Source organism: Mya arenaria, chromosome 16, assembly GCF_026914265.1.
Source record: "Mya arenaria isolate MELC-2E11 chromosome 16, ASM2691426v1".
NCBI classification, from domain to species: domain Eukaryota; kingdom Metazoa; phylum Mollusca; class Bivalvia; order Myida; family Myidae; genus Mya; species Mya arenaria.
Genome location: NC_069137.1, coordinates 52,458,736 through 52,511,457, shown reverse-complemented (window position 1 = coordinate 52,511,457; position 52,722 = coordinate 52,458,736). Strand labels below are relative to the sequence as shown.

Sequence of the window (52,722 nt, the reverse complement as noted above, 5' to 3'; positions counted from 1 at the left end):
TATATCTGAAACTGTGCTCGACTGCCTTATCCACACTTTTAAAAAAAAGTTTAAAATGAATTAAGTAATGCATGTTGAGTGTTCTTCAAGTTGCAAATAATGTTTGATAAAGGTCATTATGTTCTTTGTCTGAACACTGGTAGACTGGTGTTAAGCATGTTGGCTGTCCTAAGCGAACTATTTATTTCGGAAAGTGGCGTAATGGGATGGAAAGGTTAAATCATGCCAACGTGTATACAAAAAACAGCCGTACTTGGACTGTGCTCCTTTTTGAAAAATATAAAAAACTGATGGAGTTTGCCATTCAATAGTAATAGTTACATTTCGTATTGTAACCATTTTGGTTTCAGAACATGCTCATTAAGTAAAACCACATGTATTCACATTGTGTGATAACAACATCTACAAAACCCTTGTTCAAAGGAACAAGACAACGGTTCAAATTAAGCTAAAATAGTGACGCATATTATAAAAAGCAACACTGACATCATTAAAATATGCATCAAATTACATTCATTTTAACATACTGAGGTTACCGCTTTACAACGGTCAGCGACACAGCAACTGACTTGGGGTTTAACACGTTAAGGAACGTATATTCTTACACAATACACCTGTCTTATATTTGTCGTTTCTAAAGCCATCATGCCATCATAAACGGTTTTGCGAAAGGTCTTGTCCGTGTAATTTTCATTGTAGTGTTATTTCTTTTATATTATATCTCACATAAATTTGTCCCTTCTTTATATATATATAAACCCGATCAGTCCGTAAATCACTGTATTTTGATGAAAATCTAGTTTAATGACGTCAGCGGTCCATATTAAATTTTTGACCGGTCCGGACCTCGCCAAAAATGTAATATGGACCGCTGACGTCATACAATTGGTAAGTGCGGCTTGCTATTTTCACAACGGTGAAAACTTTTCGCAAGTAAACATTATTAGCTTTGTTCAATAAAACACATTTAAATCGCTTAAAAAATATTGAATTGTAATGAAAAGTTTTCGGTATAATAAAAGATATATAACACACCACGTCGGGCCATATGGCATTATAATGACCGGTCAGTCAGCCCCCGAAGGTGAATGGACCTCGGCTAACGCCTCGGTCCATATACACCTTTGGTGGCTGACTAGCCGGTCCTTATAATGCCATATGACCCTCAGTGGTGTGTTATATGTCTTAATTAGTAAATGTTGTTTTCAGTGTGAAACTGAATTTAACCATTGTGTTACTATTTTACTGCTTTATTACACACTGCGTTATGAGTGGAATATGAAACGAATTAATGAAATATTTATAATGTTTCTACAAGTAGGAAATATAACACGCATTTTAATAACATAACAATAAACAACCGCAACGTAAGAATAAACTTGTATTGGCAAACACAAGCAAGACCAACATAGTCAAACAGGTGAACACAATAGAACCAGAATAACAAGGACATGAAATAAAAAAAAATATCATCAATTTGAATGACATTGTATTTAACAGAAAAGTTAATGCAAAATTAATTAAAATTCTTACATATTTGTTTTAATTTTTCTCTATTAAATTTAACCTTTTTGTTTATGCAAATATAATTGTTGTTGGTCTGCCTAATTCCGAGCATGCTCTTTCTTGTAATTGTCCTCGCCCTTGCCGATTGCATATTTGTGTGAATGAATGACCCATCTTTTGTTTGCTTATTGTACAAATGGACAATGAGTACTATCAAAACGAGATAACAGATACTTCATAATTGTGTGTACATGACTTACAGAAAATTTCTTTAATCATGTTAACTATGCATTTATAACGCTTTTTCACAGACATATGCACACAGAAACAGCAATATATTTTTTTAATTTAAGGCTTGAATCCTTTAACTAGATGCCAACAAACAGTACACATATTTAACCGTCTGTAACGGTGTCAAGTCTGATGTATCACTAGATTCCAATAAAATAGTACACGTATTTGATGTTCTGGAACGGTGCCAACACTGCACTCATCGCTAGATGCCTGTAAAAGAAAGTACACATATATAATGATAGAAACATTTTGAACAAAACAATAAATTGGTTGTCCTTTGCTTCCGTTCTGAAGGAAATATAGTTTCGATGAAAAGTGTATTTATCCACAGCAGCATGAATAAATGCTCGGCTTTTCTCAGTTCAGAATTGCCCGAGAAACGTTTTATATTGTGTGAGAATGTAAAGGATATAAGTAAAACCCATTGCTCGACTAAAATTACTGACTTTCAAAGTGACGTGGGCGTTCGCCCCACCGTGCTTTTGTATTATTTGATTATAATTGTATACACACACTACGCACCGTACTGGCAGACCCATGGAAGACGTTCCGTATGTAGCATGTAGAAACTACACTCCGCCTGCATCCAACTACCGGAGTCGTGGCTCATAATGGCACAGTCTTTAATGTCGTTATATACGGGATCTACGAGTGTCCAGTTAGTGTAACTTGTCGGCTGACCTGAAAGAAAGACAGTGCTGTACATACATGTAGAAGCCGCTTTAAAGGTCTTAAGTTTAAGTCCTTCTATATACAACCTATTGCTCAAGATTTCATCTCCAGCTACAAGTGCTATGGTCCATAATCCAACTAGTCTTTGTGAGAACACTAAGTGTGACTAGTTGGTAGTCAAAATAATGTACGTCGACGGATTTCTTTTACGATTTTTGGTATGGCAAATCCTTCACGTACAAATTGATTTGTACCAAAAGTGGGTACTTAATCCGGTCGGGATTCCGGATTTAAGCATATTGTGTCAATAAAATATCATAAAAACAAGAAACATTACCGGATAATGATATTTTATATTAGTTCCGTACACTCACGAAATAAAAAATCCTAATAATTATGAGTTTGATGTGCTTTTTTATTTCATGCTGTCAAAACATAACTATATAAATACATGAGGGCACCTGCAAGGCTGCGGTTCACAGTTTTACAACAATCGGAACACATCGGAGATGGCCGAGTTGTTACGAGTGTATTAACGAGGTCTATCTCGAAGCGTGTCAGAGGTGGCCGAGGTTTAACGATGGGCTTAATTGTTGTCTGTGTCGGTTAAGTTTCGTTTTATTGGATATGCAAATCCTTGGTTAAGTTTCGTTTTATTGGATATGCAAATCCTGTGTTTAAATGCATTAAAAGTCTGTGTTTTTTCGAACTATCTTTGCACTTATAGGGTAAAATATGTATATAAAAAAACTTATAATCTATTTCAAACAAATAAATACTTCTCTAAATACTATTTCAATATTTTCAACACCCACCCTGTTTTTGCACATCACTGTTTAGACACTAGGGATAAGAAGAATAAGAAGAAGAATCCCGTTCAACACGTCTTTTATTTTAGACTAGACTATTTGGCTGACCGAAAAAGGGTTAAGTAAGAAAATATGCTTTCTAAGTTGCTAGTGCTGTAATCAAGTAACGCAGAGTTTATCATGTAGTCAGTAAGTCCAATTTGGTGTAACTTACACTTAAGTCCTGACCTAGTATATTGTGGTTTAGTAAATATATGGAAACTCTACAAACTGGTATCTAACCTGCTTCCACCTACCCTAGAAGCATGGTTACACAATCCCTTATATCCGTGTACATTGTACAGTGTGTCTTGGAAAACCAAGTATAGCTAACCGCACGTTATGCTTGGCTTGAGGCTTATAATTTGTATTTTGTAATTTGATAAATGTTGGGACAAGTGTAAGGGTATACCAACTAGCCCCCCCCACCCTCCCCAGACGACTCGTGTTCCCCACAGTAAACTCGTATTCCTCCTATCCCCAACACTCGTATTCCACCCAACTCGCTTACCGTTCTATGGTGTTCATTGTCGTTTTTGCCGTTGCTGTGTGCCAATAATACAAGGTTTTCTTTAGTTTTTGATTGAGGAAGAAAGCATGTTTAGCATGTTTAAAACAGATGCACACCGCGTACGTGAAACAGCCTGTAGTTTGTGGCAAAAAAGGTTTAAGTGGAAAGGCTGAATAAGACCTTAAATTATCCTGCAGACATTAAGTGCAAAATGACTTATTATTTGCTATCGGGGTTGGAGGGATAGGGGCATTGATGTTTTACAAACATCTCTTGTGCTCTTATATAGCCAAAGGGAAATAACTGCGAAGGATATTAGGATGATGAATCGGTTCTTTCAATAGACAAGTTTCAAAACACCACTTCTACCTGTACTATGTGTACTTGAGAATGTGTATTTTGTACAAGTTTAGTATTACATATAAGACAGCACGAGAATAGTAAATTATTCAAAGATTATTACAGCGATTCTACAGGAACGTGTAAAAAATAGATAAGCAAACGATTTTAAACTCAATTGCATCTATGACATGTACGTGTGGTCACGCCAAAATGCATAATTTTGAAAATGAAAAATGTTAAAAAAATAAGGGGACTACCCCAAAACCCTGCGGCTAATCCTTTTTAGAAATAAATCTCGGTTCTGATTGAGCAGCGCAAGTGAAAACACTACGCCCCAAAGTAAAAGCTCTAACGTCAAATCATGAATCCGCCCCTACGTACTCTCTTACATTCATAAAACTACATCTAGCACCCCACTTATAGTTACCATCCACCCATCGCCATACACCTTCTTCGTCTCTATCGGAAAGACCAAGCCAGATATCAGCGGGCGGCTGAAGGTCATTAACAAGGCCATGGACGAGTGACTGCACGTGCGGATCTGTTATAACCACCAACATTCCTCTCCGCTCCGAACAATCCTTTGACGCTGGAACATGATACATAAAATTAAGGACACTTTTGTGCTATGTGAAACCAATTTATGTTAATATTGATACTATGTAATTAGCTATGGCCATTTGTATTCAAGACAACGGATATCGTTAATTTTTTGGGAATACAGTTCTTACCATCGAGCCAAGTTCCGGTCTTTAGCCGCAGTTCATAGCAATATCTCATGTACTGCCCAAAAACTTTGTTATGAATATTTTCGTGTACCTCGGATAGAAACTTGTATGGGCAAAGATCAATTCTATCTGAAAAACAACAACATTATTTGAAGATATTATTCAGCAAATATTTGTATGTACTTACTGTTTTGACTCATTGTTTTTTTTGCAAAATGAAATGTGAATTATTGTGAACAAATAGTAAAATAAAGACAGTTTTCTTTCCATACAGTCAAATATTACTTTGATATTTTTTTTTTGTGATTTAGGATTTTAACCCCCTTTAACTTCTAAATTAAGTTTCAGCGAGCGCAGGCCCTTAGCACAATTTCCTAAATATCGTTTCATTACCAAACAATCTGGAGGGTTTTCTGATTCCGTATGATACAGTAGCCTGATGTGGATGCGTAAATCTACTTAAGACGCTTGTTGTCAAATTTTAATTATGGTGTTAAGTAAATGATCGCTGTTCTTATTTCAAAATCCTTTTAAGGAATTAAAAAAAGAAATTTTATGTTATTTGGTTGTTTGCCTTAGGTCGCGTGCGATATGAACTTGAAGCAAGCAACCCGAAGTGAAACATCCAAACATTATATTCCCTATGTACAGCCAAACATTGTTGAACGGTCATCTGCTTGGAATGGCAACCTGCCACATAGGACCACTCAATATTCCCCCCGTACGTTTTTACTATAAAAAGTACGTGCATTAGGCGGCAAGCTGCAAAAAGCGAAAATGGCTACTATTTTATTGTATGTTTAATAATGAATATCCTTAGTACAGAATATGTAAAATATGAGCATACGGCTGAATACCGCCCTTGGATGTTGTGTACATTTCAATAAAATACCTGTTGTCGTGCTGATGATCGGAGAAGTTATGATGTCTGGCGGTTTTGTAGATGTTATTGTGAACCTCGAAGTATCTGTTAAACTTTCTGATACTGAAGTATTCAGTAAGTTGGGTGTGGTGATTTCTCTTTTTGTTGCCGACACTGCTGTTGTGGCCTCTGCGAAACTAGTGTTCACTGATGAGTAATACAAATTTTGTGTGGTGACTTCTCCTAGTGTTGATAACACTTGTGTCGAGTTATATTCTGGTACAGTTATGTTATCACGGTAAGCTGGTGGTTTGGATATTAAGCTGAATGAAGTCGTGATTGGAGTTTGTGGTGTACTATGTGTTGGAATACTACTTTGATTTACTGGATGTTCTGTCTGGATGGTCACGGCAGCACTTTGGTTTGTTACAGATGGTGTCATGTTTTCCCATACACCTGTTTGCATTGTTTTGCTTGGTTCAGGCTTCAATGAAATGCTTTGCGACGTTGTTACAGCTTTTGTTTCTGTAAAAACGGTGAAATTGTTTGTTTGCGTAAACACTGAAGTATTCCCAATCAGTGGATTAGCTGAATTGTTAATTATTTCAGTGTGTACATGTGTTGGAACTTTTGTGGTGTAATTGTAAGTTTTGTTAGTGTTTCTAGTGGTTTTATTTGTGGTAACTTGCGTGGCTGTGAATGATTGTGTGTTTGTTAAAATGGACATCAGTATGCTAAAATCGGTGTTGTGAACACTTGAAACAGTGGTTTCAACGTCGATTTGATTTGTAAATGTTGTTGTTTTTGTTGTACTAGTTGTTGGTGGTGATGTTATTGCTATTTTTGTTGTTGGTTTTGTTGTATCTGTGGAAGAGAAATATAAATTTTACTTTTTATGGGTTATAATTGACAAGAAACAATGCAATTATTATAAGGTAATATACGATTTCAAGTGGTTTATACAGATTTATCAATTAAAGAAAAATATTATATTATTCAATGTTTTCCAGTTCAAGTTCGCAATGTTTCCTAAATCGAGCATCTGATGATTTAATTTTTTAAGATGACGTTATGTTGGCATATTATTTGGCGTGCTTTTCTGAAAAAGTGCATATGATTCATTCACTGTTATTTTATACCCTTTGTTTTCATACATGTATAAGAAAAACACTCCACCACACCGAAAGATACTATTTTATTCGCAGTTATACCTCTATAAATCTATCAAATAAAAGACAAGTCATAAAGCACGGATAACCGAGATTTAGGATAATTTACTGAACTAACAACAATAGCATAAGACGGTCATGTGACAATGCACTAGCATCTCTGGTATGATGGTAAATGACAAAGTTGTTATAGCAGTTCTGGTTTTCCCAAAATTATATTCTAGAAACATCATTTCGATATTTTGTTTACATTTCATTTTTCAAATCTGTTTTATCTGTTAATTCTAAGTAAATAATTTGTTTTATCCTTACATCTTAATCATGTCTATTTTATATACATCAATACGTAAAAAAGGTACAGAAACAAGCTCAGTAGCTAAACGTTTAAACATAAACTCCGTTTAATGGCACTGGGTAAACGCCAAAGACATAGAACACAAAAAAACAAAGAAATCATGAACAAGACACATGGAACAACAGCACAAAACTCCAAAGACAGAACAGTGCATATATACAATATAAAAAATCTAGGTAAGTTAATCAAGGTATCGCCTTGGCACTGTCATTAAATGAAATTGTATTGGACTGTTTTATCTGTTAAATCTAAATCATGACATTGTTTTATCCGTTTAATCTAAGTCAGGGCGCTGTTTTATCCGTCAAATATAAGTAAGGACTCTGTTTTAGTCAGAAATATATATGACGTATGATAAAACTAAGTCAGAAATAGTATCCATCTGTTAAAATGAAGTCGGATATCAGTGTTATATGTTATATCAAAGATCAAGTATATCTGTTTTATATGTGATATCAAATTCTGTAATATTTTTTTTCTTTCAAATATAAGATAGAAATCCGCTAGACCCGTGAAATCTTATACAGAAATTTGTCCAATACATCCCAGAAATTATTTTTATTTGTTTTATCTAGGTCACAAATCGTTTCCATTCTGTTAAATCCGTTAGAGTTAGAGCTCCGTTTAATCTAACCTAAGCCGAGATCATTTTGTATTTATTATTGTTAAAAAACATCATCAACTCACATACTACGTCTCCATCTGGAGGACTGCCTGGACACATTTGTACTTCTATGTTGGCATCGAGGGCCAGATATCCTGTCTGAAATGAGACATTTATTACAACGACGTGTATTTCAAAAGAAAATTTAGTATTTGGTTAATAGGTTGACCGGATAAGACAACTATTTCACATCGATTTGATGCTGAGTACTGTTAGTTTAACTTTATCCGTATTGTATTGTACATGCACACTATATGGTTATACTTGCAACATAGTATTTTATATACACTATGGCTGGTCCACCAGATATAAATAACATTAGAAATTTGCCCTCTCCACAATTTGTCATAATTATTATGTCTGAATTGAAAATGTTATGACATGAGCATTTCGCACGTGAACAAAATAGAATCCAGTGGGTAGTTTACAACAACACTTTTATGAATATAGTTAACGAATAGACTAGATAGTGATATAGATAAAAAAAGGAGAAATTTGTTGTCGCTGAGTACTGTTGACATCCGGAAACAGGTATCCAGGTTGTGGTAAATTTATATGATGGGTGTTCTCAGTAAATCAAAACCATCTCAGCATGTCTAATACTACTAACAATCGTATGCTGGCATCTAGGGACATGTATCTTCACTTTTATCATTTGAGATAACGTCTGTTCGAAATGTGATGAGTGTTATGCTTGTTTTATTTCCCTTTTTCTCATTGAACGTGAAAGCTTCAGAAATATACTCATTGTATCTTTCTCTGGCATGCATGTGGAAGTACCCTACATGTAATAATGAGGAACGTTCAAAATCGAACGATTAACTATGCTATTTGTTCCTAAAATTTAATGAAAGTGATCATGACTGATGCATATGTACTGTAATACAAAGCCAACTATCCTAGCTTTGGACAATATTGGAATGTTCTAAAAGCAAATATTTTGTGTGGTATTTTTTCAGCTTAAAAAGAAATATAGAAACTAAAGCTAATGTTCAGCTTGTTTGTGTGTATTATGTATTATCACCCGAATATTTTTCAGTAAAAGTAGAATTTGACGTTGCGAACATAAAAATATGATGATCAAGACAGTATTCATAAAATGAAAATAATACCAGCAAAAACACATATTCTAGACAAGAAAGATTAACAGAAATGGCTAAAATATCATGATCAAATATTCTTTCAAATCTAGATATAAATATAAGCTTTTAAGAATCAGCTTAAACGATTATTATAAACCGCTCGCCCATTACTGACTGGTTTCCAATTGTTTACTAGTGCGTTTTACGAACTATGTAATCGAACGACGGCACACCTCAACATAGGAGGTTTTGACTATGACAATTGATTGACAAAACACAAAACAGACTCACATACCTTGTGTTCAAATGCAACGAGGCCCCACCCAGGAGGCTTTCCGATTGAGATAAGCGGTTTACAATCAAACTCATACATGTAGCCAATCGGTTGACCGTCGGCTGGGCTGGAGTTGATTGGTTCCTCGACGTTGTAGTTACAAATGCAATCATAGTCACCCGTGACTAAGGTCCATAAAGCGACACAGTAAACGACTGTTAACAATGTATACATGTCTTATAATCAACAAACATGTTAGGTCAGATTTTAGTCAAAATTATGCAATTTACACTACATTAAGTACAGCAGTTTTCCTTCAATATATTCAGCACTAAGTAACCTTGTACCATTGGTTCACTGGTATTTAATAAACATAAACTGTTTTATTATCAAAAATGATTGTTTGCATATATACATCCATGTTCACTGTTTCACGATGAAGAAAATGTGTAGAATAAGTGATGACCATTATAAATTGCCTTTACAGACAAACGAAAGACAAAAATCTGCGATTTTGATCTCAATAAAATCCACCGAAACCAAATTAAAGAAGATAAAGGCACAGCAAAGTCATTTAAGTATAGGCACTTAATTAATATAAGTATATTCGATAGCGAATGTTCAAAATCACATAACTCAATGCATGGACATAACTCCGTTGTATTGATGCAGTGGCTATTTTGCGTATACATTGTAAAAAAACGTTGTCCCATTTTAAGATAATGAATGTAATCATACATTATCATTTGTATCAGATAAAGTGTTTAAACATACCAGATTTAGAACATGTAAACGACTGATACTAGTTGTTGCATCTTTATCGTGACTGATATGTTTATTTCTTGCTGTACTTGTTACGCAATTAGCATCATAGCAAAATTTTAATTTATATAGATAAACTAGAATACGCGTCGGTCATACTGGCTTTATCTAGATTATTGTTAAATAACACTACACTGGTCCATTTTTCCAACCTGCAATTTACTTTGTGAAACGGCTTAATGTGCTTGACTCCACGAAAACCGACAATATGCCCTGTAAAGATCTGCAATGCAAGTTGACTTCTCCTAACTAGCGATTAACTTGAAAAGTAGCGATTCGAAATTTGTCTGCCCCAAACCAGCAATTTACTTTTAAAATGGCGTAACATAATTTGACTGCCTCTCAATAAACCTCTCAATAACCATGTGTACTAAATGTTGTAGGTTCTCGAAAGAGAACAGATGGACGAGAAGTAGTGCACACGAAATAAATGTAGACAAAGCCAAGGCAACAATAGTTTTTTTTTCTTTTTAACATTTCCACAATTTTAAACGGACCTATTTTGGGTATTTACCTATCCAATATGAATCGCTCAATTTGATAATTTGTTTGCTTCAAACATATTATTTACACATACAGTAAATGTGGAGCGTGGTACAAGTTTGACCGTTGAAGTAAAAAAATAAGCCATAAATATAAAAAAACTCGAAACTTAGAGATTTAGCTGACCAAACCTCAGTTATAGCACAATTCATGGCGCATATTTACTGACATCTGAGTCCGAGTTTTCGACCAAGTTTTGTAATAAAAGTGTTAAAATAACATCGAATTGCTACTCCCTATAATTGAGGTTTTGTTATTTGTTTTTTGTTAATCTGTGTTGTAAAAATGTATTTTATTTATACAAAATATATCTGTGTTCACTATTGTGCGTAACATATGATTACTATATTTTGTTGATCGGTGCTCCCGACAGACGTCATATCCGATTCATTAGTTTAAAAAAGAACGAGGAGGTACAAACTAAGAAGTCCGAGTGTTTTGACTTAGTTTTGTAATAAAAGTATTACAAATAACACACCGATTGCTTCTTTCTTCAAATTGAGATTGAACATACACTTCAACGCGTTTTAAGCAGAACCTAAAAAATAAATAAACAATCAAGTTGTTTTGGCCTTGGTAGATTCTAATCGAACTATCCCATGTAAGAATATGGGAATTTCGGGTGTATGGCTAAGGCTAAGGTTAGTGAAAGAATATGATACAAAGAATGTTTTGCCTTGAAAAAAGTATTTATCTTGAACTTATTTCATATGTAAGGAATCAGCAAAAATTCCCTTAAGAATGTTAATAAAAAAATGGGTCAGTGAGCATCAAAAAAATATGACCAGCGAGTGGATGAAGCGGCCAGCTTATATGTATATTGGGTAACTTAATATTGACTTAAAAGAAAAGAGCGAACATTGAGTACTGGTAAATTTTAAATGATCTTTATTTTCCTTATGAGAACACGAACATGTTTCAGTACATGGTCAACTTGATTGCGGGTTTAACGTCTTGACAATGCACCATTAAAGAACTTTGTAAGACTCATTGTATTTCCTTTTTGAGATAAAGAATATAGCGTCGGTCTGCGGTTGAAAGTTTCTTTCATATATATATATATACACACGATCTACCACTTCGATTCATTGTCAAGCCCTAAGTATTACTAAATCTTTTCCCTTGTAGAAGTTGTAGGGAAGGTATTTTTGTATTTTCTTAAAATAATTAAAAACAAATGTAACACATTTGCATTTAGTACGATTGAGCAACAACAGTCTCATTCATTCAAACATCATTTTTGGAGATATGCCACGACATTGGATGCTAATATGTGCGCAACTTGCTGTATTCCTTTTTGGTATGTTGGATACATCGTTTTAATTTCAATATAAACACTACTACTACTAATAATACTGCTTCTACTACTACTACTACTACTACTACTACTACTACTACTACTACTACTACTACTACTTCTACTACTGCTACTGCTGCTAATGCTACTGCAGCTACTGCTACTGCTACTGCTACTGCTACTACTACTACTACTACTGCTACTACTGCTACTGCTACTGCTACTACTACTACTACTACTACTACTACTTCTACTACTGCTACTGCTGCTAATGCTACTGCAGCTACTGCTACTGCTACTGCTACTGCTACTACTACTACTACTACAACTACTACTACTACTACTGCTACTACTACTACTACTACTACTACTACTACTATTACTTGTTGCATCCTCCATTTTGTTTACGATTGTTTTTTCCGTAAATATACTCAATTGCGGTTTTATTTGTAATGTTTTGTTTTAAGGGGTGAGATGTTTACTTTATATTTGTTTGCAATCTTTATTTCAGCTCATTTTTGCTACAATTGCGAAGGCTGGAACCAGTATGGAACAATATCAGTGCTCGGACCAGCTTTTGTGAACAGGGAGGTAACACTGAAAGCGACACCATTCTATCATTGGGGTTGTAATGTAGAATGGATATACATGAAGGGTGGCAGCACAACATTCCAAACAATGAATGGGACAAATGTTAAAAGTTTTTCGGAAGATGGGTCATTCTTTTTGAAATGGAAAGCTTCGATTGAATACAACAAGTCTGACATATACGCCGTATGTTCAAACACAACAATCAAAACTGGCATTATTTCTTTAAATTTGAAAGGTAAATATCGAAGAATGCTTAAAGCTTAAACCACAACTTGTATTGATTGGGATTTTTTTTATGTAAACTGTTAGTTATCATTTGTGTTTTATTTATTAAAGAAGTAGCACTCTCGCACCAATTTATGTCCTTTAGCGTACTCAGCTAGTACTACCATTTATTTCTGGCCCCGTATTCCTAAAACCCCTATGAATAATTTTTTTTATGTTCTTCATTTTTGACGATTACAAATTAAAATTGCAAACCGATCAGTAGATTAAGGCTAAATAACAAACTCATATAATTTACAGACATTGTTGGAAAATGTGGAGCACTCGTGCCTTTAAGCCCGGTTGTTCGCGGTGCGGATGTCGAACTGGGATATTTTCCGTCTGACTATTCTATAAAGAACCAAACATACGCTACACGAACATGGAAGAAAAACATCGAAAACGAAGAGATACAGCCACTAAATGGTTCTAAGAAAGAAGACAAAGTTTCTGAATATTTTTACAAATTAACGGTATTCAACTTTGATGAAGAAGACGAGGGGACATATATTCTACACTGCAATTCGGGAGATACTACGGAATCAGTGCATCTTTATATGCAGGGTACCTTTATTGTACTTCACCAAATGATCTGACATTGTATTATTTATATTATTTTATTATTTTAATTATGTGAGTTTTGGTTAAAATCACGAATCATATCAGTGTAAGCAGAATAATTTATGATCATGAAAATAACTGCATAAGCAGCAATGTAAAAAAAAACATATGTAGTGTTAACTATTATGCAATATGTCAAAATAGTTTTGTTCTTTTTCAGAACGACCGAGTTACCCAGTACTCGGTCCAATGTCCCCTGACTTTAACACAACAGAATGCATTTATGTTTATGCTGGCTCTGACGTGTATTGCAAAACTGACAATGGAACCGAACCCGTACAAGTCGTACTTTTAATTGGCAATGATTCATTTGTTCTTGCTGAAAGCAAAGAGAAAAAAGGGTTGTACCGGTTCCATAACGTTCATCAACATATGGCTGGACTGCCGAGACGGAATGTGACATGCCAAGTTTCAAATGCAGCCCTTGAAACACCTTACGAAGTTCACGGCATTCTATGTAACGTGGGTAAGCAATAAAGAGATACATAATGACAAGCTATGATTCGTTATTTTGTGCAAGGCAAAATGTTTGGATTGTGTATAATATTGAATGCTGTTTAAATATTGTGTTTCAATTTAAGAGAAAGGAAGCCCGCCCGAGCTATCAGTTCCAGAATTCCTTGTTGGAGAAAGCTCGACAGCAGTATGTGAAATGCGCAATGCTTTCCCAGCTCCGGCAATAGAAATACACGTTGGCACATTCTTGCTATCTGAAGTTCAACAAACTGCTGCATTCAATACATCTAATACTTTTAAGTCAAACAAAGGCGACACAGACTAACCAATCGTAGAATGGAAATGAAATGTGTTGCACAAGGCAAAGCAACGAGTAGTTTTTATTAGCTGTGAATTCGTTTTACTTTGTTACCTTCTCAGCAATTTCTGTACTACATTTCAGATTCTCCAACTCTAAATTTGAACACGACATCACCTGTTGATTTATGTCCGAATAATTCATTGATTGTTAAATGTGTAATGGATGGCTACAAAGCTATATTTCAATGGACGCTTCGCTGGGAAGATGAAAATAGCACTGTATTAAGGTCATGTAATAAAACAGGGGAATGCTTGTTAAGACTAAATTATACGGGAGAAGTGGAAACTACATACACTTGCAAAGCTTCGAAATCAGAAGAACATCTGAGAAAATCCTTTGCCGTTTTAAGCTCAAGGACAAATGGTTTGTAGTTATCAGTTGTAAATCTATTACATTATAACACTTGCATTGTCTTCGATGTTTTATGACATAAACTATATTATTGCAGGAAGACAATGCCAGGTCAATGATATTCAGACAATCTCTTCAATATTCCGATTTCCTGTCAAGAATCTACTGATTGGAACAGGCGTTTTCTGTGGACTCTGCGTTGTGTTTGCAATCGGAAGTAAGGATTTTATTTAATGAAATGTGACGTTATTTAAAAGTCAGAACACAGTTTTGAAAAGATATACGGGCGTACTCAAATTCTCTTTTCAAAATGTACCTATTTTAAGGTAGGTTTTAAGACTATTTGATAGAAAGAACAAGAGACAACAAGGGAACATACATGTGAGTGCAAAAAGTATTTAGTATGAGTATACATTGTTATCTATTTTTTATTTTTCATTTAAATTGTACAACTATCACAAAATAAAAATATTATCTACAAAGACACTTCAAACTAAACTATATGGAACAAATGCAGATTATTTGTTTCAAATGAACGAATATCTGTTTCAGGATGTATATTTCTTAAACGGCAAAAGGTCAACGCTATCAACAGAGTAGAAATGTATGTATCAACTATCAACTTTTATTTATTGATGAAGAACTTCAGATATGTGTTGCGCAGTTAGATATGCTTATATATTAACTTTTAAGTACAGTTCTTCCGCTAAAACATAACTTCGCCAAACGTAATTTGTTTTTTATAAAAGTCTTACAAGTAAGCATAAGAACTAATAAACAGTAATGAAATAATTGTTGTGATCGTTTTCAGTGTTGAAATTCACAGCGGTAAGTTTTTTATTGAGTTTACTAATACCTACATGCGTTGGTACTTTTCTTGCCCTTTGAAAATCCCATCATTTGCCCATATGGATCTTTTCACTTGTTTTTCTTATACTACTATCTACTTATTCCGTATGAAAAAAATAAGTATAATAATCATAAAACTTTCACATTAATTAAATAAACATATCCAAATTAACAGTCAGCGCTGCTTTTGTTTCACTAAAAGAATTAAATAAATAAAGTGAACATCCTAATAAAATCTAACGCTTTCGAGTTCATTTGTATCATAGCTAATTCTCAGTTTGCAAAAATTTATTGATTGATTGGCTATTAGTTACCAAAAGCCACTTACACTTTGAGATACATTGGGAAGCATATCCAGTTTTAAACTATTGGTTCTTTTTCTCTATATGCTATCATAACCTATATCTCTCCAAGTGTACCTTTATAAATAAAAGCAATTAATGATACCTTAAAGATACAGACACCTCGTTAGAGAATGAAGTTGTACACATAAGAACGGAAGGTGTTCAGTATGCAGTCGTACAGAGGCAGCCTGCCACACAGAGGATTGAAACACAGGTAACTCACTTAACTTGCAATGTATTCTTAGACATTATTTCTGTGTGGTAAATGTCACACAAAAGTAGCTTGACCATATGAAGTAGGACGTGCAAGTTAACCAACTTCTTTGAGTTTAACCGTAATGGTGAACATTCAAGATTGAAAACAATGAGGCAGTGTGCAATATGTTATAAGGTGACTGACATTCATATCTTCCATAACGGTTTAACATACAAGGATGCTCTTTCTACGAGATCCGTAACCGGTTATACTTATACCTTCTAATTATGTCATTTGTGTACGTAGTACAATGTTACATATTCCAGCAACCACATAATGTAGACAGCCTAACGTACGCCGAGTTGGACATCAATTTCCTACAGGAAGCTCACTCCAGTGTTCCGTCGAGAAGAAACTATACGCAGACGGAGTATGCTGACATTGAGTTTCACTCAACATAGACACCTGCTTTAGAAGATCCTGTGTACGACAATACTTCAACGAAGATCTAGATCAAAGACAAAAACATATACCACAAATATACTGCCGTATTGTATTGTTTCTATATTGTATTACATATGCGTGGTATTTTAGAAAATCACTTGTACAAATATTGTAAATTCTTATTAAATTGTTTAAGTCAAGAAATGATGTTTTCTTGTAATCGTACAAATGTACGATAGACTGTACTCCCTTGCAATACCATTCTTTTTCAAAAATGCTTTGTTATTGGTTAGCTTTATATTGCTTTTGTTCCATATGATTTATTTTGATATTTACGCAACATTGTATTATATGTAGGACGCCCATAATTGTATAATTGTGTTGACAAAATGTATAATTATCGGATTCAAATACCTTTTAAGTCTGCTCTAATATCCTGTGCAGGATACAATGATCAGATTTTATCGATAATGCACAATCCTTGAAAAAATTAATTTTTGTTAGGGAAAGTTTGATGTTGAGATCTCATTAACCGGTTTGCCACCATTCCAACGTTGACTCACGTTGTATCGTAAACTTCTAATTCATCTCATGTTGTATCGTAAACCGGTTTGCCCCGATTTCCAGTTGAACTCACGCTATATCTTAAGCCGATTTACACCATTTCTAAGTTAACTTACGTTGTATCGAAAACACGGTTTACACCATTCCCTAGTTGACTAACGTTCTATGGTTAACCGGTTTGCCCCCGCTTCCAAGCTTCTCAGGTTTTCGGTTTCTGGTTCAAAGCGGTTACCAAAACATTTATTTATACAACTGCAAAAATGTGTGATATGTGCTAGGTTTTTATTTAGACTCAATGAACGCGTGGACCTTGGTTAAATTATTTGCCCCGTTTAATGGCTTTCAATTAACATTCGATGTACTATTGTAATTGGTATACTTTCTTGCATCAACAAAAGCAGTAATTAATAGACTATAATTAACTACATTTAAATGCAGCAATACTTAGCTCCTCTTTCGATAATGTTATTTTACAACCAAAAACGACGTTGCAACATTATATATGTATAACATTCAAAAATATTAATAATCAACGGTTTAAATACATTCGATTAAACAATTAAACAGTCATTGAGTCTGAAACGTTTGATCAAACATCATTAGCCAATATATGTTGATCGAATTAATGTTTTGTGGTGAAAGTTGTACCGGCCGTGAAGCAATTGATAGGTTTAAACAGTTGGTGATAAGTTGAAGCATAATAAAATATAATATACAATTAACAGATATTGCCAAATGATGTATTTGGTGATAGCAAGGTTTCTAAGCCTATTATTCGCCACTCGTGCAAAAATGTTTTATATGAACCTCGTGAAATAAAATAAGATACAACACTGCAATCAACAAATATACTCTACTCTTTTGAGGACAAATAAAATTATACATTAAATAATACCGAACACCTTTGACATATGAACACTTTTTCTGAATTAGATAAATGGATGCAATCTAAGTTTGATGTTTTTATTCATTCAATAAGTTCGTGTTTCATACATTTGACATTTCAAAGAAAAATAAAATATCTATCCTAACAGTTTAATTTTGAATGTCTAGAGGGTCCGATTCACAACACACACAATGGGCCTTCCAATAAAGGATGATAGCCCTTGGCCAACAAACAAAGAATGATTGCAAAATCATTCAAATTAGCAGCAATGCAAATGTGACATCGGTATATTACCAAACTAGCTATTCAAACAGAGAAATATAACAAAAATAGTTTAATCACTAATCCACTCTTAATACCAACAGTGCTATTTCATGTATCATTTACTAAAACAATATTGGCTAATAAGAAGAAACATTTTAACCCTAGAATATATGCATTATAATCAAAAGAATAAAATATAACCTGAAAATACATAAGAACCCTTGATACTCATAATAGAGACAGGTAAGTATTTATATGGGGTAAACTGGATAGGACGATTGTTACGATTGCCCCCCTTTACAATAGAAACATCAGAATAAGATACATTTGTCAATAAGTTTAGTCGAATTATGTACAGTTATAACTTTGTATGGAAGAATCATTTGCTGTATTCACAATTGTCCCGATTCAACTTGTCAAGGAAGGGTTACCTCGCCTGAATTGAGCTATGTAATGAAGAAGATTTATCAATTTCAAAAACATTAAAAAAAGGTTTGCGTGGATCCTCGAACAAATTGCTCTTTATACGAACGATTCGCTACACTGTAAACAATTGAAATGCTATTCACGACGTATGCATTCTAAACTAATATGGTGTTGTTGTTGTTTTTATGTCGTAACTAAAAATAAATGTAACTGATAAAAAGCAATTTTAGACATAACTCTTTGTGAAATTGAATAATCTGTAAAGGCCCAATACCTGAGATATGACTGTATCAATGAATTATTTGCTTTGTATTAAATGTAAGATTAACCCACTAAAAAAATACATTACTCGTACACAAATGAAGTAGTGTCTAACAAAAGCCATAAGTACACCCGAGCACAATGAATCGGTCGATTAATGTTATAAGATAGAATAACAAAGATAAATCAAATAAACATGATGCGAAGCAGAAAGAGGTTTTCTAGTTATATCTATAAGGTAAGCCATTTTAAAGTTAATCTCCCCATTTTTTAAAAATCTCCGAAAGGGTATTTCCGAAACACACTCAGGCTTGCATATCGAATGAACGACAAACCCTTCGTCAACATAGAAAATGGTTTGTTTTTTCTATATATTTTGAAATACGCTAGCCCTACTACTGCTACTGTATATTTGAAGGTTTGTTTGAAAAGCTACCAACCATTTCTTACTAGTGTCAGTAGAGATCAGCAGAGTTCAGCAGACATGTGACCAAATATAAGCAAACAACATTGCTAGTCTGTGGCATACGTTTCAATAAAAGCATTACTTTCATTTCAAAATATGTAAATCAACTTAAATGTTTAAACTATGGTAATAATAGTATATATGTACCATGCATGCGACTATTTATTTAACATATACACAAACATGTAAAATAGGAATTGTATACATTAAATAGAGTCACTATGCAATTGACAAAGTATACATTTTTATTAGAAAATGTGTAATAAAAGAAATAGAAATAAACCATCTCACATAACAATGATTATTGAATGGACAAAATTCGATCTAAATATAAAGGTAAATCATGGCTTAACATTTACACAATTACTAATATAAATGAAACAAAAAGAATCATAACGTTAACATTTTAAGAAATTATTGATTGTACAAGCATAATGAACTATTCGCAGCAAAGTAACTTTGACACTACTACATCTGCAAACACATCTCAGTGAGAATACAGAATATAGTCTTATTTTTTTGTTATAAATAAAACATAACCCATAACACTGTTGCAAAATGTTAAACATGAACAAATGTGTTGTTGAAATTTAAATGAAAAGTTCAAATGCTTCTTAAATAAAGACCAATACAGCAGACAAATCTAAACAATCATTTATTAAAAGTTAAAAATATCTATATTACTTATTTGAATTGATAAATGACCTTGATATAATATATACATCATGTTTACAGGTTAATGCTTAAAATGCGCTAAAATCTAATTCATTTAATCTGCGAAAGTGAATAAAATAAAGCCTGTGTAAAACTATTCTTGTTCGTTGTATTTTGAAAAGTGTTCGTGTTTCCAGTACGGAATAAAAGGTATATTTTGACTGTATCAATTAATTCATTCTATCTAAACATACGTATCATTTTAAATTGTTACTCACAAACTTATCATAGCCTTGCTAAATTAAGGTATTCTATATAAAGCATAGTTTTGTTTTAGACATTTTACAGCGAAATATGTATGTACATTTGTATTCTCTTTAATTTTAAATCAATTAGAGTGACCCCTTTGTCTTGCCTTTCAACAAAAAGTTGTTTTACATCATGTGGGAAACAGAAGTTTATTATCAGGAAGATACAAACTGATAATGAATGAACGAGGGATAATAATTGCAGATTACGTTGTTGTTGTTTTTATAATGAAAATGTAAGTGATTTGTAATATCAAGATAATTCTTCACAATTAAACTTGTGAATCTGACTAAACATCGGCCTTATTATAAGTAACACGCAAGACAACTACCACTCATCTAATTCTGATTATCATTTTTACAAGGAAAACGATTTTATCGTTGTTTTACCATATGCGAGGACGCTGCAGATACTGAGTTTGTAATAATAACAAAGGTCTATTCCTTTGAAGCCTCTGTCTGTCGTTTTGAACAGGAAGTGGCAACTTACTTGTCACCACAAGTGAACCGAGCGGCGTTGTATGATTTACTAAAATATAGACGGACTTTAAATGTTTTACCATTGTGTGGTAAAATGTACGATTGTTAATGTTTTTGAAAGAATAGAAAGCCTTTGAACTATTATTGTTAACCAAAAGCGTGAAAAAAACAACAACTTCCGTTTATTATATATCTAACTAGTGACACATTTTTTACAACCGCTATTTATCAATGCACTAATTTAATGGTGTCAAGTTGTTCTTTATAATGCATTTGAACTTGTTTAAAACAAATAATTTAGTAATAAGATACTATAGCTTTTATTCTCTGTCGTTAATCATCGGATTGTAACACCACTTCAGACCTGAAAAATGTTGCTGTCAATTGACTTAATTTGAGAAGCTTGTCATATAGCGTAAATGGGGGTGAGATATGTACTTATAACTGGTTTGCAACTTATATTTTAGGTCTGTTTGGCTACGCCTGTGGAACCGGGAGCCAATATGGAACGATATCTTAAGCAGAAGCAGACTGCTTCAAATTCGGTCCACAGACCCTCATATTTAAACCCATGTACATGCTCTCAGATTTAAACCACCTTGCATTTTTTTTCTAAAATCCCCTTCAATTTCTCGAAAAGCTCCAGGTCAGCCTTTTGTAATTCTAAATTGACCTCAAATTGCGGTTTGTCATTCCACAGACTTTCTTAAGTCACCTAATTGTTAAATGACCTAGAAAGATACTTTCAACATGACGTCATAGTATTTGAGAACCTTAATGTCTATAGCCACCAACGGGACTTGTGAATCAAAAGTTTCCCTGACGTATAATTGAGCTTAGCCAAACCCTGTCGACCGATTGTTTGTAAACAAGGTCGAAGTTTATTGATCTTCGACAATATCAAGCACAATATGAAATAACCCATTCTGTACTCGTAGCCTATTTTTATCGAAAACCACCACGGATGTATTTGCACGATTTACATACTCAAAAGGCGGTACGTTTAAGTCCGCAAAAAGTAGATCGCGTAGTATTTATATTTAGCAGTGAAAGTTTAAGTATTAACTCCTGGGAATCTTCATTATGTTTGCAATTATTGCCCTTCACTGACAATCAATTTAAACATAGAACAATAATTACAACTCTAAAACATTACACTTAATTAATGATGTAATTCAAAAAAAATATGAACTACTTCAACTGATGTACCGAAATAAATCCGAGGTTGTTTCGATAAAAATGGCCGAGGAGCTCCAAATGGAGAAAAAAATGGTTAGATATGTTCTAATAATTATTTAAGTAATTGAAACATCCTAGACAGATGTTTAAGCGATCAACAGTTCCAACTATCTTATAATTTCCAATTAACACCTGCCGGTTATCATAGTGAAGCTATATGAAAATGAATGCTATGTTATGTTTGACCACTCACTAGCTAGATAGAAATGATGACCTAAAAGTATTCTTACACAATCAGGGTAGGTATTTTGGCACTTGGCAAGTCCATTAGTTTCCGTTGTTTCTGGCCATATTCCTAAAACACCTGTTTGTCTTTTTTAAAAGTGAACTTATATTGATTACAAACTAAAATTGCAAAAACATAAAAAGATTAAGTCTTACTAATCATTTTGTGTATTTAACAGATAATGATGGACAATGTGGAGATATCGTGCTGTTGCACCCGGTTGCATGCGGCGCAAACGTCGAACTGGGATTTTTTCCAGCTGACAATTATATATAGCGCCAAACATACGCTTTACGAACATGGAAGAAAAACAGCCAAGAGATACAGATGCGAAATGGTTCTTACAAAGAGGAAACAGTTTCTAAATATTTTTACAAATTAACGTTATTGAATTTTGGTGAAAAAGACGAGATGACATATTCTTTAAAGTCAATTCGGTAGAAACTACGGAATCAGTGTCTCTTAACATTCAAGGAAACTTTATTGTAGGTCAAGGAACATAAGGGCGTTTTTATATTTATATTATTTTATCATTATAAGTATGTGCGTTTTAAAGACTCTATGGAATGCAATAACGCGCCAATTATTGTTTGGGCAATAATTTATGACCATGATATAACTACATAAGCAGCCAGGTAAATAACCTTGCCATCTGTAGTTTTAAATATTATGCAATATGCAAAATTACTTAAATGGGTTTTGTTCTTTTTCAGAGCGACCGAGTTACCAAGTACTCGGTCCAATGTCACCATAATGCATTTATGTTTATAATGGCTCTGACGTGTATTGCAAAACTCACAATGGAACCGAACCAGTACAAGTCGTACTTTTCTTGACAATGATTCATTTCCTCTTGCTTTTAATGTAATTTGATTTCCCGTAGTAAATGATTGTATTATTGGTGTCTGTGTGTGCCTTCGTATCATTGAAAAATAAACGATATAGTTTAGATATTTTTAACTTAAAACGGTAACGCTTCTCTTTACTTTTGTTTTCAGATCCGCCGTCGGACCTTTCCATATCCGTTAATAAAATACTGGATTATAACAACAATGTTTAAGTCAGTTTACTAAACATGTCTTGTGAAACGAATGAATCCAATCCGACTTGTAAAATTGAATGGTCAAGCGACAACAATAATATAACAGTCGTTCATAGCAACACCTGGACAAAGTGAAAATGGGAGTTACCGTTCTTTGTCCAGCGTGCTTAACACTGTCACAGAAGAAATGGTTGTGGGAACAATTTCATGTTCAACAAAATGTGACCACTTCCCATCGCTTTTATATAAAGACTATAAAATAATTTTTTCAGGTACGTACTCGATTTTATTTAATTGTCAAATTTCGTTCACACTGTCAAACCGAGACTGCCTTGTCCTTGTTCCATTTTCCATAAGATCTATCTTCCGAAATGTACTTTAATTAACATATTTTTCATTCAATGTGCTTTATCAACATATAACCGGGATTAACCTTAAAACGTATAATATCTATTATTTTCTATTAGCTGTGTATTCGTTTTACTTTGTTAGTTTCTCAACAATTTCTACACTACGTTTCAGATTGTCCGACTCTTAATTTGTACCCGACATCACCTGTTGATTTATGTCCGGATATTACATTGACCGTAAAATGTATTTTGGATGGCTGCAAATTTAGAGCAATGGACGCTTCACTGGGAAGATGAAAATAGCACTGTGTTAAAGACTTGTAATAAAACAGGGGAATATCTGTTAACACTGAATTATACGGGAGAAGTCAAAAATACATTATTCTAACAGAGAAATATAAACAAAAAGATAAATCATAAATCCATTCTAAATGATGAATATATAAATGATAAATGTAGAATTGAATGAACATGCTTAATTAACTATTGATAGCCAAGCAACTCTGACACTCCATCTGCAAAAACATCTCAGTGAGAATACAGAAAATATTCGTATTTATTTGCTATTAAAATAGCATAACCCCAAACCAGTTAAAACTCTGTTGCAAAATGTGAGATGAAATGTACAAATCCTGCATGCAATAAGACCAATACAGCAGAAAAATCGTTTTCACATTTCTTAAACTAAGATATGCTTACCTTCAAGTATTTGAAATGATAAATGAATTTGACATAACATATATAACATCTTTTAAAGATAATGATTGAAATTAAAATCTAATTCATTAAAGCTGTGATAGGGTAAAATATTAAGCCGCTGTTAAACATAGTTCTGTTTAAGACATTTTACAGTTACCGTTGGGGTTATATGATGAAAATGTAATGGATTTGTTATATCAAGATTACAAGTATTGAATGATGAACCTACAGCACTATATAAAGAAAGGTCGGGGATAATTTAGTAAAATTCTTGAAGCAAGCATTAAGCATTATTGCTAGGTGTGGGGAAAGTTAACGCCTATAGCAATGTAGGTTTTGAATGATGTACCTACATCACTTCATGCTGAAAAGTCGGATATTGTGTCAGTGTTATAACTGTCGTAAGGGGTTTAGGTGCCTACAGCGATGTAAGTATTGAATTACCTTCCCAGAGAAATATGATGTGTTCTTTTCACTTTATACCATTAGAGTTCTCCTAAGACTAGGACTGCAGCAAAATGCTTAAACATATTATACTTCACCGCTTGCTTATATACTCTCATTGAGGAAATATTTAACATTATATTGAGTTGCAAAGAGTTCTTAGTGTTCATAAAAGTCAAAGGATGTAATGTGAAAATATTTTTTTTTTAAGTTTTGCGATTCATTGCCTGTAGACACAACTGACACTGTCAATATTGCCGATTTAATGGATGCACATAATGTGAGATGTTCGAACTTATTCCTAAGCCTTTCTGTATATATATAAGCGTATTAGTTACTAGTACTCATTTGAGGTTTGAATCTATCGCATTGATGCAATTTTCGAGTTTCAATAAAATATAAAAATAAACATTCCCTTTCTTCATTATCTCATCTATCAACACATTTCACTTGTTTGAGAGATTAGTTTAAAATTTATAACAATGTAGTTCGGTAATATTGTGTATAATATCATTAATGTTACACATCACCTCTGGCAAAATAGCGTGAAAATGAGCGGTCAGCCTCCAAATATGACTGAACCTCGGCTAAATTGTTAACCACACTCCATTTATTTCATAATCATTATCATTTCCGTTCGTTGTCGGCCTCTATGTCAGCTGACATGCCACCACGAGTGGATATCGTTACTAATGTTTCAGCGGGCATTAAATGGCATTGCATTGTGTGGTTAAATGTCTCATTTTAATGTTTTTGAATGGAAGACTTTGGACTATTATTGATAACAGAAAGGGTGAGGCAGCCATTTTTTTGTAGTATCTAACTAGTGGCACATGTCTAATAACCGCTATGTATCAATGCATTTTTTTCATGGTACCGCGAAAGTGTAATGGATAGGTGCTGTCTGTTAACACTGATATTTGATATCGGTAAGCATTTTCGTTGAAATGACGTTGTGTGAACATCATCATTATGTAACTGTTGTGTACTTTAAAACGTTCATCTGTGTTGCAACAATTTTAATAATCGAAGAATGCCTGATATTCCTTTTTCAAATTGTTTTCAAATAAATAATTAGTATTTAGATAAAGATAACGTTTTATTTGTATTTGAATTTCTTATTTGTTTAATTTTTCAAGATTTTGTCGGTTGTGGTTATGTTTAATCACGGAATCTGTGCAGCTTCATGTTTCGATATTTACATACTCTTCATAGCTTTAACTTGATATTCTCCATCGTAAAACATCGGATTGTAACAGCTCTTCAAACCTGAAATATGTTACGGTCAATAATTAGACTTAATTTGAGATAAAATGTCAAATAGCGTTATTTGTGGTAAAACATGTACTTGTTGTTGGTTTGCAACCTCTATTCCAGGTCTTTTTGGCTTCGCCTGTTCAGCCGGGAACCAATATGGAACGGTATCAGTGGTAGGTCCAGCTTTTGTGAACAGGGAGGTTACACTGAAAATGATACCGTTCTTTCCTTGGGGATGTGATGTAGAATGGAGATGCATTAGGGAGGGCAGCAGAACATTCCAAACAATGACTGGGACAAAAGTTGAAAGATATTCGGAAGATGGGTCATTCTTTTTTAAATGGATAGCTTCAATTGAATATGAGAACGCTGACTTCTACGCAGTATGTTCAACAAACACGTCGATAGGAACAAGCATGGTATCTTTAAATATGAAAGGTAAATATAAAATACTGTTTTTAGGCTATAACTACAGCTCGTGATGTTTGTGTTGTATTATGTTTAAAAATAACTGTTTGTTGTATTTGCTTCGTCATCATTAAAGATATAGGACCGGCTGTCCTGTAGCGTAGCCGTTAAACCGTATTTTATGACAGCCAAGTCCGATAATACATGTTTTAATGATCGTAAATATATTTATTTTTTGTTGTCAAGTGCTTTAATTCTTTCAAGGGAGAGAAAGGTAAAATCCGCATCTTAACCAGAAGCAGACTGCCTCAAACTTGGTCCACAGACCCACAGATTTAACACCATTTACATACTCTTAGATTTAACCACTTTGCAGATCTTTCTAGAATACCTTGAAATTTGCGACAAAGGCCCATATCAGCCTTATATACTTCCAATTTGACCTGAAACTCAACTATGTCATTCAAAGACTTTTTATAATTCACTTGATATTTAAATGACATAATGTGTCAACATCAAATGATACTTCTTAAAGAATCTTACTGATTATAGCCATTAATTGTGAATCAAAATAATCCGTGAAGTATAATTGAGCTAAGCCAAACTCTTTTGACTGATTGGTGTTCTAAGTATATCTACACAATCAGGGTAGTGTGTTTGGCACTGGGCCTCTCAATGTAGTTTCTGTTGTACTATTATTTGTTTCTGGGCCCGTATCCCTAAAATACCTATGAATATATGTTTGTCTTTTTAGAAGTGAAATTTAATTAATAACAACCTAAAATTACAAAAGCATAAGTAGATTAAGTCTTTTTTATCATTTCGTATGATTAACAGATATTGTTGGACAATGTGGAGCTCTCGTGCTGTTAAGCCCGGTTATACGCGGCGCAAACGTCGAAATGGGATATTTTCCAGCTGATCATTATATACAGCGCCAAACATACAATATACGAATATGGAAGAAAAACATAAACGAAATACAGATACGAAACGGTTCTTACGAAGAAAACAAAGTTTCTGAATATTTTTACAAATTAACGGTATTCAACTTTGATGAAACAGACGAGGGAACATATATTTTAGAGTGCAGTCAAGGAGGACACACGGAATCAGTACACCTTTGTATGCAGGGTACTTTCATTGTTCTTCACCAACTATTGAAACATTTGTTATTTATAATAAATTTGTTTATACAAACGAGAGTTTTGTTACGAATGTATTAAGTATAACCATGAGCCAGTGTTGTAAAAATAGTATATGATCATAATAATTAGTGCATAAGCAGCAATGTAAAAACCTTTTGTTATGTAGTTTTAAATGATATGCAATATGTTAAATGATTTAAATGAGTTCTGTTCCTTTTCAGAGCGACCGAGTTACCCAGTACTCGGTCCAAAGCGCCCTGACTTTAATACAACAGGATGCATTTATGTTTATGGTGGCTGTGACGTGTTGTTCAGTTGTTTATCTATTATATTTATTATAAATAAAATGTCTCCTATGATTTTTTATGATATGACATATATTATTGCAGGAAAGCAATGCCAGGACAATGACATTCAAACATTTTCTTCAATATTCCGATTTCCTGTTAAGAATCTTCTTATTGGAACATGTGTTTTCTGTGGACTCTGTATCGTGCTTGCAATTGAAAGTAAGAATTTGGTTTCAATGTAGTGAAACTTTAATTTCTGCAATAAAGACAAAACGCGAAATTTTGAAAGGGTTTACAGGTGTAAAGTCTTCCTACAAATTGTTTCTTTTACAACAGTCCGAATAACATTACACAATTTAAGATACTGATTTATAGCAACGACAAGGGCCAGCAAGGGAATAAATATATATATTGTGCGAAAAGTATTTAGTACGGCATATACATTTATTAATTTTCAAATTGTACAACTAACACAATAAAAATATCTTTATAATAGATAATTAGAATAAAACTATCTGGAACAAATGTTGATTAAACGTTTGAAATTAACAAAACTCTTTTTTAGGATGTATATTAAATAAACGGCGAAAGGTCAGCGCAATCATCACAAATGAAATGTATGTATCAATTATATTTTTTGTTAAGTGATGGAGAAATTCAGATATGTGTTGTATAGTTAGATGTGCTTAAATTATCGATATATATAATGAAATTTATTATTTTCTGTAAAACAGACCTTCTTCTAACGATATTTCCGTTTATATAACTCATACCTGGATAAGTACAAATGACAACTAATGATATAACTTGCGTATTTTTCAGTGTTCAAAATCACAGCGGTAAGTATCTATTTAAGACGTTACTAATGCGTACATGCAAGGTCCTTTCCATTGTCTTTGAAATCTCATCGTGTATTCAGGTGGATATTTATGTTGCTTTCTTTTGGTTCAGTTGAATAAGTGTTATTCACTATATCTAATTATCCTGTGTATAACTTTGTTATCCTTTTTGGGAAAAAATTAAACATCATAATCATGAAACTTTCAAATTAAAACATATCCAAATTAAAATTCAGTTAACATTTATTTATCTAAATATGTAATTGTCAATTGTATTTTATTTGATACAATGAATATTGTTGCTTATGTATCCCTAAACTAATTGAATAAATTAAGTGAAAATATTTATGAAGATCATCAATAATTATTGGTTTGCAACATTTATTGATTGGCTCTAATTATTGATAAAATAGTTATCAAAAGCCACTTACAATTTGAAATACAGTCATTGGGAATCATATCCAGTTTTATACTCTATGTTCTTGTTTTCTTTCTACTAGTATAATAAACTATAACCTTGCAAATGGACCTTTATAAATAATAGCAATTAATGATACCTTAAGAAACAGACACCTCGTCGGACAATGATGTTGTACACATAACAACGGAAGGTGTCCAGTTAGCAGTCGTACAGAGGCAGCCTGCCACACAGAGGATTGGAACACAGGTAACTCACTTAACTTTGCAATGTATTCTTAGAGATGTTTCTGTGATATAAATGTCAGACAAATTTTAAAGTAGCTTGACCAGATGAAGTAAGATGTGCAACGTAGCCAACTTCTTTGAGTTTCACCGTAATTGTGAACATTAAAGATTGAAAACAGTACGGCAGGTGTGCAATATGTCGTAGGGTGCGGGATATTCATATCTTCAAAGGTGATGGTTTAACATGATATACTACTAAAGATGATGCCATGCAAGTTTCTACATACAAGGATACTTCTCCCACGTGATCCGTAACCGGTTATACTTATACCTTCTAATTATGTCATTTGCGTACGTAGTACAATGTTACATATTCCAGCAACCACATAATGTAGACAGCCTAACGTACGCCGAGTTGGACATCAATTTCCTACAGGAAGCTCACGCCAGAGTTCCGTCGAGGACAAACGATACGCGGACGGAGTACGCTGACATTGAGTTTCACTCAACACAGACACCTGCTGTAGAAGGTCCTGTGTACGACAATGCATCAGTGTAGATCTAGATCTAAGACCAAAAAATATAACCAATATATAGTGCCGTATTGTATTGTTTCTATATTGTATTACATATGCGTGGTATTTTAGAAAATCACTTGTATAAATACTGTAAATTCTTATTAAATTGTTAAAGTCAAGAAATGATGTTTTCTTGTAATCGTACAAATGTACGATGGACTGTACTCCCTTGCGATACCATTCTTTTTCCAAAATGCTTTGTTATTGGTTAGTTTTATTTTGCTTTTGTTCCATATGATTTATTTTGATATTTACGCAGCATTGTTTTATATGTAGGATGCCCATAATTGTATAACTTCTTTGAGAAAAGTCATTTTTATCGGATTCAAATACCTTTTAATAATAAGTCTCCTCTAATATCCTGTACAGGATACACTGATCTGATGTTATGGATAATGCACAATCCTTAAAAACGTTATATACTTGGGCTTATACGTTAATCCGATATAGTTCGTTTCTTTTACGTGTAATTTTCTTAAATTTTCATCCAGTTTAAGCTAAAATAGGAATGGCACACTTTATCAATGAACAACATGTAGAAACCTGATTGAGGAAGTGTACAAAATGTAGACCCCATTTTTCATGTACCGGAACGTATTGTCAACTTGTGCGAATCATCATTATATCATGTATATCAATGTTAAATGCCTATGTCAAATTAATATATTATTAATGTACTTACTTACTTATTTACTTGCTTACATTCTGAATAAAATTAAATAAAATCGTGTTTTTCTTATTGTTGTTATTTTTCGCTGATTTTCTGTACAACGATCATACTATTATTACACATTTCAGTGTATAGATTTACACATTTATTGAAAATGTGTCTCTTCTAGATTTTGTACAATGATTAAATCATTATTACGCGTATGTGTGTAAAGATTCAAAGTTTACTAAGAATCATTGTATAAACCAGGTGTCTATTCTGGTTGTATCGTACCATAGAGGAGTCAGCACTTTTTATCTGTCTGCACGAATTCAATGCAATTGTTTGTATCATGTAGTTGAGTACTAAAGGTTAATAATAAGTTGATATGTTGATTTTGGTTTTATCTTATTAAGTTGCTGCAGGCTGGTAATAAATATAGGTTTAAATGTACGCTGTTGGGGAAAGTTTGATGTTGAGATCTCATTTACCGGTTTGCCACCATTCCAACGTTGACTCACGTTGTATCGTAAACTTCTAATTTAACTCACTTTGTATAGTAAACCGGTTTGCCCCGATTTCCAGATGAACTTACGCTGTATCTTAAGCCGGTTTACACCATTTCCAAGTAAACTTACGTTGTATCGAAAACACGGTTTACACAGTTCTCTAGTTGACTAACGTTCTATGGTTAACCGGGTTGTCCCTGCTTCTAAGCTTCTGTTTCTGGTTCAATGCGGTTGTCAATACATTTATTTATAAACGATATTTCGATTTATAATTCGATGGCAACTTCATTGAACGAGTTTGTTTGAATGGAGTTTATTCAGAATTTCACATTTAAACCAATTACTGTTAAAGGGTGTTGTATGTAATTGTATCACCAAAAGGAGACAAAAAAATAAAACATGATTCAAACTGGTGATCGAACTTCTAACATAATTTATCAACAATGAAAACAACAACAACAACAACAACAACAACACTAAAACACCAACAACAGCAACAATACAAAACATAAGAAAACAATAACAGCAACAAAACAGCACGAACAAAATAACAATTATTATCGCATGGGTTAATGTGAATAGAAAGTTCAACCGAAGAAAAGGTATTCATTTCAACAATAGACATGTATAACATTCTAAAATATGAAATGAAAGGATTGAATAGACAAAAACCAATCTTAATTTTAAGGTTAATCATGGCCAAACCTTTAATCAGTTACTAATATCAATACAAAAGGATTCTCAACCCTAAAAATATGATAAAAATATTCATTGCACATGCTTAATGAACTATTTATTGCCTTGCAACTTTGACACTACATTTGCAAAAATAACTCAATGAGAACACAGAAAATATTATTTTATATGTTTGCTATAAAAACAGCATAACCTAAAACCAGTTCAAACAATGTTGCCAAATGAAATGTCCTGTTATCATTAAGACCAATACAGCAGAAGAATAGAAACACACATTTCTTTTTCTTTACAGCATTTTAAAATACTAGCAAGTATTTGAAATGATAAATATATTTGACAAAATATATATGGTAACAGTGTAATGAATTAATGAGCTACATTTCAGTGCATTTAAAATGTGATAAGGTAGACCGTTAAGCCGCTGTAAAACTGTTCATGTTCATTTTATTGGACATTTATTCGTGTTTCCAGTGCGGAATTAAATGCATGTTTTGACAGTATCATTTTATTGTTTCTATCTACATCTACTGATCATATTTTAAATGTTAAAATGCTTTGCTAAATTCAGTTATATACAAAATAAGTTCTGTTGTAGGCATTTTACAGTGAAAAATTCACGTAAATATGTATATATATCTGAATTGTATATTTCCTAGACTGACCCTTTTGTCTTGCCTTCAAGTTTATTGCTTACATCTGGTAGGAAAACAATTGGATTAAACGATAAAAACTGAAGATAAATGAACGAGAGATAATAATTACAGTTAACGTTGGGGTATTTATGATGAAAATGTAAGTGATTTGTAATATCAAGATTATCCTACATAATTGAAATAGTACATCGATACGGTTCTTTATTATTAGATTTAGTCAATGACATGTATATAACTAAATGTTTAGCAATACATGTATTGAATGATGTACCTACAACACTATATAATGAAAGGTCGGGGACAATTCAGTGAAATTCACGACAGCAAGCAATAAAGCGTAATTTGAGGAGGGAGAGTTTAATACCTACAGCAATGTTGGTTTTGAATTTTGTACCTACATAGTTTAATACTAAAAGGTCGGGTATAGCTCAGTAAAATTCACGACCGCAAACAGTCAAGCATGATTGGTGTGGAGGGGGGCGTGGGGGTTGTTGTTAAGGTCTGTCACAATGTAGGTTTTAAATGATGTGCCTTCAAACACTTAAGACTAATACAGCAGAAGAATATTTTTCACATTTCTTAAACCAAGATATTTTTACTTTCAAGTATTTGAAATGATGAATTAATTTGACATAACATATATAACATTGTTTTAAAGATAATGATTGAAATAAGCTGAATTCTAATTCATTTAAGCTGTGATAGGGTAAAATATTAAGCCGCTGTGAAACAAATTTCGGGTTTAGACATTTTACAGTTAAATTTTCACGTACATATGTATTCTTCTTAATTGTAGATCACATTCATTGACCCTTTTGTCTTGCCTTACTAAACAAATGTTGTTTTTTTCCATCTTGTGGGAAAAAAATGAATTAACAGAACAATAAAAACTGAAGATAGATGAACGAGGGATAATACTTACAGTTACCGTTGGGTTATATGATGCAAATGATTTGTTATATCAAGATTACAAGTATTGAATGATGTACCTACAGCACTATATATGGGTCGATATGGGTTTAAGTGCCTGCATCAATGTAAGTCTTGAATTACCTTATCAAGGAAAGAATGTGTTTCTTTGTACCTTATACAATTTCAGTTCCCCAAAGACTAGGGCAGCAGCACAATTCTTAAATATATTATATATCACCGCTTGCTTAAATACTCTTATTGAGGAAAAAAATAACATTATATTGAGTTGCAAAGAGTTCTTAGAGTTCATCAAAGTCAATGGATTCAATGTCCAAATTGATATTTTTAGCTTTGCGATTCATAGCTTGTAGACACAATTGTCAATATTCCCGATTAAATGGGTGCACTGTATGTGAGATGTTCGAACTTATTCCTATGTATTTCTGTATACTTAAGCATTTTAGTTACTAGTATTCATTTGAGGGTTAAATATATCATTGATTCAATTTGAGGTTTCAATAAATTATAAAAAGAAACATCCCCCTTTCTACATTATTTCATATTTCAATACCATTTTAATTGTTTAAGAGATAAGTTTTAAAGTTCGGTAGGTAAAATGTAAATATTTTGTATAATATCCTTAATGTTACAAATCACCTCTGGCAATATAGCCTTTGGTGAGCCGTCAGCCTCCGAGTATGACTGAACCTCGGCTTAATTATTAACCACACTCAAGGAAACATCTATTTATTTCATAATCATTATCATTTCCGTTCGTTGTTGGCCTCTATGTGAGGACGGAAGGAGGCATTAGAATACGCGGCAGATAATAAGAATTGGTGTGTAATAAGAACAAATGTTGGAACAGGAAGTGTCAACTGACTTGCCACCACGAGTGCATATTGTTTACTCATGTTTCGGCGGACATTAAATGGCATTGCATTGTGAGGTTACATGTGTCATTTAAATGTTTTTGAAAGCATTTAAGACTTTGGACTATTATTGTTAACAAAAAAGGGTGAGGCAGCCATTTTCAGCAGTATCTAACTAATGGCACATGTCTAACAACCGCTACGTATCAATGCATTTATTTTCATGGTACCGCGCAAGTGTAATGGATAGGTGCTGCCTGTTTACTCTGATATTTGATATCGGTAAGCATTTTCGTTGTAATGACGTTGTGTGAACATCATCATTATGTAGCTGTTGCGTACTTTAAAACGTTTATCTGTGTTGCAGAGTCTTAGAACAATTTAAAAAGTCGAAGAATGTCTGATATTCCTTTTCAAATTGTTTTAAAATAAATAAATTAGTATTTAGATAAAGATAACGTTTTATTTGTATTTGAATTTCTTATTTGATTAATTTTTCAAGATTTTGTCGGTTGTGGTTATGTCTAATCACGGAATCTGTGCAGCTTCATGTTTCGATATTTACATACTCTTCATAGCTATAACTTAATATTCTCCTTCGTTAAACATCGGATTGTAACAGCTCTTCAAACCTGAAATATGTTACTGTCAATAATTAGACTTAATTAGAGATAAAATGTCAAATAGTGTTATTGGTGGTGATATATGTACTTGTTGTTGGTTTGCAACCTCTATTCAAGGTCTTTTTGGCTTCGCCTGTTCAGCCGGGAACCAATATGGAACGGTATCAGTGGTAGGTCCCGCTTTTGTGAACAGGGAGGTTACACTGAAAATGACCCCTTCCTTTCCTTGGGGATGTGATGTAGAATGGAGATGCATTAGGGAGGGCAGCACAACATTCCAAACAATGACTGGGACAAAAGTTGAAAGATATTCGGAAGATGGGTCATTCTTTTTTAAATGGATAGCTTCAATTGAATATGAGAACGCTGACTTCTACGCAGTATGTTCAACAAACACGTCGATAGGAACAAGCATGGTATCTTTAAATATGAAAGGTAAATATAAAATACTTTTTTTAGGCTATAACCACAGCTCGTGATGTTTGGGTTGTATTATGTTTAAAAATAACTGTTTGTTGTCATTTGCTTCATTATCATTAAAGATATAGGACTGTCGCACTAATTTATGTCGTTAAACCGTATTTTGTGACAGTCAAGTCCGATAATACATGTTTTATTGTTCGTAAATATTATTTTTTGTTGTCAAGTGCTTTAATTCTTTCAAGGGAGAGAAAGGTAAAATCCACATCTTAACCAGAAGCAGACTGCTTCAAACTCGGTCCACAGTCCCACAGATTTAACACCATTTACATACTATTAGATTTAACCACTTTGCAGATCTTTCTAGAATCCCTTGAAATTCTTCACAAAGGCGCATATTAGCCTTATGTACTTCCAATTTGACCTGAAACTCTTCTTTGTCATTAAAAAACATTTTATAATTCACCTGATGGTTAATTGACATAATGTGTCAACATCAAATGATACTTCTTAAATAATCTTACTGGCTATAGCCACCAATTGTGAATCAAAATAGTCCGTGACGTATAATTGAGCTAAGCCAAACTCTTTTGACTGATTGATTGAACACAAGGTCTAAGTCTCTTGCTCTTCGATAATATCATGCACAGTATGATATTACCAAATGACTGGACCTTAATATTATTCAAGTCATTGAGACATCCGAAACAAATACTTACGCGATTGACTGTTCCATCTATCCTCAGAATGTACAATTGACACCTGCCAGTAATCATAGTGAAGCTATATGAACATAAATTCAAGGGCATTTTGACCACTTAGTGGCAAGACAGAAATGATGACCTAAACAGTAATATGCTGATAATATAAGCGAGAGGCCATGATGTTCAAAAGTATAATTACACATTCAGTGTAGGTTTTTTTGGAACTGGGCTTCTCCATGTATTTTCTGTTGTAACACTATTTTTTTCTTAGCCCGTATCCCTAAAACACCTATGAATATATGTTTGTCTTTTTAGAAGTGAAATTTAATTGATAACAACCTAAAATTACAAAAGCATAAGTAGATTAAGTCTATTTTATCATTTCGTATAATTAACAGATATTGATGGAAAATGTGGAGCTCTCGTGCTGTTAAGCCCGGTAGTACGCGGCGCAAACGTCGAACTGGGATATTTTCCAGCTGACTTTTATATACAGCGCCAAACATACAATACACGAACATGGAAGAAAAACATCAACGCGATACAGCTACGAAACGGTTCATACGAAGAAGACAAAATTTCTGAATATTTTTACAAATTAACGGTATTCAACTTTGATGAAACAGACGAGGGAACATATATTTTAGAGTGCAATTCAGGAGGACACACTGAATCAGTACACCTTAATATGCAGGGTACTATCATTGTACTTCACCAACTATTTAAACATTTTATTATATATATTAATTTTAGTGATATAAAAGAGCGTTTTGTTACGAATGCATTGAGTATAACCACGTGCCATATATTAAGTGTTAGAAAAGTAATATATGATCATGATAATTGGTGCAAAAGCAGCAATGTAAAAAACCTTTTCGTTTGTAGTTTTAAATGATATGCAATATGTCAAATGATTTAAATGAGTTCTGTTCCTTTTCAGAGCAACCGAGCCACCCAATACTCGGTCCAATGTCCCTTGACTTTAAAACAACAGGATGCATTCATGTTTATGGTGGCTCTGACGTGTATTGCATAACTGACAATAGAACCGAACCAGTACAAGTTGTACTTTTAATTGGCCAGGATTCATTTGTTCTTGCTGAAAGCAAAGTAAACAAAGGGTCGTACCGTTTCCATAACGTCCATCAACATATGGCTGGACTGTCGAGACGGAATGTGACATGCCAAGTCTCATATGCAGCCCTTGAAACACCTTACGAAGTGCACGGCATTCTATGTAACGTGGGTAAGCAAATATGAGATACATAATGATAAACAATGATTCGTTATTTTGTGGAAGGCAAAATGTTGGATTTTGTATGATATTGAATGCTGGTTAATCATTGTGTTTAAATTCCAGAGAAAGGAAGCCCGCCCGAGCTAACAGTTCCCGAATTCGTTGTTGGAGAAAGCTCGACAGCAGTATGTGAAGTGCGCAATGCTTTCCCAGCTCCGGCAATAGCAATACACGTTGGCACAGTCTTGCTAGCTGATGTTCAACAAACTGATGCATTCAATACATCTTCTTATACTTTTACAAGTCAAGCAAAGGCAACAAAGACTAACAAATCGTGGAATGCAAATGAAATGTGTTGCACAAGGCAGAGCAAAGATAATTTTGGTTTAAAAGCTTTGTCAATATGCAAAAATATCAGTATGAAATGTAAGTTTAACTCAAAAGGTTTGATTAAAATACGCGTATTTGTAAAAGTTTGAAAAGGAAAAATGCGATAAGGAAGAACACATTTAATATAAGTTTATTTCCCATGATATAGGTTTGTATTATTGTTGTAAGGTGTATCATTGAAAAGGAAACATTTTTAAGTGCGTATTATTGAGAAAAAAACGATGTTTAAGCTTGGCATATTCTGTTTACAGATCCGCCCTCGGACCTTTCCATATCCGTCAACAAATTGCCCGAGTATAAAACAATGTTTCTGTATATTTCTTAATTATGTCTTGTGAAACGAATGAATCAAATCCGCCTTGCACAATTGAATGGACAAGCGACAACGATAATATGACCTACGCTCATAGCAACAACTGGACGAATGGTGAAAATGGGAGTTACCGTTCATTATCCGAAGTGCTTTACACTGTCACTGAAGACATGACTGGGGGAACAATTACATGTGCAACAAAATGTGACCATTTTCCATCGTATTTAAGTCAAGACCATAAAATAGACTTTTCAGGTACGTACTCGGTTTTATTTAGTAGTCAAATTTCGTTAAATCTCTCAAATCGACACTGTTATCTTCATAAGATCTACATTCCCGATCTATCTTCAGAAACGTCTTTAAGTTATCATATTTTTATTCAAGGTGCTTTATCCACATGTTACTTGAATAATATTAAAGAAACATCTTTTTTTTATTAGATGATAATTCGTTTTACTTGGTTACCTTCTCAACAATTTCTGCACTACATTTCAGATTGTCCAACTTTAAATTTGAACACGACATCACCTGTTGATTTATGTCCGAATAATTCATTGACGGTGAAATGTGTAATGAATGGCTACAAAGCTATATTTCAATGGACGCTTCGCTGGGAAGATGAAAATAGCACTGTATTAAGGTCATGTAATAAAACAGGGGAATGCTTGTTAAGACTCAATTATACGGGAGAAGTGGAAACTACATACACTTGCAAAGCTTCGAAATCAGAAGAACATCTGAGAAAATCCTTTGCCGTTTTAAGCTCAAGGACAAATGGTTTGTAGTTATCAGTTGTAAATCTATTACATTATAACACTTGCATTGTCTTCGATGTTTTATGACATAAACTATATTATTGCAGGAAGACAATGCCAGGTCAATGATATTCAGACAATCTCTTCAATATTCCGATTTCCTGTCAAGAATCTACTGATTGGAACAGGCGTTTTCTGTGGACTCTGCGTTGTGTTTGCAATCGGAAGTAAGGATTTTATTTAATGGAATGTAACGTTATTTTCTGCAAAAGTCAGAACACAGTTTTAAAAAGATTTACGGGCGTAATCAAACTCTCTTTTCAAAATGTATTGTTTGATTTAGAAAAAATAAAACAGTCAGCTTAACATTTCACTATGTTAAGGTAGGTTTTAAGACTGATTTATAGAAAAAGCAAGAGACAACAATGGAATATACATGTGTGTGCAAAAAGTATTTAGTATGAGTATACATTGTTATCTATTTGTTTTATTTTTTATTCAAATTGTATAACTATCACAAAATAAAAATACTATCTACATAGACACTCCAAACTAAATGGCACAAATGTAGATTATTTGTTTCAAATGAACGAATATCTGTTTCAGAACTTTTTCAAACGTAATTTGTGTTTATAAAATTCTTACAAGTAAGCGTAAGAACGAATAATGAAATAATTGTTGCGATCTTTTTCAGTGTTGAAAATCATAGCGGTAAATTTTTTATTGAGTTTACTAATACCTACATGCGTTGGTTCTTTTCTTGCCCTTTGAAAATCCCATCATTTGCCCATGTGGATCTTTTTATTTGTTATACTACATTCTTTCCTTAATCCGTATGAAACTTTGCTATCCATTTCGGGAAGAAAAATAAGTATAATAATCATAAAACGTTCACATTAACTAAATAAAGATATCCAAATTAACAGTCAGTGCTACTTTTTTTTCACTAAAAAAATAAAGTGAACATCTTAATAAAATCTAACGCTTTCGAGATCATTTGTATCCTAGCTAATTCTAAGTTTGCAACAAATTTATCGATTGATTGGCTTTTAGTTACCAAAAGCAACTTACACATTGAGATACAGTCATTTGGAATCATATCCAGTTTTAAACTTTTGGTTCTTTTTCTCTATATACTAGTATCATATCCTATATCTCTCAAAATTGACTTTGATAAATAATAGCAATTGATGATTCCTTAAAGATACAGACACCTCGTTGGAAAATGACGTGGTACACATAACAACGCAAGGTGTCCAGTTTGCAGTCGTTCAGAGGCAATCTGCCGCACAGAGGATTGAAACACAGGTAACTCACTTTCTTTGCAATGTATTCTTAGAGAGTATTACTGTGATGTAAATGTCACACAAAAGTAGTTTGACCAGATGAAGTAAGACGTTCAAGTTAACCAACTTCTTTGAGTTTAACCGTAAAGGTGAACTTTCAAGATTGAACAAAGTAAGGCAGTGTGCAATATATTTTAAGGTGACGGACATTCATATCTTCAAAGGTAATGGTTTAACATGATATACTACGAAAAAATATAATGGCATGCAAGTTTAAACATACATGGATATTTCTCTCACGTTATCCGTAATCGGTTATACTTATACCTTCTAATTATGCCATTTGTAAACGTAGTACAGTGTTATATATTCCAGCAACAGCAAAATGACGACAGCCTAACGTACGCCGAGTTAGACATCAATTTCCTACAGAAAGCTCACGCTAGAGTTCCAACAGGGAGAAACGATACGCGGACGGAGTATGCTGACATTGAGTTTCACTCAACACAGACACCTGCTGTAGAAGATCCTGTGTACGACAAAGCATCAACGAAGATCTAGATCAAAGACCAAAACATATAACCCAGATATACGCCGTATTGTATTGTTTCTATATTGTATTCCATATGCATGGTATTTTAGAAAATCACTTGTACAAATACTGTAAATTCTTATTAAATTGTTTAAGTCAAGAAATGATGTTTTCTTGTAATCGTACAAATGTACGATGGACTGTACTCCCTTGCGATTCCATTCTTTTTCAAAAAACTTTGTTATTGGTAAGTTTTATATTGCTTTTGTTCCATATGATTTATTTTGATATTTACGCAACATTGTATTATATGTAGGACGCCCATAATTGTATAATTGCTTTGAGAAAATGTATAATTATCGGATTCAAATACCTTTTAAAAGTAAGTCTCCTCTAATATCCTGTGCAGGATACAATGATCAGATTTTATCGATAATGCACAATCCTTTAAAACGTTATATATTTGGGCTTATACGTTAATCCGATACAGTTAGTTACTTTTATGTGTAATTTTCCATCCAGATTAAGCTAAAATAGGAACGGCACTCTATATCAATCAACAACATGTAGAAACCTGATTGAGGTAGTGTACAAAATGTAGCCCCCATTTTCATGTACCGGAACCTATTGTCAACATGTGCAACTCATCGTAATAGCATGTTTGTATATCAATGTTAAATGCATATGTCAAATTAGTTTATTATTAATGTATTTACTTAGCTACTTACTTGCTTGCTTAACTTCTGAATAAAATAAAATAAAAACGTATTTTCCTTATTGTGTTTATTTTTCGCTATTTGCTGTACATGGATCATACTATTATTACACATTTGGGTGTATAGATATACACATGTATTGAGAATGTGTCTCTTTCAGATTTTGTACAATGAACATATCATTTTAAAGATATGTGTGCAACGATTCAAACATTTACTAGAATGATTTGTATTATTGTGTCTATTTTGGTTGTATCGTTTCTTAGAGGAGTCAGCACTGTTTACTTGTCTGTACTTACTATTATTCAATGCAATTGTTTGTATCATGTCCTTGAGTACTCAAGGTTTATAATACGTTTAACTGTTGTTTTTGGTATTATTTTATCAAGTTGCCGTAGGCCTTATAAATCTATAGGTTAAATTGTGCGATTATATGATACGTTTGATCTTGATATCTCATTGTCCGGTTAGCTCCCGTTCCCATGTAATCTCACGTTGTACCGTTAACTTTCAATTTAATACACGTGCTGTCGTTAACCGGTTTGCCCCGAATTCCAATTTATTACACGTGCTGTCGTTAACCGGTTTGCCCCGATTTCCAATTTAACTCACGTGCTGTCGTTAACCGGTTTGCCCCGATTTCCAATTTAATTCAGGTTGTATCTTAAGCCGGTATACACATTTTACAAGTTGACTAACGTTCTATCGTTTACCGGTTTGCCCATGTGTCTAAGCTAGCTACTCAGGTTCTCGGTGTCTGGTTCGATGCGGTTATCAAAACGTTTATTGATAAGCGATATTTTGATTTTAAATTCATTGGCAGCAATAATGTATGTGTTTGTTGTATTTTGTAAACTCAGTGGATTGTGGCATCAGGAATTGGAAACTTGTACCTTTAACCCATGTTGCTGTTAAAGGGTGATGTATGTATTTGTGTCAGAAACTGAAAAATACCTAGAATCAAATGAACATGTCTATAATAATAAAACAAAAACTTCCAACGTGCGATGTTTGTTAATTTTGTTTGTAAATAAAAATGTTACTACAACACAGGTGCACGATATATATATATCGTATCTGTGTCGCTTTAATATTGTCACAGCCATGAAATAAAAAATGACAATAATATACCAGCGTACAACAGAAAACATCAACAACCGATTAATAGTTTATTGAACGGTAGTGAAATATACATAAAAACCATTTTCGTGTTTTAGTTGCAACAACGTGTTAGATCTATCTAAACATCATCTTACTTTCTTTTAAGCTTACAGTTCCCATAAATGCATCATACGTCATCCCTAAGGGATTGTGGGTACCAGGAACGTCGTATTGTCCATTTAAGTTTGCATAGTAACAATCATTGTACCACCACGCACCGTGTTCCAAGACGGCACAGTTGCTGTAATGCCAATGGTCGTGGTCATGGTCGAACGTCGAAAATAACATACCGTTGTGGTATGGGTATAGACTGCCATGTTGGTTCACTATAAAACAGGGTTTATATAAAAGTATTAGGTATAAAGTATATTCACAGGCAATGGCTGGCCGTTGTGGTACGTATATAGATTGCCAGGGTGGTTCACTATAAAACAGGGTTTATATAAAAGTATTAGGTATAAAGTATAAGCACAGGCAGTGACTGGCCGTTGTTGTATGGGTATATATTGCCAGGGTGGGTCACTATAAAACAGGGCTTATATAGGTATTAGGTATAAAGTATAACCACAGGCAGGGACTGTCTGTTGTTGTATAGATTACAGGACTTGGTCACTGTAAAAAATGTTTATATAAGTATATAACCATAAACAGTGCCTGGCCGTTTTGAAATGAGTAAAGATTGCCGGGCTGGGTCACTATAAAAAGGGTTTATATAAGTATTACCATAAACAATGCCTGCTCGTCGTGGTATGAGTATAAATTGCGGGGCTAGGTCACTATAACAAAGGGTTTATATAAGTATTCCCATAAACAATGCCTACCCGTCGTGGTATGAGTATAGATTGCGGGGCTAGGTCACTATAACAAAGGGTTTATATAAGTATTACCATAAACAATGCCTGCTCGTCGCAGTATGAGTATAGATTGCGGGGCTAGGTCACTATAACAAAGGGTTTATATAAGTATTACCATAAACAATGCCTGGCCGTTTTGATATGGGACTAGTGCAGTTGGATGGTTCTCCGTTAAGAAGGCTTATATAAATGTTGCCAAGAACAATTCCTGACAATCGTGGTAACGTGACATGGCGCCGGGGTGGGCAACTATAAAAAGGTTTTATTTAAATAATCATCATAAGATCTCACGACAAAAATGATTTGCTTTATTTTGAAGTAATTTTAATTTCACCATATCATTTGTAATTTTGGCTTAATGATAAAGTATGCTTTAACCCATTCGACGCGCACACATTTGTATTTGGATATGTATTAAACATACATTCCTTTACCATCTTAGGCTAAACTTTTTTTAAGCTTAGAACCTCAGTGATGTCATTGGACTTTAAAATTAATTTGTTTATAAACTGAATGGAATCATTGAGATATTTCTAAGGATAAGAATTATATTCAATACTGCCCCAGAGGAGCAAACCCTACAGTTTAACGAGTCGATCCTTTGGCCCACATTTAGCGCATAAGTTCTTGGACGTCCGATGCTAAATCCCTCGTACACGTCATACCCCCTCGTTCCATTGGCGGATTCCAGGTCGATACGTAGCGTGTTGTTGTGACGACGAGATGTCTGTTCAGCCAGATACCGCAAACCTAACAAGTAATACAAAACGAAGATTCCACAACGGGTAAAACACAGAACAGATTTAACAACAAGAAAACCACAAAGCAATTTTAACAACGAGTAATACAACAAAGATTAAACGTCAAGTAGTACACAAAGCAGATTTAACAACGAGTGAAATAAAAAGATAATTCACCATCGAGAAATACACAGAGTAGATTTAACAACGCGTTATATACGGAGTAGATTCAACAACGAGTTATACACAGAGTACATTCAAACAACGAGTAATACACAGAGTAGATTTAACAACGAGTTATACACAGAGTAGATTCAACAACGAGTAATACACGGGTTAGATTCAACAACGAGTTATACACAGAGTAGTTTCAAACAACGAGTAATACACAGAGTAGATTGAACGACGAGTAATACAAGGAGTAGAATCAATAACGAGTAATACACATAGTATATTCAACAACGAGTAATACACAGAGTAGATTCAATAACGAGTAATATACAGATCAGATTGAACAACGAGTAATGCACAAAGCAGATTTAACAACGAGTTATACACAAAGCAGATTTAACAACGAGTTATACACAGAGCAGATTTAACAATAAGTAAATCACAAAGCAGATTTAACTCGTGTCGAAATACTTAATACAGTTGACTTTATGTTTACTGGCTTAATACTGAATGTTGTCCCTCTTGTCTTAAACTTTGATTTCCGATAGAATAACAATACGATTTAGATAAGAATTAAACATGCTTTGAAGATGTTTTATATATATTCTTATATACGTTTAATAGAGTATTATTTGGAAAATTATAACGAATACGTATTTATGATCATCGGTTAATAACGTAGATGCATTACCAACTGAACTTAACATACACTACAAATCCTTAAAGATTAACAATATAGGCCCATTTTTTATATTTTAATTCATTATGAGGATGGTTAATAAGGAGTTGAACTATCATATGTTTTATAATATCAGATAATATGAGTATATTTAAACATCATGCATACAATCCAGTTTGAATACCATACTATATTCACAACAAGCTTGCATCAATTTAATACTATAAATAAAGCTGTAAAAAGTCGCCGTTTTGTATACATGACGATACTGTTTAAAAGAATTGCCAGAGACGTTATAGTCTAAGACATTACTGGACATTTTTAATGTCACAGACAGAAACACTGGCTTCCCTAATACCGTCACGACGCCAACGTTACCTGGAAAAGTGTACAATCAGCTAACACCATCTATATTCCACAATAGTATGGTTCGTGAATACCGTATCTTAACCGTTAGGGTAAAACTTAATAAATCGTGTCAATTATGTACACACATTGTCATCGACTTTTGGCAGGTCACTATCACCTATTGGTGTTCTGCCTTCTTTTTGAACAGAATATTGTTCAACTCATGCACTGTCGATGAACTGTATTTTAAGTGCATTATGTAAACCCTCTGCCTTCACCAACAACAAAAACCGTCAAATTACCGTCACTATATAAAGTGTATTAAGTATAACGTTTCCTTAATTGAGGGGCCCTTCACAAATGTATTATGAAAGTTCCCGTATCAGACTAAATATTAACAGGGAAATATTATCAATGGAAAAGCGTGTGATACTGCAATAAAACAGAAGCTTTACAAGTGTTCAGAATCTCTTTACTTAGCCAAAACATTCCATGAAGCGATCCAAACCCAGCCTCGTAGTTGTGAAGGTTCTTGTAAAAATCCACACTGCCATTGAGACGGTGTTGGAACACATTTAAATAACACAAACCTCCTCGTTATATGACATTTAACTTCTCCATCATATTACGTATCAATCACTTTCTCATATTTAACATGAACCTCGCCATAATATTACATATAAACCTGTCCATTATATTACTTATAAACCTCCCCATCATGATATGTATAAACTCTTCATCATATTACATTTAAACCTCTTCATCATATTACATATTAACCTCTCCATGATACATATAAACCTCTCCATAATATAACATATAAAAATCTCCATCAAATGACATATACACCTCTTCATCATATAACATATACATCTCTTCATCATATTACATATAAACATTTCCATCATAAAACATATAAACCTCTTCAGCATATAACATTTAAATCTCCTCATCATATTACATATACATCTCTTCATAATATTACATATAAATCTATTCATCATGTTACATATAAATCTCTTCATCATGTTACATAGAAACCTCTTCATCACATAACATATACATCTCTTCATCATATTACATTTAAACCTCTTCATCATATAACATATACATCTCTTCATCATATTACGTATAAACATCTCAATCATAAAACATATAAACCTCTTCAGCATATAACATTTAAATCTCCACATCATATTACATATACATCTCTTCATCATATTACATATAAATCTGCTCATCATATTACATATAAATCTCTTCATCATATTACATATAAATCTCTTCATCATATAACATATAAATCTCCTCATCATATTACATATAAATCTCCTCATCATATTACATATAAATCTCTTCATCATATTACATATAAATTTCTTCATCATATTACATATAAATCTCTCCATCATATTACATATAAATCTCTTCATCATATAACATATAAATCTCCTCATCATATTACACATAAATCTCTTCATCATATTAAATATAAATCTCTTCATCATATTACATATAAATCTCTTCATCATATAACATATAAATCTCTTCATCATATTACATATAAATCTCTTCATCATATAACATATAAATCTCCTCATCATATTACACATAAATCTCTTCATCATATAACATTTAAATCTCCATATCATATTACATATTAATCTCTTCATCATATTACATTCAAATCTCCACATCATATTACACATAAATCTCTTCATCATATTACATATAAATCTCTTCATCATATAACATATAAATCTCCTCATCATATTACATATAAACCTCCTCATCATATTACATATAAATCTCCTCATCATATTACATTTAAATCTCCTCATCATATTACATATAAATCTCTTCATCATATTACATACAAATCTCCTCATCATATTACATATAAAACTCTTCATCATATTACATATAAATATCCTCATCATATTACATATAACTCTCTTCATCATATTACATATAAATCTCTTCATCATATTACATTTAAACCTCTTCATCATATTACATATAAATCTCATCATCATATTACATAAAAATCTCCTCATCATATTACATATAAATCTCCACATCATATTACATATAAATCTCTTCATCATATTAAATATAAATCTCTTCATAATACTACATATAAATCTCTTCATCATATTACATATAAATCTCTTCATCATATTACATATAAATCTCTTCATCATATAACATATAAATCTCCTCATCATATTACAGATAAATCTCTTCATCATATAACATTTAAATCTCCACATCATATTACAAATTAATCTCTTCATCATATTACATTCAAATTTCCACATCATATTACACATAAATCTCTTCATCATATTACATATAAATCTCTTCATCATATAACATATAAATCTCCTCATCATATTACATATAAACCTCCTCATCATATTACATATAAATCTCCTCATCATATTACATATAAATCTCCTCATCATATTACATATAAATCTCTTCATCATATTACATATAAATCTCCTCACCATATTACATATAAATCTCTTCATCATATTACATATAAATATCCTCATCATATTACATATAACTCTCTTCATCATATTACATATAAATCTCTTCATCATATTACATTTAAACCTGTTCATCATATTACATATAAATCTCATCATCATATTACATAAAAATCTCCTCATCATATTACATATAAATCTCCACATCATATTACATATAAATCTCTTCATCATATTAAATATAAATCTCTTCATAATACTACATATAAATCTCTTCATCATATTACATATAAATCTCCTCATCATATTACATATAAATCTCTTCATCATATTACATATGAATCTCTTCATCATATTACATATAAATCTCCTCATCATCTTACATATAAACATTTCCATCATAAAACATATAAACCTCTTCAGCATATAACATTTAAATCTCCTCATCATTTTACATATACATCTCTTCATAATATTACATATAAATATATTCATCATGTTACATATATATCTCTTCATCATGTTACATATAAATCTCTTCATCATATAACATATACATCTCTTCATCATATTACATATAAATATCTCAATCATAAAACATATAAATTTCTTCAGCATATAACATTTAAATCTCCACATCATATTACATATAAATCTCATCATCATATTACATAAAAATCTCCTCATCATATTACATATAAATCTCCTCATCATATTACATTTAAATCTCCTCATCATATAACATATAAATCTCCTCATCATATTACATATAAATCTCTTCATCATATAATACATAAATCTCTTCATCATATTACATTTAAATCTCTTCATCATAAAACATATAAATCTCCTCATCATATTACATATAAATATCCTCATCATATTACATTTAAATCTCCTCATCATATTACATATAAATCTCTTCATCATATTACATATAAACCTCCTCATCATATTACATATAAATCTCTTCATCATATTACATATAAATCTCCTCATCATATTACATATAACTCTCTTCATCATATTACATATAAATCTCTTCATCATATTACATTTAAACCTCTTCATCATATTACATATAAATCTCATCATCATATTACATAAAAATCTCCTCATCAGATTTCATATAAATCTCCTCATCATATTACATATAAATCTCTTCATCATATAACATTTAAATCTCCTCATCATATTACATATAAATCTCTTCATAATACTACATATAAATCTCTTCATCATATTACATATAAATCTCCTCATCATATTACATATAAATCTCTTCATCATATTACATATATATCTCTTCATCATATTACATATAAATCTCCTCATAATATTACATATAAATCTCTACATCATATTACATATAAATCTCCTCATCATATTACATATAAATCTCTTCATCATATTACATATAAATCTCTTCATCATATTACATATAAATATCCTCATCATATTACATTTGAATCTCCTCATAATACTACATATAAATCTCCTCATAATACTACATATAAATCTCTTCATCATATTACATATAAATCTCCTCATCATATTACATATAAATCTCTTCATCATATTACATATAAATCTCTTCATCATATTACATATAAATCTCCTCATAATATTACATATAAACCTCTTCATCATATTACATATAAATCTCTTCATCATATTACATATAAACCTCCTCATCATATTACATATAAATCTCCGCATCATATTACATATAAATCTCTTCATCATATTACATATAAATCTCTTCATCATATTACATAAAAATCTACTCATCATATTACATAAAAATCTCCTCATCATATTACATATAAACCTCCTCATCATATTACATATAAATCTCATCATCATATTACATATAAATCTCTTCATCATATTACATATAAATCTCTTCATCATATTACATATAAATCTCTTCATCATATTACATATAAATCTCCTTATTATATTACATATTAATCTCTTCATCATATTACATATAAATCTCCTCATCATATTACATATAAATCTCTTCATCATATTACATATAAATCTCTTCATCATATTACATATAAATCTCTTCATCATATAACATATAAATCTCTTCATCATATAACATATTAAACTATTCATCATGTTACACAAGTTTATTCATCATATTACATATTGATTAAGCAACATCCCCATCGATTTTACTGATATACAATTGGCAAGTGGATTTATCAACCGGTGAGTAGAATCGGCAAGTAAAAAGATGCAACAATGTTTGTATAGAGAAAATGCAACAATGTTTGTATAGAGAAAATGCAACAATGTTTGTATAGAGAATAATTATTCTTACTGTCCATCCACCACCATCAGTGTCCATATCGCAGAATACGTTAAATCGTTTGTGTGTATGCCAGGTTACCATTCTGTAAACGCCGGACGGCCAGGAACGGCCACTATTCAGCAAGTCAGAGCAATCAGCTGCTGTAAGGATGAACATATCACTTATTCATCTACAGTCATACTTTCATATGATCGGTAATATGAGAGTCCGACTGTTTTTGTATTTGTTGTTTTTTATTTTGTTGTATTTTTGTAGCTACTGCTGCTGCTGTTGTTGTTGCTGTTGTTGTTGTTGTTGTTGTTATTATTGTTTTTGTTTTCGTTTGCAACCAAAACCCTTATTATTCTTATATGTACTTGGTCGTGGCTGGAAACCATAGTCAGCCTGCACCTGTTTACAGACATGTATTCTAAAGCAAAATTCTATGAACGAGTGTATATACTATTGCTGCCATAGTCAGGTTTGCATTAGTTTTGTTTGAGCTAAACTCCTTCAATACAGACCTGGTCTAAGTTTAATTTTAATTTGATTATTTGTTTCACAATTGAAAACAAAGAAATAGTAACATGAAAGTAAATGATTCAAACGGAGATTAACGAAAACAAACCTGGACAGCTCAATTCAGAACATCCTCGTGACTGGAAGTTCAATCCTACGCAGACAGCTCCACCCCCTGCAGGTGTTGGTGAGTCACAAGATCTACCACGTGACTGGGTGCCATTGTCACATGTCTTCGAACACTGAGACCACGTGCCCCAATCTCCCCAGCCTCCAACGACTAACGGTTTAATTAAATTGATTAAGTTTAGCAAATCACTCTACTAATCTAATTCAGTTATTTCCCTTATATGAACCGCCTCTGGTGAGTCGAAACAATAAGGATACTTTCGTGTTAAGTTAGAGTTCAGTCTGATGTATTTGTTATTATTATATGGAGAACACTATTTGAGAACGTCACCTGCTCTTGCGCACTCGCTATTGCAGAGCTGTGTCGAACAGCAGATATCACATTCATGCACTTCAGGCGCTCGTTTGGCATGTTCGTCAGCCAGTGATGTCTCCAAGTGTTCTTCAGGCGACCGTTTGGCATGTTCGTCTGACAACGACATCTCAAAGTGTCTTCTCCCAATAATACTGCCACCAGTATGGTGTGAAGCGCATTCCTTAGGTTGAGAAAAGAGAGAGTCCGGCAGGTTAACTTGACGTGGTGACATATTATATATATATATGTTTTTTTGTTTTGTAAATATTAATAATAAACTATAATAATTTAACAGAACAAACCAGATATCCAAAAAAATATTATCACTGAAATGAAAACGAGTGCAGCTGTGCAACTACCATCATATTGTATCGGAATAAATATCAATCGTTGACTAATCTTACATGTTGATTAATCCTTACCCTAACATACTTACGAATTTTGACATACACTGTGAGGTGTAAACCATTTGATCAGACAACAGCTTGCCAAAAACATTACATTCCTGAAAAACAGAGATATATTCGTATGACACTAATATGGAACCAAACTCATACCCAGTGATCTCCCTTGGCGAGTGGAGGTGATCTCTGCCTTTACGTACAAAAAACAGCTTGATTTGAGCTATATAATACGTTTTCTTAAAACGTTTCATTATATAACGTTTGTTCCAAAGGTGAAACATATTTGTTCGTTTTGAATGAAAGAAAAATACAGTGAAATATCCCAATTCGGTACATACAGTGGAAAGAAGGAATCAACTTAACTCCATGTGCTCAATCTCTAATATGATTATAACAGCAGCATAATTACGATTGATAAATAAAAAATACACAATAAGAAAACCCAATGACTTTGTTGGAAACATTTATATACTTAAAATGGAAATTACAAGAACAAAGCGGTCAAACTATTATCGAGGCCCATGTGCCACAAGGTAAATGCTTAAGATATATCTGACGTATACATCTGTTGTTAATAGAGAATCGTAAATAAAGCATCTTTATTGACGATTGTGTTGCTTATCTGGCTGTTATGTAACTTTTGTGCCTACATATCTTTACTAATGAATAGTAAGAAGCGTGAAAATGTCGAAACCATTGTCGGTGAAAACAATAGTTGATCAGAACAATTGTTGGTCAAAACAGTAATCGTAAAACACCCAAACATAAAGAATAGTTACTGAAAACTTTCGATTTCTTTTACTGACTAACCTGTCCTGTTGTACAGAAGGTGATGTTACTACAACGACCAGATGATGTTGGTTGAGTGCAGCCGTAACATATTGGTCCTTCCAAAGATCCATAACCTGGCAAAATACTTTTAATTATTTTGTAGTAAAAGCAAATTCGCACATGATTTAAATTATGTGTCCGGTTTACTTCTTCAATATACAATATAATAACAAGGTTATATGACTTTAAAATCAATATGAATGCTTGACTTATATACGTTTGCATATTATTTCAAAACTCTTTTATAATTTGTAGTGTATTAATAATATTATTTTGAATGTTAAAACATTTCATATACTGGTTATTCATTAAATACGTCGAAGGTTTTCAATATCAGGTAGATAGCTAATGAGAACCAGCCCATAGGAAAACTCAGCTTTTGATGTATTTCTTTTTTGAGGATTATGATCAGTAGACTGACTTAGATAGAGTATTACCCTGAAATATCCCCAAGTTTATAATATGATGAAGTGTGAAATGTAAGGACCTATACCTTGCCGTAGTTTATCAACGTAAGCTTAATTCAACAGGAAATCAGTTT

At 32.9% G+C, this 52,722-nt stretch overlaps 3 protein-coding genes across 3 annotated transcripts; 2 read left to right on the top strand and 1 right to left on the bottom strand.

Annotated features, from left to right (window-relative positions):
* Positions 1 to 2,314: 2,314 nt before the first annotated feature.
* Positions 2,315 to 9,889, bottom strand: LOC128221795 (mucin-5AC-like). Its single transcript, XM_052930397.1, has 6 exons — positions 9,329 to 9,889; positions 7,975 to 8,050; positions 5,794 to 6,627; positions 4,905 to 5,030; positions 4,601 to 4,762; positions 2,315 to 2,481 (listed from the first exon to the last, which is right to left on the bottom strand). Exons 1-6 carry the CDS (start codon positions 9,539 to 9,541, stop codon positions 2,315 to 2,317), a joined length of 1,578 nt encoding a protein of 525 aa, XP_052786357.1. The 5' UTR covers positions 9,542 to 9,889.
* Positions 9,890 to 25,605: 15,716 nt separating this feature from the next.
* Positions 25,606 to 29,901, top strand: LOC128221794 (uncharacterized). The gene is made up of 5 exons (XM_052930396.1): positions 25,606 to 25,684; positions 26,133 to 26,450; positions 27,958 to 28,077; positions 29,261 to 29,364; positions 29,722 to 29,901. The coding sequence occupies exons 1-5, from the start codon at positions 25,645 to 25,647 to the stop codon at positions 29,899 to 29,901; spliced, it is 762 nt and encodes a 253-aa protein (XP_052786356.1). The 5' UTR covers positions 25,606 to 25,644.
* Positions 29,902 to 35,110: 5,209 nt separating this feature from the next.
* LOC128221793 (uncharacterized) lies at positions 35,111 to 40,500 on the top strand. The gene is made up of 6 exons (XM_052930395.1): positions 35,111 to 35,269; positions 36,357 to 36,653; positions 36,899 to 37,204; positions 38,761 to 38,880; positions 39,858 to 39,961; positions 40,315 to 40,500. The coding sequence occupies exons 1-6, from the start codon at positions 35,119 to 35,121 to the stop codon at positions 40,498 to 40,500; spliced, it is 1,164 nt and encodes a 387-aa protein (XP_052786355.1). The 5' UTR covers positions 35,111 to 35,118.
* Positions 40,501 to 52,722: the final 12,222 nt, after the last annotated feature.

What these genes read in the sequence shown, in the direction of transcription:
- LOC128221794 (XM_052930396.1), top strand. Translation starts at nt 25,645, where the DNA reads ATGGATAGGTGCTGTCTGTTAACACTGATATTTGATATCG. An exon ending in AACACTGATATTTGATATCG is followed by an intron (nt 25,685 to 26,132) that starts GTAAGCATTTTC and finishes CCTCTATTCCAG; the next exon opens with GTCTTTTTGGCTTCGCCTGT. An exon ending in GGTATCTTTAAATATGAAAG is followed by an intron (nt 26,451 to 27,957) that starts GTAAATATAAAA and finishes ATATTATTGCAG; the next exon opens with GAAAGCAATGCCAGGACAAT.
- LOC128221795 (XM_052930397.1), bottom strand. Translation starts at nt 9,541, where the DNA reads ATGTATACATTGTTAACAGTCGTTTACTGTGTCGCTTTATGGACCTTA. An exon ending in GATCATCAGCACGACAACAG is followed by an intron (nt 5,031 to 5,793) that starts GTATTTTATTGA and finishes GTTGTTTTTCAG; the next exon opens with ATAGAATTGATCTTTGCCCA. An exon ending in GACCGGAACTTGGCTCGATG is followed by an intron (nt 4,763 to 4,904) that starts GTAAGAACTGTA and finishes ATCATGTTCCAG; the next exon opens with CGTCAAAGGATTGTTCGGAG.
- LOC128221793 (XM_052930395.1), top strand. Translation starts at nt 35,119, where the DNA reads ATGACTGGGACAAAAGTTGAAAGATATTCGGAAGATGGGTCATTCTTT. An exon ending in CGGCATTCTATGTAACGTGG is followed by an intron (nt 37,205 to 38,760) that starts GTAAGCAAATAT and finishes ATATTATTGCAG; the next exon opens with GAAGACAATGCCAGGTCAAT. An exon ending in CACAGAGGATTGAAACACAG is followed by an intron (nt 39,962 to 40,314) that starts GTAACTCACTTT and finishes TATATATTCCAG; the next exon opens with CAACAGCAAAATGACGACAG.